The sequence below is a fragment of the Wolffia australiana genome, chromosome 14, assembly GCF_029677425.1.
Source record: "Wolffia australiana isolate 7733 chromosome 14, ASM2967742v1".
Taxonomy (NCBI): Eukaryota; Viridiplantae; Streptophyta; class Magnoliopsida; order Alismatales; family Araceae; genus Wolffia; species Wolffia australiana.
The window spans coordinates 5,246,582-5,316,872 of record NC_135848.1 but is presented as its reverse complement, the minus strand read 5'-3'; the positions used below and the strand labels follow the sequence as shown (position 1 = coordinate 5,316,872).

The window sequence follows — 70,291 nt, the reverse complement described above, 5'->3', positions numbered from 1 at the left end:
TCCACCGGATGATGATGGTGGGTGCTCCATCGGATGATGATGGCGGGTACTCTGCCGGATGATGATGGCGGGTGCTCCGCCGGATGATGATGGCAGGTGCTCCGTAGGATAAGATGGTGGGCGCTCCACCGGATGATGATGATGGCGGGTGCTCCGCTAGATAAAGATGGTGGGTGATCCGCCAGATAAAGATGGCGGGTGATCCGCCATATGATGATGGCGGGTGCTCTGCTAGATAAAGATGGAGGTTGATCCACCAGATAAAGATGGCGGGTGATCCGCCGGATGATGATGGCGGGTGCTCTGTCGGATGAGATGGCAGGTGCTTCGCCGGATAAGATGGCGGGCGCTCCTCCGGATGATGATGGGGGGTGATCCGCCGGATGATGATGGCGGGTGCTCCACCAGATTATGATGAGGGGTGCTCCGTTGGATGTTGATGGCAGGTGCTTTGCCAGATGATGATGGCGGGTGCTTCGTCGAATAAGACGGCGTGAGCTACATCAGATGATGATGGCGGCTGCTTTACTAGATGATGATGATGGCAGGTGCTCTTCCAAATGAAGATGGAGGGTGCTCCACTGGATGATGATGGCGGGTGCTTTGCCAGATAATGATGGCAGGTGCTCTGTTGGATGGGGATGGCGGGTGCTCCATCGGCTGATGATGGCGGGTGCTTCACCGGATAAGATGGAGCGTGCTCCTCTGGATGATGATGGCGGGTGCTCTGCCGAATGGGGATGACGATGCCACCCGATGATGGAGACGCTGATGATGGTGGAGACGTCACCGATGGAGACATCGATGATGATGGAGATGCCACCTAGTTGAGGGAAATGCCATCGATGATATGATGCCGGTGAGATGGAGTGATGCTGGCGATGGGGCGAGGCACCGCTGATGTGGTAGAGATGTTGCCAATGATGAAGACAACATCGCCAACGACGAGGAGCCACTGCCTGATGGAGAGGCGCGAGAGAGGGAGACGTTGAGATGAGGGAGATCCACCGTCAGGCAATGAAGGCCGAGAGCGTTGACCTCTTCAACGGTGACTCCCCCGCGCCACCAATTCCTGTGGCGACCGGAAGGTGGGAGCGCACACCCAGAATGGGCGGCGCTGACTAGGAGATGGGGGGATATCTGGCGCTGAGCCCAAAGGAGGGCGCGCGGCCAGGCGCCGCTGCGCCCAGAAGAGGGCACGTGGCCTGCCCCCGCTGCGCCCAGAGGAGGGCGCACAGCCAGCCGCCGCTGCGCCTGAAGAGGTCACGCACTGCTGCACCTGAAGAGGATGCAACCACTGCCGCTGCGCACAGAGGAGGGATGACAATGATCGTGCCATTGAGGATGGAGGAGACAGTCGCCCAGGAGGAAGTGGCGAGGTAGGCGTGAAGTGGCTGGTTGCGCAGGACCTTATGCGACGGCGGTGATGCGCATGGGTGTCTGGTTGCATGCGGTGCTTGGATGGCAGTTGCACGAGATGGCCACGCAGTAGTCACACTGGAGGGCCATTGCATGGAGGTGGTTGTGCGAACGGACAGCGAGGAGGTGCCACATCAGGAGGCACACGGGAATCCACTACGCCCTAGAGGTGGCATGCAGGAACTTCCCGTTGCACCAGGAGGGGGGGCGCGTGACGACTTCCCGCTGCGCCACGAGGGGGCGTGCAGGGAGTCCCCCGTCACGCACGAAGGAGGCGCGTAGGGAGTCCCCGCTATGTCCGGAGGGGAGGCATGGGGAGTCCCCACTGCGCCAGGAGGGGGTGCGCGGGGAGTCCCCGTCGCACTAGGAGGAGGCGCCCAGGGAGTCCCCGCTCACATAGAGGCAGGGAGTCGCGCGGAGAAAGGACTCCTCGTGTGGCTCCATGGAAATTTCTATGGCACCCGGAGGAAGCGCCCAACGGAGGCGCGTGAGAAGTTGCCGCATCAGAAGCTGCAGCGCTGGAAGGAGGATGTGCGGGTGGAAGAGGCCGTCGTGCCAACGGAAGATGCTGTGCCAAGGGAGACCGGCGGCGAGATGCAAGAGAGAGAAATGCACAGTGGCGGTTGGAGAGTTCGCCGGAGAGATGCAGAGCGCACGCAGGAGATTGCCGGCGTGTGCAGGAGATGGCCGCGTGGAGAGGAGATCACCAGAGATGATTCACGGATGGGAGATGCAGGGCGGCAGAGGGAAAAACCTCCGCCACCCTGGACGCCAATGTGGAAGATGCCCTAGGTCATCGACCTATGCTCTGATATCATGTAGAAGATGGAGATGGAGAGGAAGGAAAGAGTGATGGAGATAGAGAGAGAAAGCATGGTTTTCTCATTAGGTTGTTGATGTGATGTTTCCGTACAACCCTTATATAGGGCACGTGAGAGAGAGAGAATGGTAGATGGGCTAATATAGGCCCAATAGGAGAGATAGAATGATATAGATAGTGAAAGAGATAATCTCTCATAGAGGCCCTTATTGGGCTATATTATGGAAGCCCAATAGGGGCTTCATATAAGAGGATGTAAACCTATATGGCCTACAAGGGTAGGCCCTTATCGGGCCTACATAGTATACTCTAACAAATATAAAAAGCCAGGGGTTGACCCATCTAGTCCAAGAGATATATCAAGATTCATCACCTTTAAAAATGTAATACATGTCTATTCTAGTTGGTGGTGTAAATAGATGACCATTTTCCACTTTTTTATGAAAAAATCTAAATAACCTGAAAAAAAGAGCTTGATACGTCTGGGTTCAGATGTGAGAAGGTTTTTATAAAATTTGAAAGCACTGATTTCTTGTTCTTTTGTGTCATTTGTGTAAACTATGTTAATATTTTTATACTAATCTCGCATGGAACTAGTATTCACTTTAAAATGAAAATACTTGGTAATGTTATCCTATTTTTCAGACATTTTTTTGGCTTTTTGTTCAAGAAATAGTTTGTACTATTTATCTCAATGCCAATTATTTTTCCAGGTTATTCCATAGGGAATGTTTAAATTTATCCCATCAACTTAGTAAAACATTCTCCAGAATGTATATGTACACAAAAGAGGTATTCTTCCATTTTTTAAGTATTAGTGTACTAAATATAAGTTTAATTTGTTGATAGGTTTTTGATGTCTCGATTTACCCCAATTATTGGGAATTTTAGGATTTTTGGTCCACATTTTCTATAATCAGAATGGAGATTTTCTTAATTTCCGAATGGGCTTTAGGAAGCTGGTAAGAATCGGGGCATTACCCAATAATATCTTAGGAAAATATCTAATTTCAAGGAGTGGCAGACTATGTATCAATATTGAACAAAAATCTCATAAAGACTCTGATATATTCTCTGTTCCAAGATGACCATTACACCAACATAGCCAATTAACCATGTCTATGGGGTCATCATCCAATACTCATTTAGGAAAAATATCAAATTTCAGGGATGGGAAGACTAACTATGAATGTTCAACAAAATTTCATCAAGCCTCTCATATATTCTTTGTTCCAAGATGACCATTCCACCAACATAGCTGATTACCCGTGTGTATAGGTTGAAGAATGTTTAATTCCATGATGGCCTTAAGGGCCCTACATCTTCTCTTTTACACCATATTTTGGATAATATAAAACTCATCTCGTAAAATCATAGGGATTGATGTTTTACTAATCTGTTTATCAATTTAGCCCATAGTTCTTCTCTCACTTCATTGCAATATCATACATTGATGAATGATTGCGCTACATTTGACCATAATACTCTGTTCATTTCATTTATGATACCTAACTTAGTCCTCTTTATCCCATAAAATCCATATTATTCCATTAAATTGTGCCACTCATTCATTTGACCTATTTGTGCTCTTTATTTATCTATATTTCCATTTTACTATGTATTTTCAGGTATACCTAAAAATCTCAAGTTTGTTTCATCTTAACCATGTCTCTACAATTCTAAATTATTGTATTTCAACCTAAACTACTCTACCTCCCTTCAAATTTATCCCCCACACTTTAGGTGTGCGTATGAATTCCCTCCCCATATATTTAGTTAATCCTTGGATTTGAAAAAAAATAATGATTTATTTACATAGGTGAATACATATCTATCCATGTATCCATCCATTTATCCTCTGGTGTAAGGCCCCAAATTATGTGGCATTCCTACACAAAGGCCTGCATGCTAACTATGGGGATATGTCAGTGTGCTGGACTCACGATTTGGAGAATGAGTCCTTTAGTGCGATGCTACAACACACTACAGACCCTGATCATTTATGGCATCACCCTTATGGTTTGCATGCCCATCGGCGCTCAAGCGTGGCGGATCACGAGGAGCGGCAGGCCTTAATGCGCAAGACCGACCCTACACAGGCATGTGGCGCCATGTCTCATTAGTTTTGTATCATCCCTCATCTTCCCCCATTTAATGTCCAAGACCACAGTGTAACCTCCATATGATATTAATGCAATGATCATATTCCCCTACGGGACTGCTGATGGAGGCAAATTGTGTAACTATTCTAATTGTCGTTGTGATTAATTTGCCTTCAATCAAATAAATTTGTAAAAATAGAAACTTACTCAAAGATGTATAAGTGAGAGTAAGGTCATCTCCATAGGGACTGGCCTTTAAGTATATATTCAATAATCGAGTTGTTATTTATTAAAATATAGTAATGATATTAAGATAATAAGAATAAGAAGCGATAACTAATTAATAAGTAGATGGGATATTAGTTTAATAAGATAAGTAGAGAAGATGAAGTATCTTGATCATATATATATATATGTACTAGAGATACTAAGAATTAGATATTATATTTAAGAAGGATATGAACCTAGTTAGTGAAAAGATATATAAGTATTAATAAGACTACTTAGTTTAATAAGAGAGAATAATAAGGAGTTAGATGGATGGAATGTGTACTTCTCTAAGTAATTATAAGTATAGAGAGAGTACTGAGTAATTATTTAACTATAATATACTAAGTAAGAGGAATATAGAGCGATTGAGAAGGGGTAAGGAGGTATTAATAGGATTTAATAGACCTATAAGTTTAGAATACTCATCAGAATTAGTTTAGGTATCTTATATATATTTATGTGATTTATGTATTCTGTATAGTATTTTAAGCAGTTGAATTAAGGAAATATGGGTCGATTTAGTCGAACACCTAAGAGGTGTTCGACCAAATGCCTGAAAGGGGGTCTAAGAAGAGATATACAGTATAGTATTTAAGTAATAGTAAGTTTATATATATATTGATTTTATAAAGGGAAATCAAATATAAGATGGTGCTTCTATTGAACGCCCGTGAGGTGTTCGACAGAATGTCTGTAAGAGGTCAGATAAGAAGGATGTTTTTATATATATTTTTTATTTCTATACGATAGATATGGATCGAACTTAGGTAAAGCAAGATGTATTCATCGAACACGTGAAGTGTTCGATGAAATGTCTACAAGACATTGCGGTAACAATTCTTTGATCAAAATGAATCGAGTCGAGGATTAAAATAACTGGAGTCGTAATGATGATAAAATCTAACTGAATTTTAACAAGATTAACTGTAAAAACTCACTGATCCACCCTGATTTGAAGGAGAGAGTGGCGGCGCCGATCGCCACCTCCTAGTTTTGGTATGCTGTTTCCCACGTTTTTCTCCTCCGTCCTGGCACAGATCTGAGCTTCTCCAGTCTCCCTTGATGCTTCCCGGAGTCTTACACAGTCGCCTGCTCTGTCACGACACCACAATCTGCCTTCGACTACGTGAAGGATCCCTGCCGCCGATGAAGGCTTAATGGTCGAAAAAGATTGGTCGGAAGATCCTGAAATTGGGGCTCTTGGCCCATTTTAACGGCCAGGAGGGACCCCAGTGGCCGTCCAATGGTGGGGAGCTGCCTTGGTAGCCCTCCCCGGCCGTCGGATCATGGCTGGTCCCCCCTCACCGGCCGAGAACGGCCTCAGGCCGGCGGAGTCGACAGCTAGGGGCGAGTGAGGACTTAAATCCCCCTGGGCGTCCGATGTGCCTCATCTGGATCCAACGGCTGCGATTAAATCACAGCCGTGGACCCTGTTAAATGGTGTACCCCCGTCGTCGCCTCGTCAATGCCAAGTCAGCTTTTCACCTGCGTGGCTCTCCTTGATTTGCCCATCGACGGTTCCCGCAGCCGCGCCACCTAAAAAAAAAATAAAGTATTTATATTCGGCGAGATAGATCTCCACCGCCTGATTTTCTTAAAGAAGATCGGACGGTGGAGATCATATCTGCCTCTTTAAATAAGCCTGAAAAGGCACGGGCTTTGGGGCGGCCTGGCTCGAAAGCCCAGTTTTCTTTTTTTTTTTTCTTCTTATTTTTCTTAAGTTCGCGGCCCGTTGGGCCACAATCGTGTTCTGGCTCTGTGGCCTGGCGAATAAAATAGCATGGGATTTACATCCCATATTGAAAACTTTTAAAAGACGAAGTAGTATATAATGTTCGCGATTTAATCAAATCAATTGAAATGAAACCCATACCTCCTTGCGCGATCTACTTGAGCCTATGTTGGGCACGATTTGGGCCTGCTCTTGACTCCTTGTGCATGGGTTTCGTCGGCAGGCTGGGGCGGCTTGAGTGCTCCGCACTCGTTGGCTAGGCTGCTGGCTTTGAAGCCCATCGTGAGGTCTACTCCTTAGCCGGCCCAATAGGGCCAATTTTTACTTTCATCCTTATATATCTTTCTTTTTCATGACATTTTCTCTATTTGTTTCTTCTCTTAATTTCTCCAACTTCCATACTAAATAGAGCCTTAGAAAATTAAAAGGTCCTAAGTTTTACTAACAAATCTTTGAAGTTCTGAAACATGCATAGAATTGACCTTAAAATGCAATATTTTGTCATTTTCTCTATTTAATGCAGGGAATGTAAAATTATTATAAAATTGGATAAAATGCATGTGAAATGATCCCAAAATGCCATCAAAATTTGTATAATTACATCACATATTTTGGGTCTATCAGCTGCATCCCCACCTTCTCCTCTAACCCCTTCTATGCAATCTTAAGCTACTCTAAAGACTTTCGTTGAAACAAATCAAGGCTGCTCAATGTTCTGCTTTAAGCACTAAGGCCGACATGCCTCATATTTGAGCACTGTTCCTAGCTCCAGATTTGACCACGTGACAATTGGTATCAGAGCCAGGTTGGGTTTCTACACCTTGTGTTCTTGAACCCATTTTTGAGGAGAGATGGTGTCTGAGTACAACTCTAAATTACTCGAAGCAAGACGCCAGAAGGCGAAATGATGAAACCAGGAATTTTGCCAACTACAAAAAAATTCCCTAGGCTTGAAGGCCCAAGTGGACATAAATCATGATGTAGTAATCTTTAAGCTTGAAGATCACAATGAAGAATTCATGCAAGAGAACGACTACCTGCGAGATATTATCCAAGAACTCACGGACATGATGATGTCCTTTAAGATGGAGGTGGCAGATTTCCAACGGGTTGAATCTTCCAGAACTCGAACTAGTGGAGGAGAAGAGAGACTCTCGATGACACCCCACAAGATTCAACAACACTCTCAAGGAGGAGGACGTGGCCAACTTTTTGCACGACTACGAAAGGCATTTTGAGGCAATTGACGCCCTAGAGGAAAGGGAAGTCTTGCAAGTCAGCTACTTCCTCATGAGGGACACTAAAATTTGGTGGCGCTGACGCACGGGGGATAGTGATTGGCCACCGACAACCTTTGAATAATTTGCCCAGGAGGTCAAGGACACATTTATGCAGTGCAACACCATCTGGATGACAAGGGAAGAGCTTAAAAACCTCCAGATGACCGGGACTCCAAGAGAGTATATGAAGAAATTTTCTTCCACAGTCTTGAGGATTACCAATATGTCTGAGGTGAAAAAACTCTACCGCTTTACCAAAGGACTTCCCCACTGGACTCAGACAAAAATGGAGAGGAGGCATTGTCAAAATCTTAAAGCTGCCTACGAAGTTGTGGAGGGACTAGTGGACCTCTGCATGAAAAGAATCGCCAAACCAAAAGAGAAATCTGGGAAGTGGAATAGAAATCACACGGATCGTACTAAATCACCTTCAATGACATCCAGTTAGGGATTGAAGATAAAGTTCAAACCGGGGTAAGGTAGGAGCCGTGAAAAAGGAAAGAGAACAAGACTGGTGACAACAACACTAGGTGGTGGGGGCGGCAAAACTAGGTGTTTGACATGTGGAGGATCTCATTTCATGAGGGATTGCACGCGGGTGGGGGGGGATGACCACCAACGTGAATGTGATGGTCATGTCCCCGTCCCAATTGGACATTCACGATGATAGCATCACAGTGATGATGAACCCTCTGCAATGCCTAGCGGCACTACAGGGGGGTGCCCCGGTCGAATATGAAGGTCTCGACCTCCTACATGTAGCGGTACTTATCAACAGTAAACCTGCTATCTCTATGGTCGACACGTGGGCAACGCACAACGTCCTCGTGGAAAGAGAAGCAAAAAGACTCGGCCTGAGTCTCTCCCCAAGCACGGGGAAGATCAAGGACGTCAACTCGGATGCGCGAGACATTATCAGCTTGGCCAAGGGGGTGCTGTTGAAGGTGGGAACTTGGGAGAGCCAGACCAACTTCGTGGTGTCCCCACGTGGATGACTTCTCAGTTGTCTTGGGTCTCAACCTCTTGATGGGAGCACACGCAATTGTGTTTCCCTTGTACTGTGACATTTTGTTCCCTGAGAGATCTCGACCTTGTTTTGCGAGAGACCAAGAAGGCCAAAAGCCACAGGATACCGTGCTCTTGTCTGCAATGCAAGTCAAGGACAGATTGAGGAAGGGGGAAGAGGCCTTTCCTCGTCACCATATGAGGGCCGACACCCCAGAAAGAGGGTGGAAGGTAAGGATGTGCACCAGCCTGCTTGGATGCGCTTAATTGGGGTGGCGGCGATGGCAATAGCCCCAGCGTCACTACGAATGGACCATTGGGCCCGATAGCGGATGTATTGCGAGAGTTTGCTAGAGTGATGTCCACGAAACTCCTAGCAGTACTATTGCTCAAACGGGACGTGGACCACGAGATTTAATTACTAACTGGTAACCGTTTGCGTGCACGGACACCCTACAAGATGCCTTCGACTTACCTAGAAGAGCTGCGGAAACAACTCCACCAACAGATGGAGAACGGATTGATACGGCTGTCCAAGGCACCTTTCGGCGCACCAGTGCTGTTCTTGAAGGAGGACAATTTGTTGCGTCTCTACGTGGACTACTGAACGCTCAATAAGGTGATGGTGAAAAACAAGTAACCCGTGCCGAATTCCTAAGAGATGTTTGACAAGCTCGGGGAGGCTCACTTCTTCTCGCGAATGGACTTCAAGAATGGGTACCACCAAGTGCGGATCAAGGAGGGAGACGAGTTGAAGAATTCATGCGTTACTTGTTATGGCTCTTTTGAATTCTGCATTATGCCCTTCAGACTCACTAACACTCCTACTTTTTGCTTATGAACTCCATTTTTCGAGAGTATATCGATGTCTTTGTTGTTGTGTACTTGGATGCCATTCTTGTGTACAGTCGGACCTTAGATGACCATGTGAGGCACCTGAGGAAGGTGATGGCCAAGCTGGAAGAACATCAGCTCTAGCTCAACCTAGAGAAATGTGAATTTTCCTTGGAGGAGATTGAATTCCTCGAACAACTAGTTTGGAAGGGAAGCATGAACATGGATCCCTCTAAGGTGAGAGCCATTCGGGACTAGGCAGGGATAAAAGGAGTAACCCATTTGAGGTCCTTCCTCAAGCTAGCCAATTACTACCGAAAGTTTGTCAAAGGCTTTTCCGGCCTAGCTACTCCGCTGACCAACTTGTCGAAGAAGGATGTGAAGTGGCAGTAGACGAACCATTGTCAGAGAGCATTCGACAAGTTAAAGAAGGTAGTCTCATGTTAACTAGTGCTCCGACTGTACAAGTTTGACAAGCCGTACGAGGTACACACTGATGCTTCTGATTTTGCACTTGGAGGTGTCTTGATGCAGGATGGACACCGAGTGGCTTAAGAGAGCCGGAAGATGAACGGCGCAAAAAGAAGATATTATGTGCATGAGAAGGAGATGACGAATGTGGTACATTGTCTGAGACTATGACACCACTATCTCCTTGGAGGTAAGTTTGTGGTCTACACTAATAACGTGGCCACAAATAATGAGAAGAAACTGACCCCCAAGCAAGTAAGATGGCAAGACTTCTTGGCACAGTTCGACTTTCACTTGAAGTACAAACCAAGGCATGCCAATCAAATAGCCGACGCCTTGAACCACAGAGAACTAGAGATTCTTGTGGCCACACTTTTAGATAGTCCAAGGAAGCGTCCTAAATGATATCAAGTTGGTGCTAAAGGATGATCCAAGGAAGCATCCAGAAGCTGCGGGCGAGACGAGGAGATACTGGATGGATGAAGATGTCATTTATGCAAGCGAACATCGGCCATATGTGCCACGTGTGTGTGGGTTGCGCCGCGAACTTCTCTACGAAGCGCACGACACACCCCACGCCGGACACCTAGAGCAAGCACGTATGCTTACACTCCTGTCTAGCAGCTATCATTGGCCAGGAATTGAATGGGATATGGAGGCTTATGTTTGTTCATGCCTAGCATATCAACAAGATAAAATTGAGAAGGCCAAAGCTACAAGAACGGTGAGTCGATCGTGGGAGTCCACCTCGATGGATTTCATCACCTTTCTTCTGCACGTGGGTGGGCACAATGCTAGTTTGGTCGTCGTGGGCAATTTTTTAAATATGATATATTTATTCCTACCACGTCGGAGGTTCACGCGGATGGCGTGGCTCGACTCTTCATGTCCCATGTTGCGAAGTACCAAGGACTTCCATAGGACATCATCACCAACCGCAATACAAGATTCACGGGACGCTGCTAGGAGTCCTTGTTCAAGTACTTTGACTCCAAGCTCAAGTTTTCAACGAGTTTCTACCCCCAAACTGATGGCCAGACAAAGCATGTGAACCCTATGCTTGAAGAGTATTTATGACACTACATATCGGTCAATCAAGAGAACTACATACATATATATGTATGTATGGATGTATGTATGTACGTATGTACATATGTATGTATGTATGTACGCACGTATGCATGTATGCATGTACATATGTATGTATGTACGTACGTATGTATGTATGCATGTATGTATGCGCGTATGTATGCATGTATGTATATATGCATGTATGTATGTATGCGTGCATGTATGCATGTATGCGTGCATGTATACATGTATGTATGTATCTATGCATGTATGTATGTATGTATGCGTGCATGCGTGTATACATCTATTTATGTATCTGTCCTGGAGCAGGCATGGCTTAGATGGTTGTGAAGAAGATGGATGCATGCCACGTGGGACTGTTGGGACACGTCATCAAGTGTTGGGAACTCCGTTAATCAAACCTCTAATCATCTACAACAAATCCCCTCTCTTGTTTCTCTCTCTTCTTTCTCTCTCAAGCTCCCTCTCTCTCTCTAAACTGCCCTTATATATCTTGTTCTTGCCAACTCCGGCGGATTCCCCCGCTGCGCCGGCAACGGATCGCCCGCCCACGCTCGGTTTGTTCGTTCATGAGAATGGCAACGCCGCCTTCGAACGATGTTAGTTCCCCGACGAAGTTCCTCGTTTTGATTTGATTTTTGGCCTAGTTTTGTGCTCGTGCGAGTGTTCTTGTGCCGAGGGGAAGTTGAACGAGGTCAGTGGCGTCGGATTCGATCGTCTTCTGTGATAGTTTGATCCGGGCAATGCGGTTTTCGATCTTTTGTACCGCTTTCTTGTACCCTTTTCTTGGCTTCGGAGACCCAGATAACCAGAATTTTCGTTAATTGTGTGAACGATAGAGATCGTGATTGGGGCGAGGCTGTTTTACGGATCTGTCTGGTTTTCTTGGGCGTTGCATTGTCTTATAAGTCTGTTTTTCTTTGTGATTTTCTTCGGCAGCAGGAGGAAGAGATGCTCGTGCCGCATTCGGATTCAGTGGAGGGGCCGCGGGCTGTAGAAGGTAGCTCTGAATTTCCCCTTTGTTCTAGGGGTTGCTCATTTTTTCTGCTTCTTTGAATGATGATTTGCTCATGGAGTGTTGTATTTTGTTGTGCTCTAGCTCCGGTTGTTGCTCCTCAACCGGAAACGGTCAGCACCGCCGATAATCAACAGCTGGAAGATCCTTCGTCTTCTAGATTTACCTGGACGATCGAGAATTTCTCCAGGATGAACGCGAAGAAGCTCTACTCCGAGGTTTTCGTTGTTGGCGGCTTCAAATGGTACACAGAATGCGTTTAATTGTTGTTTTATTTTGTATTTAAATGCAACTTATGTCAGAAATTAGTTGTCGGAGTGAAGAATGTGTAATTGTTGTGTTTGTTATTTTCTGGGCAGGCGAGTTCTGATCTTTCCAAAGGGAAACAATGTTGACCAATTGTCTATGTATTTAGACGTTGCTGACTCGGCAAGTCTGCCATATGGTTGGAGCAGATTTTCTCACTTTAGTTTATCCGTGATCAATCAGATTCAGAGCAAGTATTCCATCAGGAAAGGTAAAGCTTAAGTGTTTCGTACCCTATATTTATCTTAAACTAGTAAGTTTATGGGCGTTCTGTGTATGAAATAATTTTTTCTAAATGTTACGATTGAAATATGCCATATTCTTTTCATGGTGTTTCCATGAATAAAGAGTTGAACCATGGCTGAAAAGCTGTGCTTCTTCAAATTATCGTTTCTTTTCTCTTGATAAATTTCCTCCACTATTGTGTGAAATCCTTGTTTAGGTCTATCCCATAAATTCTTCCTCATTACTTTTATACTGAGGTTTTGTAGTTTAGAGAAGCGGCTCTTCAGTTAGTACAGTTCGTTTTGATTGATGAGGACAATTGTAAGATCTTTTTCTTTTGAATTCTCTTTGCTTCAGAAACACAACATCAGTTTAATGCCCGTGAGAGCGACTGGGGTTTCACCTCATTCATGCCCCTGAGTGAGCTTTATGATCCAAGCAGAGGCTACCTTGTAAACGACACTTGTATCGTTGAAGCTGAAGTTGCTATGCGCAGAGTATATGACTATTGGGCATACGATTCAAAGAAAGAAACAGGTTTTGTTGGCCTCAAGAACCAAGGGGCTACATGTTACATGAATTCTCTTCTCCAAACTCTTTTTCACATTCCTTATTTCAGGAAGGTTCGGTTTCTTTCTCTATATTTCTTCTATAATCTTGCCTCTTGCCTCAATTTGAGCATAGACAATGATGAATTTATCTGTTTTGCATGGTTCAGGCCGTCTATCATATGCCGACCACTGAGAATGATATTCCCTCTGGGAGCATTCCTCTAGCATTGCAGAGTTTATTCTACAAGCTGCAGTATAGCGACAATAGTGTCGCTACTAAGGAGCTTACAAAATCCTTTGGTTGGGACACATATGACTCTTTTATGCAACATGATGTCCAAGAACTCAATAGGGTCCTATGTGAGAAGCTAGAAGACAAAATGAAGGTTGTAGTTCTGTTATATTTTTAAAATTTATCTTCACATTACTTCCCTGTCTACTTTATACATCGAATTGAATTTTTACTATCCACAGGGGACAGTTGTAGAGGGGACAATTCAACATTTGTTTGAAGGTCATCACATGAACTATATTGAATGCATCAACGTTGAGTACAAGTCGACGAGAAAAGAGTCATTCTATGGTGCATACTCTTTGAGCGTATCATCCTTCAAAGTCGTTCAATTTTTTATCTGTGATTTTTTCCTCTTACTTTGGGTGAAAATGGGCAGATCTTCAGCTTGATGTGAAAGGCTGCAAGGATGTGTACGCATCTTTTGATAAATACGTTGAAGTAGAGAAGCTTGATGATGACAACAAGTATCATGCAGAGCAATTTGGCCTGCAAGTATGTTACCGTTTTCACGGTTTCTGCGTGACAACTTTAAAGTTTTGCGTTTATATGACGCAGTCTTCTTTGGTGTCCTGTGGAGTAACCTTTATTTTTATGGATTTCTTGGAAAGTTTAGCGTTTCCATTGATGTATGAATAAGTTATTCAACGTATAAAACATTTGATTATGTTTCCTATTGTTTGGATCCTTCCATGGATCTATCCTCTCATATACGAGATAATAGATATAAATCTTTTGTCTGTTGTTGGCCATCTCTGGGCCTTTTCATTGATAAGCGTTTTTCCTGTTACTTGTGTTTATCCGGACCATTTGTTTGTTTTATGCTCCTTTAGACCAATTTTCATTTATCAACCTTACATCCAAAGTATTATCTTCAGAAAGTTAAGAAATAGGCATAAAAAAAGAAAAAAGAAAGTGGGTATTTAAAAAAAAGAAATAGGTATAAAAAATAAAAAAGAAATGGGTATTTAAAAAAAAGAAATAGGTATAAAAAACTCACAATCCTTTAGATTCGTGTTTTTTTCTGGATGTTGAGCTTCTTCGCTGGTGTGACTAAAAGAGATATATTTGGATTCTATTGTTGAGTTTGTTTCGTCATGACTTCTAATCCCTTGTTTTCTTTAAAAAAAGGACTTCTAATCTCATTACTTTGTTTCAATTTTATTGATGCATTCAGATATCTTACGGCATTTTTCTGATAAATTATTAATTTCAGGATGCCCAGAAAGGTGTTTTGTTTATTGATTTCCCTCCGGTACTGCAACTTCAGCTGAAGCGATTTGAGTATGATTTTTTACGCGATATAATGGTGAAGGTCGGTATCATCAAGAGTTTGATTCTTGGGACCTTATTCTTGCTGTGTTGCTTTTCCCGTCATGGTGTCTATTAACTACTTCCTTTTTCTACATTTCCAGATAAATGACAGATACGAATTTCCCTTGCAATTAGATCTTGATAGAGAAAATGGCAAGTATCTATCACCTATGGCTGATAGAAGTGTACGTAACCTTTATACACTCCACAGGTATTGCATTTGGTACTAGTAGTAAAATTTTCTCTCCAATGTTTCGTGATTTCACATTCAGACGCCCTAAAATATCATCTTTATTCATCGTCATGTGCATCAAAGAGCTTATTGATTTCATGTGTATCTACCACCTCTGCATTTGATGACAACGGACTTCTTAAGAACTGCATTCATTTTTAGACGTAACTTGAAATTTTCAAAAGGATAAAAAATGCGTTCTGTTTTTAGACTTAACTTCAAGTATAAGGAAAAAAAGCACACTATTGGAAAGTCGATCAATGGAAACCGTGCAGATTATTTTACGCTTTATTTCTCTAATTATCTCGTGCCTCAGTTTTGATTATGTTCCGGTTTGTTCTTTGAAGGATGACATCATTCCATTTGCGTTTCTCAAATTTTATTTTTCTTTTCTTGATGCGATTTGCGTTTTCTCTCTTGGATTTCCATCTTTAGTCTGTGATGCAGAAACTCGTCTTTTAATGCCTTGCTATAATGATCTTGGAACGAAGCTGCTATTTTTGTATCATTGCTCTAATGCTATTCGGTCACTGCTAAAGCATCTCAGAAGTAGGCGTGCTTTTTTTTCCTGAAGTGTCATTTGGCATATGAATTAGAAGGAAGGACAATGTAGTTTTAATTAATATTTAATTTATTCATAGATGTAGTTAACTAGAATTCCAGAAATTTGTCTGGACTTGAATTATGCTTCACGCCTGGCAAAATGGGTTTGCGGTGCTGTTCTATTTTACGCATTTTTGTTGTTTTAATTGCCTCGTAATAATCACAATCATTCGGTTTCAACACTTTTGGATATTTGTATAATTTGTTTCCTTCCGCGAATGCTTCTTTAGAGCCCTGATCATGTTTCACTTTTAGTCCCTGGTTTAGGAATTAAGTATTCTCTTGTATCTCCTTGCAGCGTTCTTGTCCACAGCGGGGGGGTGCATGGGGGCCATTACTATGCTTTTATTCGACCGATGCTTGCTGATGAGTGGTACGCCTTTTTCATTAGCAATACCCGCACAGTTTTTACATCCGCTCTTGCATATCTGGCATTGAAGATGTGTTTTTTTTGTGCTCATATTTTCTATTCTCCGCTCATACATTCGCTCTTACATCTCCTGGTTGAGTGATCATATGCGTGAGGAACCACTATTGAGAGCACCAATTAAGATATTGTTAGGGAGCTCTCTACTTTGATGTAATTATTTGATGCATTGCTGCATAGTGGATACTTTTTTTCCTTCCTACTTCTATTTTGATTTGTTTTTAAAATTTCAGGTTCAAGTTTGATGACGAAAGAGTGACAAAGGAGGACACAAAGAGGGCATTGGAGGAGCAATTTGGCGGTGAAGAAGAGGTAGAGGAATTGAATTCTAAAATATTTATTGTCCATTTTCTCTTTTCTTCAGTTGGTTTCACTTTTCAGTTTTCTTTGAAGCTGTTGCCGCAAGCAAATCCTGGATTCAATAATGCGCCTTTCAAATTCACGAAGTACTCAAATGCGTATATGCTCGTGTATATTCGTGAAGGTGACAAGGAAAAGATAATATGTAATGTAGATGAGAAGGACATTGCCGAACATCTTAGGGTAAGAGTGCATGAATCTTTTTCCTGATCTTTTACTTCTATTGAGATTGGAGTTTTGACATGGATAATTTTTAGATGAGGTTAAAGAAAGAGCAAGAAGAAAAAGAGCATAAGAAGAAGGAGAAATCGGAAGCTCACCTTTATACGTTTATAAAGGTCTGTTCCTTAATATAACCTACATTTCACTTGCGTGATGTCATATGTACCTCCAAAATTTATTCAGGTTGCTCGGGATGAGGACTTGGGGGAGCAGATAGGCAAGGATATATATTTTGACCTTGTTGATCATGAAAAGGTCCGAAGCTTTCGTATTCAGAGGCAGACACCTTTCTGTCTTTTCAAGGTGCATGCTTTATCCTACTTTAAGTAGTATTCCTTGGGGTTTATTAACTACACCATAGTTTTATTAGTCAGCTTGATTTGGAATCTGTTTGGGCTCTCGTCATAGATTGGAGGCCACTTCAAAGGGAAAACTGGAATATATTTTTTGAACCAATAATTCTAATGATTCTGATATTTCCGTTTGGTTGTTCATGTTTTTTCCTTGGAGAGGTTTTATGTATCATAATTTCTACAGGAAGAGGTTGCAAAAGAATTTGGAATCCCAGTACAGTGCCAGCGGTTCTGGTTGTGGGCTAAGCGCCAGAATCATACCTATCGTCCAAATCGGCCGCTGACTCCACAGGAAGAATTGCAATCTGTAATTTCTTTCTATCTCAATATGGCTTGTGATATCTTTTTCCCTTATTTCTGTGTCTGGATTGCTTATTAATCCATCTTTATGATCTTTCCAGGTCGGGTTATTAAGGGAAGTGTCCAATAAGCCTCATAATGCTGAGCTTAAGCTGTTCCTGGAGGTTGAATATGGGCTGGTAAAAGTTGTTCTAACTCGTATGATAAAAACTCTGTCGTAGAACATAGGGGATGATGGATATATTTTTTCTAATGTCCAGGATTTACGCCCTATTAGTCTTCCAGAGAAGACCAAAGAAGATATAATGCTTTTTTTCAAGCTTTATGATCCGGAAAAAGAGGAGCTTAGGTATCTTTCACTTGTGCACAGAAGAACTGATACATCTTGAAATTCTTCTTAAAACTTACAAATTTTCCTATTAAAAAGTTTACCCAGTTTTTTTTCAAAAGAATTCAGTGTAATAGCACTACAGAAATAATGATCAGCATGATGACGTTTCTGAAGAGGCCATTTTGTTGTGTTTTTCATTAACACGCACTCTTGAACATTCAGATATGTCGGACGACTTTTTGTAAAAACCATGGGAAAACCGGCAGAAATTCTGAGGAAGCTAAAAAAAATGGCTGGGTTCGATGCCGACCAAGAAATTGAACTCTATGAGGTATTACCTTGCGACCTTCTGTTTCAACCTATCAAGAGAGTTATCCTTGCATTCAAAAAAAAATCAAGAGGGTTAACCACCAAAGATTTATTTTCAGGAAATCAAATTTGAACCCGCTGTGATGTGCGAACGTGTTGACAAGGAAACTGCTTTTCGGACAAGCCAGGTATTTTAACGCTGGAATTTCCGTTCTTGTAGAATTGTGTTTATGCCATTGCAAAATACTTGAGAAGTTATTGATGTCCTTTCCCACGTAAGTTCATCTCGATCATTTGAAAATATGTACATCCATTTTTCTCCGTTAGAGATTGAAATTTTAATAATTTATTTTTTAAGTTCTCAATTCTTTTTTTTATGGTTTCACATCTCACAGATCGAAGACGGTGACATAATTTGTTACCAGAAGTGGCCACCGCCGGAAAGTGATAATGTGTATCGTTACCCTGAGATCCCGTCCTTCTTAGAATATGTCCATAATAGGCAGGTACGGACATGTGACTGTGCCAGCTCTGTGGGCTTGAACATCTTAAATTTTTTTTTTTCGTGTCCTTTATTAAAATAAGATTAATAAGTCATGTTTCAGAAAAAAAGATTAATAAATATTTCTTTTTCTTGCAATAGGAATCACGCCACTCATTGCCCTTCTGTTTCTTGTATCTCGACCTGATACCGTTTTCAGGAATTTTTAGGAAGCGAATCCACGCTGTGGAGAATATATAAACCATCATTCATGGGGACAAATCTGAATGCATGAAACAATGTAATTTATCATTCGCTTTCTAAAATAAGATGGCTTCTGGTATATAATCTTTGTTAGTGCGAGAAAGTGTGGTATATTAAATAGTATTTTTTAGGATGTAGATGCGTTGTAAGAGTTAAAATCCCCGTTCTTGGTTAACGTCTAACCTAGTTATGTGTATCATTGTAAGGACATCTTAAAACTATTTAACCATTTGGTCTTAGCCCCATGTCAACTGGGGATGTGCTCCTAAAATTTTCGATGAATCATTATTAGCATTAGCTTGGGGAGAATTCGATTAAGATTTTGTGAACCGCACAAAATTTTGAATACTGCTGGAAGTTCTCTACAGTGAGGCTAATATCGTCCTTCCCCCTGTGTTCTTTCATGGATCTGTCCTCTGCTTGATCTTCGGTTTCTGTAATTTCCATAACTCCTAACTCTGTTACTCATTTGTTTGGATCAAGGGTCTAAAGTGATATGATGCTCTTTTCCCTGGTCAATTAGAGGCTCTAAATCCAATATTCTTTTGTTTCATGTAGAGGTCCTTAACTACATTTATACATGGTTCTTGGAGATGTTTCAATGTAGAATATTTCATCCTTTTAAGTATATTTGGAAAGGGAACGTTTCATTGGCGTTGGCATCTTCCTCCAGTTTCCTTGTTTGCTAATTTAAATTTCTGATGGAGTCCACAGGTTGTTCATTTCCGGACGCTGGAGAGACCCAAAGAGGACGATTTCTGCTTAGAGCTGTATGAATTCGGATAAGATGTCTAATCAGTCAATGAATTAGCCGGGGTCCTTATTTATTTTCCAATTTTCACTTCAGGTCTAAGGTCTTGTCTTATGATGACGTAGTGGACAACATTGCCCGGCACATTGGTTTGGACGATCCGACAAGGATCCGGCTCACTTCGCATAATTGCTATTCTCAGCAACCCAAGCCGCAACCGATCAAATACCAGGGTGCAGAGCATTTATCAGACATGCTTATCCACTATAACCAGGTATTCCTTAACTTTGAAATTTATTTGATATTTTATTCAATTAGATGTCAAAAATAGGTGTTGGCCATAATATTTGAGTTTATATCGTTGCTAAAATATTAGATTCTAAGAAATAATTTGTCTGGTTTAGACATCCGACATTTTGTACTATGAAGTCTTGGACATGCCTCTCCCAGAGTTGCAAGAATTGAAAACTTTGAAGGTTGCTTTCCATCATGCCACAAAATTTGAGGTTCGAAAATGATTGTTGCCAATTTTTTGCTAACGGCTAGTGTTCGTTCTGGTAAAAAAAAATGAATATCCTCGTTGCTGTTAGCAGGTGGTGAACCACATCATAAGATTACCAAAAAACAGCACAGTTGCTGATGTTATAAATGAGTTGAAGACAATGGTATTATCTATTTGCATTTGATTAAACTTTTCTTAGATATCGTTTAAAGTTTTATAAATGTTTGATTGATGCGACAGGTAGAGTTGTCTCATCCGGATGCAGAACTTCGACTGCTGGAAGTCTTCTATTGCAAGATATACAAGGTCTGTGCGTCAATTTATAATATTTTTGGGTTTGACATTCGTATACTTGTGTCTCCTTGGACGAAAATCAGGCTGTCCTACGTTTTTGTTTCTTCTTCTAATTACTAAATTTAATCAATAACATTTTAGTTAAGATAATAAACTAATTAAAAAAATTAGAGTTCTTTTCATCTATTTATTTATACTGCAGATCTTCCCTCCCAGTGAGAAGATCGAGAACATAAACGATCAGTACTGGACATTGCGCGCAGAGGAGGTGAGTTTGCGTTACCATTCGATTCCATCTTTTGGCGAACACATGTTCCTGAGCTTGAGGCGCAGGTTCCCGAGGAAGAGAAGAACCTCGAGCCTCAAGATCGGCTGATCCATGTGTACCATTTCATGAAGGATCCACTGAATGAGATGGTGAGTGTCCATTGTCATCATTTCTCTCTCTCTCTCTCTCTGTCTATTTTTGTCTGTCTCTGTATATTTATGTAGATATATCTTTATCTCTCTCTGTCTGTCTCTCTCTTTCTGTCTCTATTCCTCTCTATGTACATCTCTCTCTCTCTCTCTCTCTCTCTCTCTCTCTCTCTTTCTGTCTATTTTTGTCTGCCTCTGTATATTTATGTAGATATATCTTTATCTCTCTCTGTCTGTCTCTCTCTTTCTGTCTCTATTCCTCTGTATGTACATCTTTCTCTCTCTCTCTCTCTCTCTCTCTCTCTCTGTTTTCTGTCTCTCTCCATCAATCTCTTGCTTGAATTAAATAGGGAAGCGGCATTGACATGGATGTTATGTTATGAAAATCAGCAGGTAAAAAACTTTGGGGATCCCTTCTTCATGGTTATTCATGAGGGCGAGACCTTGGCTGAGGCCAGTGATCGGATTCAGAAGAAGTTGCAGATCCCTGACGAGGAATACGCCAAGGTTCTCTCTCTCTCTCTCTCTCTCTCTCTCTCTCTCTCTCTCTCTACTTTTTGTCGAACACGTGGAAGTCAATGTGCTGAACATGGGTCTTTCTCCGTTGGGCAGTGGAAGTTTGCCTTTGTGTCCCTGGGCCGACCTGAGTATCTCAAAGACTCAGACGTTCTTTCTCAACGGTTTCCGGTGATCCCTGTAAGTATGAACTTGCCTTCTTTCTCTGCATTTTAATTTTACCGATTTCTTTCTTTCTGATTTCATAGTAGACCAAACTAACCTCTCTATCTCAATTTAACCGTCTACATACACAACCAACTTTAGTTAATCATTTCTCATCCCTTTCTAATTAAACCAGAGGCGAGACGTGTACGGTGCGTGGGAGCAGTACCTGGGCCTGGAACATTTAGACACCACCCAAAAGCGAGCCGTCAGTCCAAACCAGGTCCTCCATCTCTCTCTCCCTCCATTGTGTGTGTGTGTGTGTGACGAGGCTCATCTGTTAGACGAGGTGGGTTCTTAAGTTTCGTGTTGTATTGTGGCAGCAAAGCCGCCAAGCTTACGACAAGGCGGTGCGCATTTACAACTGAGAGGTGAGCTGCGGATGCAGCATAAGGCTCACCCATGGGACTTGGGTCGGGTAAAGGGCGGGGTTGGCCGAGGAGAAGTAAAGAGTGAGGGAATTGGATTAGATAATACGGTGGAGTCCGAGGTTGGCCATTGCCCCCCCGCCCGCTCCTCCTCGGCCCGGGCCATCCCCCCTATTTCAGCTCTCTCCTTCTCTCTCGTTCCCCCTCTCTGTAATTTAGCTCATGAAGCTGCAGATTTTGGTTCTCACAGTGTATACAATTCTACCCTTCTCACTATCTCTTTCTCTTTCAAGCTCTCTCTTTCTCTCTCTGGAAATCTCTCCATCTTTGAGAGCTGCCAAATTAAAATTGTGTCCTGTCAAAAAAACTAAGTGCCCAAGTCAAGACTTGCAAGGTAAGGAACTGCTGTAAGTGGGAAGTACAAGAGGGCATCCAAAAAAAGGTAAGAGCTTCTCTGTTTCTCAAATTTTAGAGATTGATTTTAATACATATATTTTTACTCAGCCAATTTTCATGTTGTTAGAGTTAAGCACTTAGCAACCGTGCTAAAAGCTATAGCTAATAGCAAGGGTGGTACTTTTCCTCTTTAATTGAGATGTTAGATTCAAGCACTTACCAACTGTGATAGATACTATAGCTAATAACACAGGGGGTATTTTTCCTCTTTAATCAAGATATTGTTAGGTTCAATCAAGATGTTAATAGTGATGGCAGTACTTTTACTTCTTAATCAGGATGTTGTGCTTCAACACATGTATATAAATAAAAATAAATTAATCTTGCAAGTCTTGGTATCCCATCTCTCCTTCCCTTACTGCAGGCATATATTTTTCGCGCTTCTATATGTTTCTCATCCCTCCACTTGGACCTGGCAAACTCTCTCCTGTTCTCCCCCTCTAATTTTATTCCAGATTTTGTTTATTCTGAAGACTAATTATTGAATTAAATAAATTTATTGCCGATTCACATGCCTCGCCTCCCTAAACACACTTAATGATGGCCTCTCTTGGCATTTCAGGATACATTTTCCCTCATACTAACTTTAAACAAATTTACATCTCATGCATATATATCTCATTTATTTATATTTTCCATGCTTGCATGCATAGACACATGCATTTATATGTTGCTATTTTATGCCCCTCTCCAAACAAACCAGATAAGAATGCCACATGGTTGCATTCACATGGGAACAAAGAGCAAGTTAACTCTAAAAATCATCTCCACTGTCTATCAAAAAAATATGAGCAAGGTGAGAACTAGATCCTGCTTCTTTTCTCGCAGCATAGCTGCTAACCTGCCATAAGACACTGCATATAACTAAGAGAAGAAGAAGTGAATTGTGGATGCCACAGAAGGAGAAGACAGTGAGGGAGAGTTGGGCTTATGAAGGAAGCCAAGTCATCCCTCCTCAACCCATCAGTAAATTTACCACTTGAAACAGCCTATTTTGGTTCCCAGTTTGAATATATTATACCCATATTCCCCCTCTCTCTAAACAATCCCTATCTTTGAGGTCTCATGTAAGAAAGATGCAGCTAAAGAGGTAAATAACTTCTCAAAGTAAGAGCTTCCATCAGTTGGACACATGCTCAGAAGATATATGAACTCCCAAGTTAATACATGATGAATAAGATGCTATTAATGAAGTAAATAACTTCTCAAAGTAAAAGCTTCCATCAGTTGGACACATGCTCAGAAAGCATATGAACTCGCAAGTTAATACATGATGAATAAGATTCTAACAAAGAAGTAAATAATATCTCAAAGTAAGAGCTTCCATCAGTTGGAAACCTGCTTAGACGGCATATGAACTCCCAAGTGAATACATGATGAATAAGATGCTATTAAAGAAGTAAATAACTTCTCAAAGTAAGAGCTTCCACCAGTTGGACACATGCTTAGAAGGCATATGAACTCGCAAGTTAATACATGATGAATAAGATTCTAATAAAGAAGTAAATAACTTCTCAAAGTAAGAGCTTCCATCAGTTGGACACAGGCTCAGAAGGCATATGAACTCCCAAGTTAATAGACGATGAATAAAATTCTATTAAAGAAGTAAATAACTTCTTTAAGTAAGAGCTTCCATCAGTTGGACACATGCTTAGAAGGCATATGAACTCCCAAGTTAATAGATGATGAATAAGATGCTATTAAAGAAGTAAATAACTTCTCAAAGTAAGAGCTTCCATCAGTTGGACACAGGCTCAGAAGGCATATGAACTCCCAAGTTAATAGACGATGAATAAAATTATATTAAAGAAGTAAATAACTTCTCTAAGTAAGAGCTTCCATCAGTTGGACACATGCTTAGAAGGCATATGAACTCCCAAGTTAATAGATGATGAATAAGATGCTATTAAAGAAGTAAATAACTTCTCAAAGTAAGAGCTTCCATCAGTTGGACACAGGCTCAGAAGGCATATGAACTCCCAAGTTAATAGACGATGAATAAAATTATATTAAAGAAGTAAATAACTTCTCTAAGTAAGAGCTTCCATCAGTTGGACACATGCTTAGAAGGCATATGAACTCCCAAGTTAATAGATGATGAATAAGATGCTATTAAAGAAGTAAATAACTTCTCAAAGTAAGACCTTCCATCAGTTGGACGCATTCTTAGAAGGCATATGAACTCCCAAGTTAATACATGATGAATAAGAGTTTTAAGTGCTCCACCTGACTACAGAGCCCAGCCGCCGAGCCTCTCCTGCGGGTTGTAGCTGGTGAAGAGGCAGAACTCGTTGCCGAGCTTGCTGCAATGGCGGGGCTGGAACCTGCATGGCCGGACATTCAATAGCTCTGCCGCTCTCTCCTCCTGCACTGCTCCTGCACCAGGACACCGTATCGATGACAATCATGGGCCACTTTTTTTTAATAAAAAAATCTATCAGAGAAATTAATGGTTGAATTTATGAACCAGTTAGCAGAAGCAAGAACGATTCTTCTGTCCTGGCGAGGAATGAGACTGTCTCAGCAACTTTCTCCAGGCATTCTTGGCTCTGCAGAAATTCCTTATTTGTTCATCATTCTTCAGATGTTATGACCATCATCTTGTTCTCTGTGGTTGCTCACCAGATAGGGCGGATCGGCAATGACGATCTGATAAGCGTGATGCATCGCGGATGGGAACTTGATTGGTTGGTTGTAATCGTAGAAGATGAAGTCTGATCCGTATTGTTCAAACCGCTCGTCAAACTCGAGCACATGCGCTGGCAAATCGGGATCCATTTTCTGTTGTTTGAGGCAGAAAAAGTGAAAAAGCAAATGCAAGAACTGCATATGACAATGGATTATATGAATGGGGAAGTTATAGATTTTAGGGAGCCAGTGTAAATCTGACAAATAGGAGAAATGAAATATTGAGAATTCTCAGAGTTCCTCAGAATAAACCAGATAGAGCTAGAAGTCATCCCAAAAACACATTCTTCCAATTAAATGCAAGAACAGTTCATGTCAGCGGATTAGTATCAACGGAGAAGATTGGGAAATCCATGATAGGAGTAGGGAAAATTTTAGGGATCGGCAAAAATATCAGAAAATGGGGAAAATAAAATCAACTGAATTCTCATAATTCATATGACGAAACAAGATAGAGGTAGATATCATCCGAAGAAAAACATATTATTAGAATCGAAGACCCTCCAAATTACCAAGCCAACAACATCGTCCTCGAGGATCACATTCATCCGAGAAATAATTCAGATGAAATAACAGAAAATAGGGAAAATGAGGATTAGTGAAAATATCAGAAAATGGGGAAAATAAAATCATCTGAATTCTCACAATTCAGATGAGGAAACAAGATCGAGCTAGAAATCATCCGAACAAAACCAAATTCTTTGAATCGAAGACTCTCCAAATTACCAAGCCAAGAATATCATCTTTGAAGATCACATTCAGCGGCAAAATATTTCCGATGAAGAAACAAGATCGAGCTTGCAGCTATCCGAATAAAAACAAATGAATTAAAAAAAAATCGTACAAATTACCCAGTCAAGAGTATCATCCTTGAAGATCACATTCATCGGAGTACTGGACAGAACCACTGAATTAGAATTGATGGATTACTGAAATTGTCGGAGATCATAGGAACTCCTCGAATCAAAAAACATAAACTTTGACTACAAATGAAAACTCGAACAACAGGAAGCAAGATACCAACGCAATCTGCAGGGATTCAAGCTAATTGAATCGAAGATCCTCCAAATTGCATTCTTCAGAGTAATAGGCGAAATCACTGAACTAGAATGAATGGATAAATTAAACCCTCTAAGACTATCAGAATCCCTCAGATCAAAAAACAAAAAGTTCAAACATATAAACGAAAATCAGGAAGACCAGGAAGCGAGATACCAACACAATCTGCACGGATTCAAGCTAATTGAATCAAAGATCATCCAAATCGCATTCTTCGGAGAAATAGGCAAAATCACTGAACTAAAATGGACGGAAAAATTAAACACTTTAAGACAATCAGAATCCCTCAGATCAAAAAACAAAAATTTTGAACATATAAATGAAAAATTGAACACCAGAACGCCAGATACTAACACAATCTGCGAGGATTCAAGCTAATTGAATCAAAGATCATCCAAATCGCATTCTTCGGAGAAATAGGCAAAATCACTGAACTACAATGGACGGAAAAATTAAACACTTTAAGACAATCAGAATCCCTCAGATCAAAAAACAAAAATTTTGAACATATAAATGAAAAATTGAACACCAGGACGCCAGATACTAACACAATCTGCGAGGATTCAAGCTAATTGAATCAAAGATTTTCCAATTCGCATTCATCAGAGTAATAGGCAAAATCATTGAACTAGAATGGACGGGTAAATTGGACCCTCTAAGACAATCAGAATTCTTAAGATCAAAAAACAAAAATTTCAAACATAAAAATGAAAAATCGAACACCAGGACGCCAGATACCAACACAATCTGCACGGATTCAAGCTAATTGAATCAAAGATCATCCAAATCGTATTCTTTAGAGTAATAGGCAAAATGGCTGAACTAGAACAAACGGATAAATTAAACCCTCTGAGATTATCATAATTCCTAAGACCAAAAAAACAAAAAGTTGAAACATATTAATGAAAAATTGAACACCAGGACGCCAGATACCAACACAATCTGCAAGGATTCAAGCTTATTGAATCAAAGATCCTCCAAATCGCATTCATCAGAGTAATAGGCGAGATCAACAAAAAAAAATTCCGCAGATCAAAAAACAAAAATTTTAAACAGAAAACAAAAACTTCGAACACCAGGAAGCACAAATCCAAGCGCGATTAACCCAATCTACAGCCATTCAAGAAACCCATCGAGCAAACGACCTTGAGATAAGCGTAGATGGTCGGGCAGGAGACGCAGGCCACGTTGCAGGACGATCCGGCCACGGCCCGGATCGCCAACACCTCCTCCGCCACCGTCCTCGCCGTCTCCGGCTCGTACCAGAACTGGCTCAGCCGCCAGTCCTCGGAGACGAGCTCCACGGCGTCATCCATGGCGTCATCCAAGGCGTCATCCAGTGAGCCCTCCTTCTCCTGCCGCTCATTCAAGAACTCTCGGAGGGCTTGGAGAGCTCGCGCGCTGAGAGACGGCGGCGCGTCGTCGTCGTCGGAATCTTCGATTCCAGAAGATTCCGGTGGCGGCGCTTCGTTGACGGAATCTTCCAATCTGGAAGATTCCGGCGGCGGCGATTCGTTGACGGAATCTTGGATTCTGGAAGATTCCGGCGGCGGCGCCGCCGTCGCGTTGATCTCTTCCCCGGCGAGATTCATCGTCTACGGCGGAGCTCAGTCGAGGGAGAAAGAGGGGGAGAGGAGGTTTTAAGAGGGTTTTATAAAGAGGAGGTGCAATTATGAAGAGTAGAGGGGTTTATTTTAAGAATAGAGATTTAAGTGGGTTTTTTTGTTATGTTGAGAGAGATAGATAGACAGACAGATAGAAAGAGTGATCATTCTTGAGAGAGAGAGAGAGAGAGTTAGAGGAAAGCATGAGAGAGAGCATTATAGAGTGAGAGCTTTAGAGAGAGAGCATTAGCATGAGAGAGAGAGCGTTAGAGAGAGAGCACTATAGAGTAAGAGCTTTGGAGAGAGAGAGCACTAGAGAGAGAAAGAGCATTAGAGAGAAAGCATGAGAGAGAGCATTATAGAGAGAGAGCATTAGAGAGAGACATAGAGTCAGAGAGAAAGCATGAGAGAGAGAGGATTATAGAGTGAAAGCTTTCGAGAGAGGAATAGAGAGAGACAGAGAGTTAGAGAGAAAGCAGGAGAGAGAGAGGATTATAGAGTGAGAGCTTTAGAGAGAGAGCATTAGAGAGAGACAGAGAGTTAGAGAGAAAGCATGAGAGAGAGAGGATTATAGAGTAAGACCTTTAGAGAGAGAGAACATTAGAGTGACAAAGAGTTAGAGAGAAAGCAGGAGAGAGGCTTATAGAGCGAGAACTTAGAGAGAGAGAGACAGAGCGTTAGAGAGAAAGCAGGAGAGAGAGAGGATTATAGAGTGAGAGCTTTAGAGAGAGAGCATTAGAGAGAGACAGAGAGTTAGAGAGAAAGCATGAGAGAGAGAGAGGATTATAGAGTAAGACCTTTAGAGAGAGAGAACATTAGAGTGACAAAGAGTTAGAGAGAAAGCAGGAGAGAGGCTTATAGAGCGAGAACTTAGAGAGAGAGAGACAGAGCGTTAGAGAGAAAGCAGGAGAGAGAGAGGATTATAGAGTGAGAGCTTTAGAGAGAGAGCATTAGAGAGAGACAGAGAGTTAGAGAGAAAGCATGAGAGAGAGAGGATTATAGAGTAAGACCTTTAGAGAGAGAGAACATTAGAGTGACAAAGAGTTAGAGAGAAAGCAGGAGAGAGGCTTATAGAGCGAGAACTTAGAGAGAGAGAGACAGAGCGTTAGAGAGAAAGCAGGAGAGAAGATTATTGAGTGAGAGCTTTGGAGAGAGAGCATTAGAGAGAGACAGAGTGTTAGAGAGAAAGCATAAGAGAGAGGATTATAGAGCGAGAGCATTAGAGGGAGACAGAGTTAGATAGAAAGCATGAGAGAGAGGATTATAGAGTGAGAGCTTTAGAGAGAGAGAGACAGAACGTTAGAGAAGGAGAGTGCATTATAGAGAGAGTGCGATAGAGAGAAAGCATGAGAGGGAGAGCATTATAGAGAGAGAACGTTAAAGGAGAGAACATTATTGAGAGAGAGCGTTAGTGAGAGCATTATAGGGTGATAGTGTTAGAGAGAGAGAGCATTATAGAGTGAGTGCGTTAGAGAGAAAGAGAGCATTAGAGAGTAATCACGTTAGAGAGAGAGAGCATTATAGAGAGAGAGAGGGCATGAGAGGGAGCACTATGGAAATATCATTAGAGAGAAAGTATGAGAGAGACAATACATTACAGAGGGAAAACATTAGAGAGAGCGTTAGAGAGGGCATTTTAGAGCATTACTGCAGAGAGAGAAAGCAATAGAGAAAGAGAGGGAAAGCAACAGATAGGGAGCACTACAGAGAACATCCAGAACAACACCAGCCCCAGAGATAAGCATCCCTCTCCATCAGAGAGAGAGAGAGAGATAGAGATAGATGGATAGATAGATAGATAGATAGATAGAGAGTAGAGAGAGAGTTACTCATGGGATAAATAATAACAGAGAGCATCCAGAACAACACCAGCAACAAAGATTATCATCCCTCTCTATCAGAGAGAGATAGAGATAGAGATAGATAGATAGAGAGAGAGAGAGAAAGAGAGCAAGAAGGAAAACCATCACAGGCTCTACTCGCCCTTGGTGGAGAGCCCAAAGCCAAAGGGAAAGAGGGGGTCATAGTGAGGGTCCCCGACGTTCATCGGCAGCTGCTCAGGCCTCCTGAACCACGTCCTCGCCAGCTTCCCAGTGAATCCGTAGTCTCCAAACAGCACGTCCGCCACGCCGGCCCCCTCCGAGCCCGGCAGCCACGCCGCCACCAGCGCATCCACCTGGTCCAGCCACGGCTCGACCACCACAGGCCGGCCCGTCACCAGCACCACCACACACCTCGCCGCGGCACAGACATTGCTCACAGTGGCGGCGCCCGGCTCGGCAATTGTGAGGTTTCCACTATCTCCCTTCGTCTCCGCGTAGGGGAGCTCTCCCACAACGACCACGGCATGGGAAAAGCCGCCGCCTTCGACGAAACTCCGGTCCGGGTTCTCAGAGAAAACGATTTCGGTTGACGAGTCGACGGCGGCGCGGATGGCGGCGAGGATGGTTGTGCCTGGGATGGTGTACCCACATTGTTAGAAGATGGGGACATAGTGCAAAGATTGGATCTTTGGAGGTTTACCGGAGGTGGCGGTGTTGCCGGAGACGCCTTGCCACTCGATGGTCCATCCGCCGCACTGGTAGCCGAGGTTGTCGGCGTGAGAGCCGGCGACGAGAAGCTTTGAAGCTTTCTTTGGGAGGGGCAGGACTGGCCCGGCGCCGGGTTTCCCATTCTTGAGAAGCACCAGAGACTTTCTCACTGCTTCTCTTGCCAGCTCCCGGTGCTCCTGTCACCCACACTTTCAGACCCAGAGAGAAAGATGGATGTATATAGATAGATGGATGGATGATTAAATAAAGCAAGATGAAAATCATAGAATTGAAAGATAGAGAGATAGGCAGATAAAGATGGAGAGATAGATATACGTGGATATAGATAAATGGATGTACAGATTGAGAGATATATGAAGAGATGGATGGCTGGATATATAGATAGTATATATATACATAAAAATATATACAATGAGAGAAGAGAGCTGAAAGATAGTGATGAAGTGTGAATGGTGTATATATATATATATATACATAAAAAAAATACATAAAGATAGTGATGAAGTGTGAATTAAATATAAATACATAAAGATAGTGATAAAGTGTGAATTAGAGTAGAGAAGAGGCTGAAAGATAGTGATGAAGTGTGAATTAGATATATATATATATATATATACATAAAAAAATATTTACATAAAAATAGTGATGATGTGTGAATTAGAGTAGAGAAGAGAGCTGAAAGATAGTGATGAAGTGTGAATTAGATATATATATATACACACATAAAAAATATATACATAGAGAGATAGGAAAATAAATAGGTAGATAGATGAATAGATAGATATATTTAGAAAGATATATGCATATTAGGCTAGATAGAAGGATGAATATATAGGTATAAAGATATGCGACAGCAGAAAAACTGAAAAATAAATATAGGGTAAATGGATAGAGGTGGAGAGAGATGAATTAATTGAGTAAGATTCAGACCTGGGCGCCAACATGGTGGGACAGAGATAGATCAGAGAGAGGGGACTCAAAGAGACCCATCGAGAACTTGACGCGAAGGATCCTCTTGACGGCATCGTCGACCCGGCTCATGGGGATGAACTTGTTCTCAACCAGGTAGGTCATGTTGGAGATGAACCCCTGATAGTCGTAAGGCACCATGATCTAACAAAAAACAAGACACCCATTTCATTTCAGAAAGAAACACCCAAAAGCAGAAGACCCATATCGAAATGCATTTTCGATCAGTGATCATTTGCACATTCACCTACCATGTCCAGGCCGGCGTTGATGGAAGCCAAGACTGAGTAAGTGTAATTCGACCCTGGTGGAGAGGCAATCCGGTCAATGCCTTGCCAGTCTGAGATCGCAAACCCCTGCATCGTATGCAATATTGACCCAAAGATGATCACCATCAATTAACTGCCTAAAGATGATGATGTTGACGATGATGATAATACTGATGGATAGTGATGATGAGCGGCAGTTGATAGTTGGCAGATAATGGATGAGGACGATGATGATGGTGATGAGAAGAATAATAACATTCGTCCGACATCATCATCATCGACTCAATGCTCAAAGATGATGGCAACAATGATGACAGTATCATAATGATGATGATGATAACATTGGCAACAACTAAAAGCCCAAAGATGATGTCGGCATTGAAGAAGATGATACTGATGGATAATGATGATGGATGATGGTAGATAACAGATGACAACGATGACGATGGTGAAGATAAAATATACAACACCCATCCAACATCATCACCATCAACTCCTAGCCCAAAGATGATGATAAGATTGATGGATAATGATGACGGTGATGATGGGTGATGGGTGATAGATGATGGATAACAAATGATTATGATGATAGCAATGATGATAATGCCAAGGGTGATGAATATATGTGATCCCAGACCCGGAAGCGGAGCTTGTTCTTGAGGAAACCAGTGACAAGATCACGGTTGGCATGCATCTTCTTCCCATTCCAGCTCGAGTATGAAATCATTACTGTGGACACTCCTTTGGCAATGGCATGGTAGTATCCCGGCATGTGGATGCTCAGGAGCCCATCTCGGTTGATGATGGTGTTGTTCTCATTGATCCCCTTCACTGTCCCACCATCCCCCACAAAGTGCTTGGCGCAAGCTGCCACCTTGTCCCTGGACGATAAGTTTTAATCTAAGTTAAAAACTTTTTTTTGAAGAAATAAACTAAGTTTAAAATGATATGTTATCATGACAGCCTTCACTCCATGATATTATATTCCAAGGATCTTTGATCATAATTAGAGAAATTAGACGAACTAAGATAAAAAAGATCACAATAATTCATTAAAAAGGAGATAAATGAGGGAGGAGCTTGCAGGGGGTGCTTGGCATGGGGCATGCTTCTCGGGGTCCTTCCGGCGGTGTGGCTGCATCGTAATTAAGTTGTGTTCAAGGGAAGGGTAACCTCGTTGGACACTGCGTTAGATGATGTAGAGGGTCTTCTGTCTAACTGGTTTCGGAGGGAGTAAAGAGTGGGAAGAGGACCAGTTTGGTGGGTCATGTATTTATTGCTTATATAATACTAATATCGGGTTGAGCACAGTTTATGGGTGATCTTTTAACTCAAAAGAATGAAAAAATAAACGAGATCAATGAAAACAGAACACGCGTGAACAAATTCAGCCTCAAACTGAAATAAGGATTAGACCACTAAGATCAGTATCAAGGCCTTGATAGATTGATTGGTGGATTTAGAGTGGAGGTTAAGAATCTTACTTGCCAGCGACGTAGGGGACACCGGGTGGAGTGTTTGCGTTGCGGTCGCCCTGAAGGCCAGGAATGATCTCTGTCATCATCTCCACAATCTTGGGGTCCTCACTGTAGCTCTCGTAGCAGCGGCCCCATCTCGGATCGCGGCAAACCTGATATCAAGAGAGAAATCAAGAACTTATATTTATGAAGGATCTTGAAGTCTGAGTTGAATTGGGTTTTCTGGGTTCGAAGTTACAGCTATGCATGGCGCGAAGGCGTATTGGATGCCCGTCGCTCGGACTTCCAAGGCGGTGGCGGTGCCGATCTTCTTCACCAGCACAGGGTCCCTGCCAAGAAGACGATGATTAGGGAGGAGATTGATGCTCTTGGAATGCTGGAAGAAATGTTTTATGCATGGTTGGGAAGGGGAGCAATGGAATTGAGATGATTTAATGCTGTAAGTGGAGAGAAAGACACAGAGAGCAAGAGAGATGAACAATGGGAGAGAAAGGGAAAGAGAGGGAAAGGGAAAGATAATAAACGAGAGACAGAGAGAGAGAGAGAGAGAGATGAGAAACGAGAGAGAGAGAGATGAAAAACAAGAGGGAGAGAGAGAGATGAGAAACGAGAGAAAGGGAGAGGGACAGATGAAAAACGAGGGGGAGAGAGAGAGAGGAGAAACGAGAGAGAGAGAGAGATGAGAAATGAGAGAGAGAGGGGGATGAGAAACGAGAGAGAGAGAGAGAGAGAGATGAGAAACGAGAGAGAGAGAGAGAGATGAGAAACGAGAGAGAGAGAGAGAGAGAGATGAGAAACGAGAGTGAGAGAGATGAGAAACGAGAGAGAGAGAGAGAGATGAAAAACGAGAGAGAGATATGGTAAACGAATGGGAGAGGGAGGGAGAGAGAGATGAGAAACGAGGGAGAGTGATGAAAAACGAGAGAGAGAGAGAGATAAAAAAGATAGAGAAATGAGAAACGAGAGAGAGAGATGAGAAACGAGGGAGAGAGATGAAAAACGAGAGAGAGAGAGAGATAAAAAAGATAGAGAAATGAGAAACGAGAGAGAGAGAGAGATGGGAAACGAGAGAGAGAGAGGGAGAGAGAGAGATGAAAAAAGATAGAGAAAGGAGAAACGAGCGAGAGAGAGAGAGATGGGAATCGAGAGAGAGATGGGAAACGAGAGAGAGATGAAAAACGAGAGAGAGAGAGAGGGAGAGAGATGAGAAACGCGAGAGAGAGAGGGAAAGGAGAGAGAGAGAGAGAGAGAGAGAGGAAGAGAGAGAGGAGAAACGCGAGAGAGAGAGAGAGGAAGAGAGAGATGAGAAACGCGAGAGAGAGAGAGAGAGGAAGAGAGAGATGAGAAACGCGAGAGAGAGATGGAAACGAGAGAGAGAGAGAGAGAGAGAGAGAGAGAGAGAGGAAGAGAGAGATGAGAAACGCGAGAGAGAGAGAGAGAGGAAGAGAGAGAAAAAAAAAGCGAGAGAGAGAGAGAGAGAAAGAGAGAGATGAGAAACGCGAGAGAGAGAGAGAGAGGAAGAGAGAGATGAGAAACGCGAGAGAGAGATGGAAACGAGAGAGAGAGAGAGAGAGAGAGAGAGAGAGGAAGAGAGAGATGAGAAACGCGAGAGAGAGAGAGAGGAAGAGAGAGATGAGAAACGCGAGAGAGAGATGGAAACGAGAAAGAGAGAGGAAGCGAGAGATGAGAAACGAGAGAGAGAGATGGGAAACGAGAGAGAGAGATGGGAAAGGAGAGAGAGAGAGAGAGATGGGAAACGAGAGAGAGAGAGAGAGAGATGAGAAACACGAGAGAGAGAGAGAGAGAGGTGGTGCCTGGTGACGCCGAGGCCGACATTATGAGGGAAGATGGTGGCGTTGAAGACATTGTTGTGGCCGTGAACGGCGTCGATGCCGTATATCATCGGAATCCCGAGCCGGCTCGCCACGCACCCCTTCTGCAGCCCGTTCACCATCTCCACCCACTGCTCCGCCCTCGCCTTCTCCGCCGGCACGCTCCCTCCCCCGCTCAGCACGCTCCCTGATCCATCAAACCTTCAAATTATCACCCCATTCTCCAATTTTCACCGAAAAATCTGAACTTAATTTGCTTCCTGCTCAAAAAAATCTTCTGGGTTTTCCCCCAGAATCCGAAATCGAAAGTTTAAGAACAAGTTTGATTCAAAGATTCAAACTTTTAACAATATTCGGACCTTCAAACTATCACCCGAGTCTCCAATTTTCACCGAAAAGTCGGAACTTAATCAGCTTACTGCTCAAACAACTCTTCTGGGTTTTCCCCAGAATCCGAACTAGTAACTTTAAGAACAAGTTTGAGTCAAAGATTCAAACTTTTCGCAAGATTCGAACCTTCAACTTATCACCCATACATTTTTCTGGGTTTAACCCAGAATCCGAACTAGTAAGTTTAAGAACAAGTTTGATTCAAACATTCAAACTTTTCCCAAGATTCGAACCTTCAAAGTATCACCCGTACAACTCTTCTGGGTTTAACCCAGAATCCGAACTAAGTAAGTTTAAGAACAAGTTTGATTCAAAGATTCAAACTTATCCCAAGATTCGAACCTTCAAATTATCACCCATACAACTCTTCTGGGTTTACCCCAGAATCCGAACTAGTAAGTCTAAGAACAAATTTGATTCAAAGATTCAAACTTTTCCCAAGAACCAGAACGAAATATGGTTCCTGCTCAAACACAGCTTCAGACTTCCCGCTAGAATCAGATTATCAGATTAATATGCTTCATTTCTACTTCCCCCAAATAAAGATTCAAACTTTTACCAAGAAGCAAACATTAGGATACTTCGTGCTCAAACAAAGCTTCAGAGTTAACACCAGAATCAGAGATTACGAAATACCCAATACACCAAAATGTTCAAACTTTCCCCGTAACCAGAACATCAGATTACACCAGATTAACGCAAGATCCAAACTTAAACCAAGAATCAAAACATAAACATAAACCCAGAGTCAGAAACTTTGAGATTAACACAATATCATACGAACCCATGAACACAAGATCAAAAGAAAGAGAAGGATCAAACCTATGCCGTACTGCTCCATGATTTCAGGAGTAGCGACGGCGCGCTCGATCTGAGTCATCTGTCCGATCTTCTCCGCCAAAGTCATTCTCTTAAGAAGATCTCTAACGCGCGCTCCGACGGGATTTCTGGAGTTCTTATACGCAGCTTGATCCGCTCCGCTAAGCAACGGCAGCACCGCCATGAACAGCAGCAAGAAACCCATCAATGGCGTCGATCTTAACATTCCCATCTTCATCTATCAAAACCCAGAGTTGCAGAGAACGCGCAACAATCAGTATACGCCCAAGAGAGAGAAAGAAAGCACCGGCGAAGAAATCAATCAATCTCGCTAGAAAATGTGAAGATCAGTAGAGAGTTGGACAGAAGAAATCTATGTATCGCTAGAAACGTGCAGATCAAGAGAGAGAAACAGACGAGATTAGTGGGTTTTCTCCTCGACTTGCTCCCTGCACGATGAGGAGAAGTGCGAGACGTGGGGCGATATGTATAGCCGAGTATCGCCCGCCGTTCTAGGGAAGATCACAACTTTTGGATATACCCGTTACAAGTTTCAGAGAAATACAGAGACCCAGATTTGAATTGAGCCAAAAGATTATCTCTCTCTCTCCTTCTATTCTCTCTTTCTCTCTCTATGTCGCTATCTCTCTCTCTAGAAGCCCATCTATATATTAAATGAAGCTCTTCCATTTATGGGTCTTTGTCGTTGCAGGAAGATAACCTAATCAGTCTAGTCGAACTGAACCACCTCATCTCCCCCATATTAAGAAACACATCATCTCTCTCTCTCTCTCTCCTTATCTATAAATCCCTCTATCTCTCTCTCCCTATCTATCTCTATCTATCTATCTACCTATGAATCTATCTTTCTATCCACCAATCTATCTCTCTATCTACCTATATATCTATCATTCTATCTATCTATCTGCCTCTCTATCTACCTCTAGATCTATCTTTCCATCTATCTATCTCTCCATCTACGTATGTATCTATCTCTCTATCTACCTATCTACATATCTCTATATCTACTTATCTATCTATCTCTATCTATCTCTCTCTAAAGTGGGGAGAAACCATGAGAAGCTCGTGCGGGCAAAATTTCCTTTGCATTGAAACGCTGCCGTCTTTGCATGGCTTCTCCAGGAGTTTATTTAATGATACAGAGTATATAGGGAATAATAAATGAAGAAGGGTCTAAGTTTGTTGTACGAAAAGTGCCCTAGATTTGTATTATTCCTTTGATTGGAAAGATTCTCTCAGACCAAGGTGGACCCAGCGAAGATATCATCGTATTTTGTATTTATGACCATACTCTTTAATCATTTTCTTTCTGTGGTTTGGCCCACTTGTGGAATGCTCTTGGCGATTGAGAAAACAGTAATAAAAAACTTAAAAAGACGTAAATTTTATTGAAGATACTGCCAAATAAATTAAATGATAATATTCAAAGCCAGGGTTTGACTTTACTCTTTGGTGGAGAAAGAGAATCCGTCATTGGCCATAAAGAAAAAAAAACACATTTAAATGAGGTCAATATGGAACAATTTAAGATATTGCTGAGAGAAATTAAAGGGCATTTTTTTCATTCTAATGGAGAGAGAAAAATAAGGGCAATGCTGGGGCTTGAGTCTAAACTGGGAGTGGGAAAGAGAAAGCAGAAATTTAAATGAGTTAAACATGAGAAAATGGAAGACAAAATAAAGGGTTTATTTTCAATATTGTTGACGAAAAAGCAACAAGCTTACAGCTAGGGTTTGACTTTAAACTGGGATCTCTGCAGAGGAGTTTAGAAGTGGAGGATAAAGAAATAAGACATTTAAATGAGTTAAAATTGGAAAACTGGAAGGTCTTGCTTTGAGAATTAATTGCAATTATTACTTTGATAGAAAAAATAATCTCACATCTAGGGCTTACATTTACAATGAGATCTCTAAGTAGAGATGGGGAGAAGGAAAAGAAAATTGTCCTTGGGAAGCGAGACATAAATACAACATTTGAATGGGGAGAAATGAAAGCTATTGCTTAAAATTAAAGGTTATATCATTATTTCACAGTTGAGAGTAGGGAATGACACGTCACTGATGAGATGTAGGGGGATGTAATGAGATGGATGATGATAGTGACAGAAAGGCTGACATACAGTTCATCTCGTCTCCATCCCGTCACTCGTCCCTGGGTTTTGAAAAAAATCCTTCACACTTGTACCACACTTCACTAGCCCTCACATTTTGTCCTTGTCTGATCACCAGAGAGATGTAATGTTATATTAATATTTTTTTTACATCTCTCACTCTCTCTCTTCTCTCTCTTGGTATCTATTTCTCTGCATCTCTCTTTTTCTTGTTCACTAAGCCTCTCAATGCCTCCCTCTCTCTGGTCTCCCTTTCCCTCTTCTTCTTCTTCTTCTTCTCTCTCTCTCTCTCTCATCATTTAAAAATCCATACCAAGGGCCATACTATCCCGTCACCCTTCTGAGACCCTCCGTCACCGTTATGTCACCCGTCACCAATATTTACTTATATCATCCGTCACACGTCGCCGAGGCAAATGAAGTGTAGTATGATATTTGCAAGTAGGGCTTTGACATTGCCCTGGGATGTCTGCAGTGGAGTTAGTTGGTGAGGGACACATAAAAAAAACATTTAAATGGGCTAAAAGGAAAAGTGCAAGATATTGATAACAAAAATTAAAGGGCATCATTTTTTAATTACTGTTGAAGGAAAACAATAAGCCCACAGAGAGGGCAAGAGTTTACACTGGGATCTCTGCATGGAGTCAGGAGGAGAAAGAGAACAATGTCCTTGGCATGCAAGACAGAAATAAAACGTTTAAACTGGGGTAAAATTGGACACATGGAAGACATTGCCTAGAAAATTTAAAGGACATTATTATTTATTATTGTTGAGAGAAAACAATATGCGCACATCTAAAGATTGAATTTACACTCGGATCTCAAAAGTGGACCTCTATAACCCGTCACAGTAACAGCGTCAGTTCTTCTCCTCGTCCGACTGAGAGGAAGGGCCAGTGACGTTGTCAACAAAGTAGTCCTCAACTGCAAACAAAAGCATTTATTCGTTTAATGAGATTTTCTTAAAAAAAATCATCTGGAAAGGGATAAATGGGGTTTTGTCACAAAAGTCAAATGGGTTGACCTGGTGATGGAGTTGACTTACCGATATCGCCTTGATCTGGATCGAGCATGATATCGCTCTCATGGAGGAAGGGAGAACCCGTGTAGCTGCCAAGGTCCCCCAAATCTGCACCATTTGCAACAAAGGTGATGATGATTCCACTTCAGATATATAGATAGAGAGAGATAATGACAGTATTAATTGGTATAGAAGCGGTAATTATTGCAATTAGGAAGAGTAAAAAATGTTAACAATGCTTATTATAATGGGTTTAGGAGTTATGACTAATGGAACTTTTGAACTAATAACAGTAAGAATGGTTTTAACAGAGATAATCGTAGCAATTAAGAAGATATAAAATATGACAATGATAAAGAGTTAAAGATGTTAACAATGCTTATTATAATGGGTTTAGGAGTTATGACTAATGTAATTTATGATGTAATGATAGTATGAATGGTTTTAGCAGAGATCATCATAGCAATTAAGAAGATATAAAATATGACAATGATAAAGAGTTAAAGATGTGAACAATGTTTATTATAATGGGTTTAGGAGTTATGACTAATGTAATTTATGATGTAATGATGGGTTTAGGAGTTATGGAGTTATGACTAATGTAATTTATAATGGGTTTAGGAGTTATGACTAATGTAATTTATGATGTAATGATAGTAAGAATGGTTTTAGCAGAGATCATCATAGCAATTAAGAAGATATAAAATATGATAATGATAAAGAGTTAAAGATGTTAACAATGCTTATTATAATGAGTTTAGGAGTTATGACTAATGTAATTTATGATGTAATGATAGTAAGAATGGTTTTAGCAGAGATCATCGTAGCAATTAAGAAGATATAAAATATGACAATGATAAAGAGTTAAAGATGTTAACAATGCTTATTATAATGCGTTTAGGAGTTATGACTAATGTAATTTATGATGAAATGACATTAAGAATGGTTTTAGCAGAGATCATCATAGCAATTAAGAAGATATAAAATATGATAATGGTAAAGAGTTAAAGATGTTAACAATGCTTATTATAATGAGTTTAGGAGTCATGACTAATGGAATTTATGATGTAATGATAAGAAGAATGGTTTAAGCAGAGATAATCATAGCAATTAAGAAGATATAAAATATGACAATGATAAAGAGAATGGGTATACAAAACCTAATCACTCTCTTCACTGCAACTGATTTAAATGAAGATCTATCGACTGACATTAACACAGCGAGAGATAACAATGATGCTAAGAATGGTTTTAGGAAAGACCTAGTGAATGCAATTATGAGAGAGAGAGAGAGAACCTTCCAAGTTTGTAAGATCTGCGGTGAGATCTGCAAGGCTGAAGGTCCACGGAAGCTGGCCACCAGACTGGAGAGTGTCCTTGGAGGAGCCCTCTCCATCAAAGCTCAGCTGCAAATCTCCCTTGCCCCCGACATCTGTCGTAAATGCCGAGTCCAGCACTGACGACTCGATCCCCATCCCCGCCATATCCGCTGCACTGAATGGGAAGTGCCCGCTCGACGCCACTGACGTTGGGCTCACCGCCATCTCCGACATCGATGATATTCCATTTCCTGCCGGCGCTGCCACCGCCGCCACTCCAGCCGTGCTCTCGGCCATCATTTCCCTTCGAGACAAAACATAAAACTGTCGACTTTAATGATCAAAAGACTCGTTTCTTTCTGAATCTGAGGAAGTCAACCGGCGCACCCGTTGACTGTGTGGGCGCGGACCGGGTGGTAGCTGCCAGGGGCAGGGAACCCGTTGACGACATGGCAGTTGGGAAGCCTCATTGGATCCAGATGGGGTGGCGCGGCGGCAGGCATTGCAGGCTGCTGCAGCACCGGGTACCCCATTGGCAAATTGCTCGCTGCGCTGTGAAAAAACCACGCTTAATAACGACGACCCATTTTTTCTACCAATTGATGTGAAAATAAATTTAAATAATAGCAAGAAACTGTTGCCATTAATGTTAATTTCTAGCAAAAAAAGGGAGAAAAAGAGGTAACTTCACTAATTGTTTCACCCAAAGAAGGATAAAAGAAACTCATCAAAATGTGTTTGTATCTGTCTTTCCATTTTTTGGTGTTTATGGGATAGCAGCATAAGGCTTAAAAAATATAGAGTTTGTGAGAAGATAATACAATTTTTTTAAGCTATTATTCTAAGAGTTGAAAATTTGTCATAAAAATAAAAAAATTACCTGGAATAGGATGGACACCATTCTGCATGGGAGCCATGGGCACCTTGGGAGGTGCTGGATACTTCATTAAATGGAATTGGTGCTCTAGCAAGTTGTTGAAAAGCAAGATCTGCTTCTTGAGCTTCAATCTTATGTAATAAGCCCGAAAGAACTCGGTATTCTCCTCCTCGAGCTTCTGCCAAACTGCACTTATTGACATAATATTAATAAGTTAATATTTTTTTCCCAGATACGCACTTTTTTTTTTTCTTTCACAAAAATATTAAACTTACCCAGAGTCGTAAACCCTGGTTCTATCCTAGCTCGTGTGAGAAGAATCCTTACAACTTCGTTCCTATTCAAGTACATTAACAAGCAGCGCTCAATCAAATTTTGCACCTAAAACAACAAAAAGTACATGATTAGTTGGAGAAGGCAGACAATTAGAATGTCTAATCTCAACCCGCTAATAACGAATCAATGAAATTAGGCCATCTTACAAGTTCAATGTCCTCGCGGGAAACCTTTTTGTTGTCGGCGCTTGCATTTGAGGCCGATTCTCCGACGGGAGTATCAGTGGCTGAATTATTTGGGCGTTCTTGCAGAGATTCATGAGACACTTGAGATGAGTGTTGCTGGTCTTCAATCGCTCCATGAGGCTCCTGCAGATTTTTCTCACGATTAATCAACATAACACAAGCGCATGAGCTGGAAATCTTGATCTTCTCTGGCAAAATCTTGATTTTCTCTTTCGATGGTTGCACAAGTTCTTTAGAAGGAAATTTGAATTTCCAGAAGTAGGCCGAATTATAAATCAACAAAGATATTCTCTCTATTAATTAAACTCTTTAAAGGGTTTCGCAGGATTATTATTAGGAAAAGTCTGTTTTTTTTTGCAACAGGTCTAATTGCAATTTTGTCAATTATTCTTTAGAACGCACATTAATCGTAGTTAAGATATTTACGATAAAAAGAAATACACCAAAAGAAGACGTTGTTTGGTCTTCAACGTTAAGTTCTCAATTTTGAACTATAATTTTTGAATTGACGCTATGGTAAAGCAATCTACATATGGGATGCAGTTTTTATGAACAATTTCTTCACCTGCGCGGCCTTCATTTTCTGATGAACTCTCTCGTCTCCTGCAAAAGGGAGTCCCATTAAACCAAAAATAAATACGTTCAATCCATTAAGATAATGTGTAATCGACAAAATAAGGACACTAAAAATCAAATTCTCATCGTTCTTCTGGATCTCAATGTTTCACAAATGTGCAATCATAGTCCTTTAGAGCTTTCTCCAACTTCCCCACCCTCAACGAACAGACAACAACATCAAAAGTACAAAAATTTGTGATTTCGGAAGCGGTTCTGAAGCGGAACTGTTTCGTCAAACGGAGGTCGAAGAGAAATCGGAGAATCAGAAACGTGTTCATTCCAAAATCGAAGGATTTCTCGAGAAAACCAAATAATTCGGAGAAATAAGCCTTCGAATCCGAGGATTCGAAACTCGCTGAAGAATTATCTCAGAGAAGATGACGTTCGATTCCCAAAGATTCAAGCAAGAATCAGTCGAACAAATTCCTGCTCACTGCTCCACTCCAGATCTCAAACTCTAGTAGATTTGAGGAATAATCGTAGATAAGAACAGTTAATTATAAGAACCCGATTGACTGATTCATCGACCGACTGACCTGAGAGGATTGCCGAGGAAGCCGACGCTTAGAACAGGTGGATGGATGAAGGGATATCGACGAAGTGAAAATGGGTATCGAGGAGAGAGCAGAGAGGAGTTGTGGGTCGAAGCTGAAGCAGCTCCTAGAGAGAGAGTGAAACGGCTGGACAGTAGAGAGAGAAAGGGACGGCCTTGGGGCAGCCCGAGCGCGTCCATTTTCGGATTTGGACTCTTCAGACTGCAACCCGTGGACCCCTCTCGAGCTCGAAAGCGAGATGGCAGGGGTGAGGGGCCGCGACCCATTTCTCTCTCTATCTCTTCTTTCTCTCTCTATCTCTCTCTCTCTACCCACCACCCCTCTCTCTCTCTCTAGAGAGTTTACAGTAGATAAGATCGCAGGTACACCTCAGGGAACGAGAAATGGCACCTGGGTCGGCTCTCCTTTCTTCTTAAAGCTCTTCGGGGCCATGCCCAGGATGCTTTCTCTCTCCTCTTTCTCTCTCTAGAACTCTCTGTCTCTTTCTCTCTCAACGTTAGTTTATGATTGGAGTACCCCCGGGAAGGAGAAATGGTACCCGGGTCTGCTCTCTCCCTCTTTTTAAAGTCATTCGGGGCCATGCCCGCTTGTCCAGGATGCTTTCTCTCTCCTCTTTCTCTCACTAGACCTCTCTGTCTCTTTCTCTATCTACATCAGATATGATCATAGGTACCCCCGGGAACGAAAAATGGTACCTGGGTCTGCTCTCTCCGTCTCTTTAAAGTCTTTCGGGGCCATGCCCACTTGCCCAGGATGCTCTCTCTCTCTTCTTTCTCTCTCAACGTTAGTTTATGGTCGGAGGTACCCCCGGGAACGAGAAATAGTACCTGGGTCTGCTCTCCCCTTCTCCTTCAAGCCCAGGATGCTTTCTCTCTCCTCTTTCTCTCACTAGACCTCTCTGTCTCTTTCTCTCTCTACGTTAGATATAATCCAAGGTGCCCGCCGGGTAACCTGGGTCTGCTCTCTCCCTCTCTTCAAACTTCAAAGCTCTTCGAGCCGATGCCCAGGATGCTCTCTCACTCTCTTCTTCCTCTCACTAGACCTCTCTATATCTTTCTCTCTCTCTCTCACTAGACCTCTCTGTTTCTCTCTATACTCCTCTCTCTAGATTTCTCTCTTTTCCTCTATTTCTCTCTAGACTCTTCTCACTAGATTTCTCTCTTTTCCTCTTTCTCTCTATAGATTAGATGAGATCGCAGGTACCGGGAAAGAGAAATGTCACCTGGGTTCGCTCTCCACTTCAATGAAGGCATGCCTTCTGCCGGTATGCTCTACCTTTTTCTCTCTAGACTTCTCTCTCTAGATTTCTCTCTCTAGACTTCTCTCACGAGTGCCCTCAGGAGGAGAAGATTTTAATGGGTTACGACTGTGACAAGATTCTACAGTAGAGGAGACGAAGTGGGGCTGCGTCAAATCTGTTCTTTTCTGCCAGTCCGCCTCCATGAAAGAACAAAGAATCTCTTGTTCTCTCTCTTCTCTCTCTCTCTCTAGAGACTATCCATCTCCACAAAAATCCCCGGCCTCTACGTCTCCTCCTCTCTCTAAAACTGGGCATGTCAGACTCTCTCTAGACCACTGCCAGTCTCTCTCTAGAATCTCCCTCTCTAACATCTCTCTCAGCAGGTCGCTGTCTGCCAGGCATCGGCCCCCCTCCCGTGAGGTGGGAGATTATCGAAATCCTTGATCATGGCCTCCATGGATTCCCAGAGAACAGAGATCTAGAGAGAGAAAGAGAGAGCTAGAGAGAGAGATCCACGCATCATGATGAGGAATAGAGAAATAGAAGTAGATAGAGAGATAGAGAAATAGAAATACATAGAGAGATAGAGATAGAGACAGGTAGATAGAGAAATAGAAGTAGATAGAGAGATAGAGATAGAGACAGATAGATAGAGAAATAGAAATACATAGAGAGATAGAGATAGAGACAGGTAGATAGAGAAATAGAAGTAGATAGAGAGATAGAGATAGAGACAGATAGATAGAGAAATAGAAAAACATAGAGAGATAGAAATAAATAGAGAGATAGAGATAGATAGATGGAGAAATAGATAGAGAGATAGAGATAGAGACAGATAGATAGAGAGATAGAAATAAATAGAGGGATAGAGATAGATAGAGAGATAGAAATAAATAGAGAGATAGAGATAGATAGAGAGATAGAGACAGATAGATAGAGAGATAGAAATAAATAGAGAGATAGAGATAGATAGAGAGATAGAAATAGATAGAGAGATAGAGATAGAGACAGATAGATAGAGAGATAGAAATAAATAGAGAGATAGAGATAGATAGAGAGATAGAAATAGATAGAGAGATAGAGATAGAGACAGATAGATAGAGAGATAGAAATAAATAGAGAGATAGAGATAGAGACAGATAGATAGAGAGATAGAAACAAATAGAGAGATAGAGATAGAGACAGATAGATAGAGAGATAGAAATAAATAGAGAGATAGAGATAGAGACAGATAGATAGAGAGATAGAAACAAATAGAGAGATAGAGATAGATAGAGAAATAGCTAGAGAGAGAGATAGAGACAGATAGATAGAGAGATAGAAACAAATAGAGAGATAGAGATAGATAGAGAAATAGATAGAGAGATAGAGATAGAGACAGATAGATAGAGAGATAGAAACAAATAGAGAGATAGAGATAGATGGAGAAATAGATAGAGAGATAGAGATAGAGACAGATAGATAGAGAGATAGAAACAAATAGAGAGATAGAGATAGATAGAGAAATAGATAGAGAGATAGAAATAGATTGAGAGATAGAAACAGATAGAGGATAGAGACAGAGAGATAGAAATAGAGAGAGAGAGAGAGACAGATAGAGAGATAGAAATAGATAGAGAGAGATAGAAATCGATTTGAGAGAAAGATAGAGAATGATATATATATATATATATATATAGAGAGAGAGAGAGAGAGAGAGAGAGAGAGAGAGAGAGAGAGAGAGAGAGAGAGCCCATCATCATTCAAGACAAGAAAACGCAGACGAGTGGGAGAGATGTTATACAGAGGGAAGCGATAGAGAAATAGACGGATGGATGGATTGATAGATAGTATAGAGAGAGAAGAGATGTACAGATAGATGGATGGATGGATCGACAGATAGATAAGGGGGGGATAAACAGATTGGTAATATAGATAGATAGGACGATCGATTGATAGATGGATGAATCGATGGATAGATAGGTAGGTAGATGGGTGGATAGATAGATAGGCAGAAAGATGGATGTATAGATAGATGTGTAGATAGACGGATTAATAGATAAGTAGATGGATGGATTAATAGCTAGATAAAAAGATTGATTTATAGATAGATGGGTCGATGGGTTGATAGAAGGATATATTGATAAATAGATATATGGGTATGTAGATAGATAGATATATAGAGAGAAATACAGAGAGAGAGATATAGCAAGAGAGAGAAATACAGAGAGATATATATATATATAGCGAGAGAGAGAAATAGAGAGAGAGAGAGATAGAAAGAAGAGAGAGAGATAGAGAGGGGGGAGTGAGAGAAAGATATAGAAAGAAAGAGAGAGGGGGGGTGAGAGAAAGATAGAAAGAAAGAGAGAGGGGGAAGTGAGAGAGAGAGAGAGATGGATAGAGCGAGGGAGTGAGAGAGATATAGAGAGAAAGAGAGAGAGGGGGGGGGGGAGAGAGAAATAGAGAGAGGGGGGGGTGAGAGAGAGAGAGAGAGGGAGGGGGGAGGGGGAGAGAGGGGACGAGGGGGGGAGTGAGAGAGGGCGAGAGAGAGAGAGAGAGGTGGGGGAGAGAGAGAGAGAGAGAGAGACAGAGAGAGGGAGTGAGAGAGAGATAGAGAGAGAAAGAGAGGGGCGGGTGAGAGAGAGAGAGAGAGAGAGAGAAAGAGAGAGTGGGGAGTGAAAGAGAAATAGAGAAAGAGAGAGAGAAAGAAAGAGAGAGGGAGAGTGAGAGACTGAGAGATAGAGAACGAGAAAGAGGGGGGAGTGAGAGAGAGATAGAGAGAAAGAGGGGGGGGAGTGAGAGAGAGATAGAGAGAAAGAGGGGGGGATTGAGAGAGGGCGAGAGAAAGAGAGAAAGGTGTGTGAGAGAGAGATAGAGAGAGAGGGGGTGAGATAGAGATGAAGAGAAAGAGAGAGTGGGAGTGAGATAGAGATAGAGAGAAAGAGAGAGGGAGTGAGAGAGAGAGAGAGAGGAGTGAGATACTGAGATAGAGATAGAGAGAAAGAGAGAGTGGGAGTGAGATAGAGATAGAGAGAAAGAGAGAGAGGGAGTGAGAGAGAGAGATAGAGAGAGAGAGGAGTGAGATACTGAGATAGAGATAGAGAGAAAGAGAGAGTGGTAGTGAGATAGAGATAGAGAGAAAGAGAGAGAGGGAGTGAGAGAGAGAGATAGAGAGAGAGGAGTGAGATACTGAGATAGAGATAGAGAGAAAGAGAGAGTGGTAGTGAGATAGAGATAGAGAGAAAGAGAGAGAGGGAGTTAGAGAGAGAGGTAGAGAGAGAGGAGTGAGATACTGAGATAGAGATAGAGAGAAAGAGAGAGGGAGTGAGAGAGAGATACAGAGAAAGAGAGAGAGAGGGGGAGTGAGAGAGATAGAGAGAGAGAGAAGGGGGGGAGTGAGCGAAATAGAGAGAGAGGGAATGAGACAGAGATAGAGAGAAAGAGAGAGAGAGAGATAGAGAGAGAAAGATAGAGAGAGATAGAGAGAGAGTATGGGGCGGCGGCGCCGCCATGGTCGGCCCGTCAGATCTTGGCCATATCTCTCCGATAGCAATGTTCTCCATCGTAAAATAAAATAAAAAAATAGAAAAAAAACTTCTCACCGGAGAGACAAAGAGAAGATATTTGTACGGGCTTTGTCTTCAGGTTTATATAGAATTAAGAAAAAAACTCTCTCCATGTACTTACTCTCTTCCTCCAAAGTCAAGACGATAACATCAATCCTTGTAATTTAATCAGTAAAGACATACAAATTTAAAATTCTCTCTTTTTCTTCATCTTTTATCTCCTCACCGCATTACTTTATGTATTAAAAAAGCTCATATATATCTGATCATTTGTTTTTTTAGTAAAAAAGCTCGTATGTCTCTGTTCATGAGCTTTATTTAATAAAAAAAAACTCATATATCTCTTTCATCTCTACTTATTAAAATAGCTCATATATATATGCTCATGAGATTTACTTATTAAAAAAAGCTCATATATATTTCTTTATGAGCTTTTTTACTAAAAAAGCTCATATATCTTTGTTCATGAGCTTTATTTAGTAAAGAAACTCATATATCTCTGTTCATGAGCTTTACTTATTAAAAAAGCTCATGTATCTCTGTTCATGAGCTTTACTTATTAAAATAGGTCATATATATTTCTTCATGAATTTTTTTAGTAAGAAAGCTCATATATATCTGTTCATGAGCTTTATTTTGTAAAAAATCTCATATATCTCTGTGGATATATGTATGAAGTCCATCTCATGTTTGAAGTGAACTCGTAACCTTTGAAGCTGTTTGATGAATGGATATTTGTATGAAGTCCATCTCATGTTACTACTGTAACCACTTTCTCAACGAAGGATTTACTTAATCTTGTATATGTATCTCACTCCTCTCAGTTAGGGGGTTAAAACCACCAGAATTCAATATTAGAGGAAATTTCAAAATTAGTGAAAAACCACAAAAATTTCTACTTAAGAATGTGCTATGGATGTCTTCTTCAAGCTGAATAAAACCATAGTCCTAATTAATAGTGAATGCACATAATCTTCTAGTGTACTCCCCTATTCCATTGAATATAGATTGCTTGACTTCTTTTGTGTAATCTTTGATCAAAGTCAAAGTATTGTTACAACTCTTGTACGTCTAATGATACAACTATGTGGTCATGTTCCCTCTTGAACACGCTGAATATTTATTGTTATATTCATTCAATGTTTTTCATTGAAAGTTATATTTGGTAAAATCTATTTGAAGCCATTTTTATTCATTAGTATGCCCATTTCTACAAACCATTAACAGCCCATCAATGGCGCCTGCACCATTAAAAATGTAAGGTCTTATTAATTGTCAGTGATGTTGAAATAGGCTGAATAATGAGTTTGAGACAATGGAAGACAAAACAGATCAAAGTTGGATGATGATATAATTCAAAATCCCCAACATGTCATTCCCGTAATGTCTGAGATGGCCCGAAAGGTTATATTCGACCCCTTGGATGGAAATTCTCCTATTGGTTTCCCTCTCAGAGATGAGAGCTTCTTTATAAAGTGGGATCCTAAATGTCAGGAATAGTTATGCAATAGTGGTCAATATATGTTCTTCATTTTATAGAAGGTAAATTATTTCTCTTAAACCCCTTTTTTTTAACGTTTTTCTAATCATCTCACATACTCATTCTTCAAACTTTAAAGGGCTCAGGATAGCTCCTTCGCCATTTGACAATGTCAAATCTTCTTTTTCTATCTATAATATTAAAAGTTAAGACAAGAAAGAATCCAAAATCCGGAACAGGTCTTTCAGCTCATGTTTAATAATTCCCAAATGAACCTTTTCACCACTTGATGAAGAATACTCCAGTTCATTGTCCTCTCATGAGATTAAAACATCTTAAGTGTATGGGATACTGAAGCTCAATAATGTTCAAATAATGGAGGTCAATGTATGTTATTTATTGACCTATTGGATAAATTCTACTTCTTTTATTGAACCCACTTTTAATAACATTTATTTGGGGACATTTAACTCTAGTTTGGTGATATCTAACTAGTCTGATCAGTGAGGCAGACCCAATGGAAGAGAATGGAGGCCAAAGCTGAATTAAAAAAAAAACAGAATTTAAATTCCTGCCAAAAACGGTTCTTCTCACAGCTTGGAGGGAGAATCATTAATTCATCTTTAGGAAGATGGGTTGCTAAAACTCACAACCCATCAAAGAATAGAAGTTGTAGCTGCAGTTGAGGGGGGCAGTTGCGCTGATATTTTCACATGATTCAGGAAAAGAAAACCGGTATACCCACCATCCCTCTGTATCAGAAAAGAGAGAAACAAACAAGCAAGGAGATGCCAGAAGAGATCTACAAGGCCGAGCAACCCAATTATAGAAAACGAGAAGCAGCAAAGGGACAAGCTTGTCTTCTGCATCAGAAAAGAGAGAAACAAAAATGGGAATGCCAGAAGAGATCTACAAGGCGGAGCAACCCAATTATAGAAAACGAGAAGCAGCAAAGGGCCAAGCTTCAGTCTTCTGCATAAGAAAAGAGAGAAACAAAGAAGGAAGGGAATGCCAGAAGAGAGCTACAAGGCGGAGCAACCCAATTATAGAAAACAAGAAGCAGCAAAGGGGCAAGCTTCTGTGTTCTTCGTCGTCGCCGCCATGGAGAAGCTATCGCCGCCTCCTCTCACCACCTTCGTTCAAGCAAACGTTGAGAGCTTCCGCGAGGTGGTGCAACGATTGACGGGGCCGAAGGAGCGCCGTTGTGGGCCGCCGAGGCCGGTCGTGGTAGCGAGCCATGGCTCGAGCCATGACTCGGCTTGGTCGCGGCGGGCTAGTCCGGGGGTGGTTTCGCCGTCGGGGGGCTTGGCGAAGCTTTGTATTGGGGAGGCGGCAGCGGAGGAGGAGATGGCGATCAAGGAGAAGAGGTTTTATTTGCACTCGTCGCCGCGGTTGACTGGGCAGAGGAAGGCGGAGCCGGAGTTGCTGCCCTTGTTCCCCACTACGTCGCGCCATGCTTCGATGTGAATCCGTGTTTATGAATCACTATATCTCTATCTTCTCTCTCTCGGTATCTTTCACTGTCTAAGTCTCTTCTCTCTAACTATATTCCCTCTCTGGGTCTCTTCTCTCTCTCTAAGTTTATTTCCTCAGCCTCTTCTCTCTCTCTTTTTTAGAACGTGTTGGTCTCTTCCTCTCCCTGACTCTCTTTTTTAGTACCTGTTGGTCTCTTCCGCTCCCTGTCTCTCTTTTTTAGTACCTGTTGGTCTCTTCCTCTCCCTGTCTCTCTTTTTTAGTACCTGTTGGTCTCTTCCTCTCCCTGTCTCTCTTTTTTAGTACCTGTTGGTCTCTTCCTCTCCCTGTCTCTCTTTTAGTCTCTCTTGGTCTCTTCCTCTTGCGCTCTCTCTCCCTTTTAGTCTCTCTCGGTCTCTTCCTCTTGCGCTCTCTCTCCCTTTTAGTCTCTCTCGGTCTCTTCCTCTCTCTCTCTCTCTCTCTCTTTCTCTCTTTTAGTCTCTCTTGGTCTCTTCTTCTCTCGCTCGCTCTCTCTCTCTCTCTCTCTCTCTCTCTCTCTCTCTCTCTCTTTTTGTCTCTCTTGGTCTCTTCCTCTCTCTCCCTCTCTCTCTTTTAGTCTCTCTTGGTCTCTTCCTCTCTCTCTCTCTCTCTCTCTCTCCCTCTCTTTTAGTCTCTCTTGGTCTCTTCTTCTCTCGCTCTCCCTCACTCTCTCTCTTTTTTAGTCTCTCTTGGTCTCTTCCTCTCTCTCTCTCTCTCTCTCTCTCTTAGTCTCTCTTGGTCTCTTCCTCTCTCTCTCTCTCAGTCTCTATTGGTCTCTTCCTCTCTCCCTCTTTTAGTCTCTATTGGTCTCTTCCCCTCTCTCTCTCTCTTAATCTCTCTTGGTCTCTTCCCCTCTCTCTCTCTTAGACTCTCTTGGTCTCTTTCTCTCTCTCTCTCTCTCTCTCTCTCTTAGTCTCTATTGGTCTCTCTCTCTCTCTCTCAGTCTCTATTTGTCTCTTCCTTTCTCTCTCTCTGTCTCCCTTGGTCTCTTCCCCCCTCTCTCTCATTCTCTCGCTCTCTCTCTTTCTCGTGGTGTTTCTCTCCTCTCTCTTAGCATCTTCTGTCTTGATATCTCTCTTTCTCTTCCCACTTAGTCCTCTCTGTCTCTTAGTCTCTTCTATTTTCTCTCGCTCTTTGTCTTCTCTCTCGTTCTCTTTTCCTCTCTCTCCCCCTCTAGTTCTCTTATCTCTCTTGTTCTCTTCTGTCTCTTTTTTTCTTTGCTATTTCTCTCTCTTGTGCTCTTCTCTGTCTCTTTTTTTCTTTGCTATTTCTCTCTCTTGTGCTCTTCTCTGTCTCTTTTTTTCTTTGCTATTTTTCTCTCTTGTTCTCTTCTCTGTCTCTTTTTTTCTTTGCTATTTCTCTCTCTTGTTCTCTTCTCTGTCTCTCTTTCTCTCTCCCTCTTATTCTCTAATGTCTCTCTTGTTCTTTACTTTTTTTCGATCTCTCTCTTTCTCTCTCTCTCTCTCTCTCTCTCTTTCTCTGCTCTTGTTCTTTTCAAGCTCTCCCTCTCTTTTATTCTCTAATCTTTCTCTCTCCCTCTTTTCTCTAATGTGTCTCTCTCTTGTTCTTTTTGAGCTCTCCCTCTCTCTTATTCTCTAATCTTTCTCTCTCCCTCTTATTCTCTAATGTGTCTCTCTCTTGTTCTTTTTGAGCTCTCCCTCTCTCTTATTCTCTAATCTTTCTCTCTCCCTCTTATTCTCTAATGTGTCTCTCTCTTGTTCTTTTTGAGCTCTCCCTCTCTCTTATTCTCTAATCTCGCTCTCTCTCTTGTTCTCCTCTATTCTCTAAAAGGTCTTGGTCTCTTTTCTTTCAGTCTCTTTGTCTTTTCTCTATTGGTCTCCTTTCGTTATTGCCATGCCCTCTTTATATCTCTGTCTTTTCTCTCTTAGTCTCCGTATTGCTATATTCTCTTTTTCCGTCTCTATCCCTTGCATGGTATTTTCTGGGAATCGTAGCCTTGATCAACTCGACCTGAACTCAATAATGTAGAGGAATATCGAATACAAAATGGTACTAAAACTAAAATTATATTTAGTATAAAAAATGCCTTTGCTTGGATGGAATCCATGATTTCTTGGTTCATCGAATGATCATCTTCAAGTCATTCAGATGTTCTTACTTTAGATGTATCTATATGATCTTCTAAGAGCTAGATCTCTTCATCATTTCCTCAAACTATGTTTCCAGAAATCTGTTTTCCTCTATGTCTATTTTCATTTGAAGTAACACCAAGGGAGAGCAAGAGAACAAGGGGTTTGGAAATTACTCTGATACGTAATGGAAGAAAGTACTCGCCTTTATTTATAGTATCTATACAATTTTATCAATGTTCAAGAAAATATAAAAAATCCCCTTCCACATAATCTTTCTAAAAAGGTCCTTGAACCTCCTCTAATATTTCTACTACTTTATCAATGAATTCAACTACATCTTTCTCCTTAAGTCTTTCTCCTCTGGTACCAAGGATAGTATCCCATCTCAACTATACAGTCACCTTCCTAGAATTCTTTCAAAATCAACTGTTAAATGTTTTGGAATATCATGGTTGAAGACTCATAGGTCATAATAAAAAAAACAACCCCCAATTCACAAAATGCCTTTGGTGCCTAATGTCTAAGGATCCCTTACAAAACTGTGACATGAATCAACTTGAATGAGATTATGTAGAATACTATTCGATAACTCATAAAGATTTATTTAGTGAACTCTTTCACTAAAAAATGACCACTATCTATCCTTATTACCTCCATACTATTGGCTATAGGATTTGTCATACTCATCATTTGAGTGGGACTTAGATAATGCTATTATTTCCTAATATTTTGATGTTCTTATCAGGTATCCTTAGAATAAGAAGATTAGGAACATATGATCATCTTATTTTTATCTCATCATAATTCATTGTGCCATTTTATGTATATATGGACAAATTATAAGCATCGCACATGCATTAAAATGAATATCTTGCATCAATAAATATTGAACGAGATATGGAATGTGTGATTGGTTTGGAAGGCACATATATTTCCAATGGTCTATTTTCTCCGTATTGAATAAGATAGTTTCTTTCTATGTCTCTGTCTCTGTCTCTCTCTCTCTCTCTCTTATTATCTTCTCTCTTTATTGATATATTCTCCATCTTTCTTTTTGTCTCTTTTCTTTGATACTATCTTCTCTCTCAATTGATATGTTCTCTCTCTTTCTCTCCAAATATCTCTGTCTTTATTTATAGTATCTATCCCCCCTCATTCTCCCCTATCTATGCATGGAATCTACAGGATCATGAACTGATTTAACAATAAAGATTTAGATTGATGGCTATAAATATTTTGAGTTCATATGAGTGCTTCAGAATCACATGTATAGATTATTGCTTATTATATCCTATAAATTAAAATGAAAAATGAAAAATTAGGTTTTAGAAAACATGTCAATGAAATTAATACATCAAATATATAACAAGAGATAACCCTAATAATTCACAAATTCTAGAATATTTTATTCGACTTTCCCAATGGCTTAGTTAGTTTTTTATTAGTCAAATATTTATGCTTCAAATGTCTTTAAGTTAATATCTTTAAATAAATAAATTATATCATTACACTAATAACATAAGTCTAAATATGAAAATTAAAAAAATCATTTCATACTCATTGTTTCCCCATCACTCTTACAAAGGATAATATTTAATAATCAGTTTAAAAACAACGTATTACAAAATCTATTACGATATACATAATCAATTACTATTCATTTTTTGAACCATTTCTTAAATGGTTATTATAAGAAAGGAAAAATGAATGAATGGATACCTAAAATTTGAAAACCCATTGAAACTCAATGGAGGACAAATACCAGGAAAAAAAATTCATTTTAGGATAATCATTCTTTACTGATAGTAAAAAATAATACAATAATTTGAAATAACCAGTTCACGTATATATTTACATTGAAATGATTATAAATCAGTGTTATTATAACTTTAAAAGGTTTGTTACCTTTTTATAATGAAGTTTGGATTATCATTATGTGGTATCTTAACATAATTGTTTAATATTAATTATATTTTGAGAGCGAAGGATTGAAGGAGTGGCATTTGAATAAGATTCATGAAGTAAAAGTATCGCTCAATCCATTAGGCATGTGATGACAAGGTCGTATGATCTTCACCTTTTTTAAAATTGCGTCTTTGTCCTTTTGACTAGGTTTTCGTCACTAGTATCTTAGCTTTTCACCATCATGCAGGCCACTAACAACTTCGTTGCTTGCTAGCTTGTATCCACATCCATTCTGTCTCCACCTGTGATGACAAACCCATATCACTCACCAGCTTTGTTGCTCGTTGGTGCGCATCCACCAAATCTCCGCAGCAATTAGCATCAGTATTTTGTTCATTCACTCTGCTATAGTTATGCCACTGGCATCAATGATCACCTGGATCTGCCACAACACAAGTGAAGGTATTTATTTGGACTTAATTCGTAGTTTCTATTATTTCATAAATATTGAATAAATTAGGTTAATTAGGAAAATAATTTTCTCATTGTTTTAGAAATATTTTAAGTACTTTCCACTTGTTTTATTTGATTAAATTATATTTACTTTAAATAAAATAAATTTAAAATATTTAAAAATAAGTTAAATATAAATTTACTTGTTCAGTACTTGCTCATGGGATTCAACCCGTACTTACTTTATGCTTATCAGGAAAATTATAAATGCTTTTGTGTAAACCATAAGCCTTAAACAACATAAATAAAAAACAATTTTTGGGTCTATCATGGACCTTGTAAATTCCTGATGGAATACTGTAGTAATGCTTTTTACTTAGAAGATAAATTCAATCATTTCTATTGATGACATGCATCCATAAAAAAATGATAAGTTAATAATTAAAGAGTCCCACTATGATCAAATTGCTGGAGATTTTGATTAAAATGATAATTAGTGAAGAACAATGAATTAAATTTATCACATCAATTCATTATGAATCAGCCACTCTAATATAAAGATAACCCAAAGGTCCAATAAATATTTCTATTAGCAAGACATCTTGACATAATTGCTAAATATACTTTACCTTCTGGAATTAAGTGATAATTATGGAGGTCCAGCATCATGAATCTTTGGGTCATAAAAACCTTATTCATTTATGAAAGGTATGGATTATGTTGGTCAATATTATATTATTTTTAAAGTAGTGTGATTTATTCCTATATATTTTTAAAATGATGAACCAAAAAATTTAAGATTAAATGAATGGGTAAATTTTCTTTCTCATCTTTAAAATATTATGTTTGTAACATTTTGCATAACTTGAACGTTAGAAAACTTAAGAATAATAGCTCAAGCATTCAAGTTTCCAAATTTTAGGCATATCCATGTAATCATTGGTATATAGATTCCTCCTCTTCATGTTATTGATCAGCCATCATCTTGTCATTCTGATCACATCAAGAGAGGTGGGTGCCTGAAGATACAGTGGAGAAGAAGAATTGTTACCTGAAGAACCCTTGCACGGGTAAATTTTACTATAGGATTTTTCCAATTTATACTTAACAGAGATTGACCATTTGTGTGTGACCCTGTTGACTCATATAATAATTTTGTTAATAACAACAGTTTCCCAATAACCTTTTTAAAATACCCTTGTTAATTATCTATATAAACATATATTTTAATTAATTTGCGGTTGCTTTAATCTAATAAATAGGATGAGCTCATGGTCCATGAAGTGCTTGACGGATATCATGTGCCCATCACGCTGATCACACTTCCATGTCACATTTAAGTTCATTAAAAATATTTGTTCACTATTTTTCTCGTGTAATCATGGCTATGTTTTGACTAAGAAGTGTGATAGTCACCAATAACGTGTTATTTTACTTGTAATTTCATGTAATTTATGTGCCCATTCTCATTGTTTATAAATCTATCTCTTTGTCTCTCCATGTGTCTCTCTAAGTTTATTCTCTCTCTAAGTATATTCCCTCTCTCATGGTCTCTTCCTCTCTCTCTCTCTCTATCCTACCTCTCTTGGTCTCTTCTCTTTTCTCTATTTATCTCTGCCTTATCTCTATCTTATTCTCTTCTCTATCTCCCCTCTTGTTCTCTTCTCTCTCTCTCTCTCTCTCTTACCCTCTTGTCTGTTTCTTTCGGTCTCTTGTCCCTCTCTCTATCGTATTATCTTCTCTATCTCCCCCTCTAGTTCTCTTCTCTCTCCCTCTCTCTTTCTCTCTTCTCTATTTTTATATGGTCACTTCTTCCTCTCTCTTTCTTATTCTATTCTCTATCTCTCTCTCTTAATCTCTTCTCTGTTGGGTTCTGTGACTTGGTTCATCCATGGAAAACACGTTCAACGAATGCAAAAGCGTGTAGATTGATTCACAATCGATCTTTAAAATCAACATGTTGAATGTACCTTGTGGGGAACTCGTACCACCCTTGACTTTGACGCTCCGAGACTATTCTGAAGCCATTCACGCGTCCAGCCTCTAGAAGTATCCACACGATCACTCAGCGCTTGGATCTCCACCTCTTCCTCTTCAAGTCATCTTGGAGACTATCTCCTTGGTTGATGTAGAGAATGAAAAAAGAGAGGGGCTCTTAAATCAGGCTTGCATTAGTGCTTAAAATTAGACCCCTTTCCCTCTTAATATTTCACTTAAGGTTTTCTCATAAACCCTACAAAGCAAAATATATCCACCAATGCCCTTATGTCCTTTGGTGTGTGATCCTCTAGGCCCATGTATCATTCTAGTAATAACTTTAGTGGCCCAATAACATTTATTGGAGAACATTATTAATAACTATATCAACATATAGATTAATTAAATAAGGATCAATTTAAACCAATCAATAGGTTAAGTTTCTAGCCAGTGGGGTGCCAAGCTACACCTCGTGCTCTAGAAGATACCGAGTAGCCTTGAACTCTCTCATGGAACCTTTACCGTCATCGATTATCATATATGTATAATGCATCATCCGCGCGAGACTCCCGAACAACTTAGGGTATGGTTTATTGTCAAACCCTAATTTGTCAATCGATTAGTACTGATGCATAACGGGGATCATTGGAGAACACTTTCTCCAATATCTTCACTAACCCTAGCCATGGATTTTTATGCATTATCTTCCTTGAGTCAATATCCTCTTATACCGTGGGTAGATGATCCTGTCTTGACCACTCAATCATCTCCGTAAGCTTCTTACTAGATCTGATCTATAACTTATTTGAATTCCATGATTATAGGCTCGTAAGTCATAGTCAAAACATAGTTGTCCACTCACGAGATGTCCTTGGCATCTCAGGTCAATGGATCATTTATAGAATCGTGACTTGTACGTTTAGGTATAATACCATTCAGGGATTTGTACGGATCGATTCAATGAACTCTTTCTCTAAAGATCACCCACTATTTGTCCTTTGTGTCGCCACATTAATAACCACAAGATCAGCTATACTTATCTTATAAGTAGGATCAGCTAGTGCTATTTTATCCAAATAATTTGATATATGTCCCGACTATCCATCGAATAGGAATGTTTAGAATACATATTTAAAGACTAGTGATCACTGCATTATGATCTCATTATAATTCACTAAGTTATTGCACGTATTCATGGACTTTATTTTAAACATCATACGGAATAATAATGAACACAAATATTTCATTCAATGAACTTAAATAAACATGGTAGTGTGATTGGATTGACGGCCACATAATATCCCAACATTCTCTACCTCTCTTGTTCTTTTCTATCTCTTTCTCTCTCTCTCTCTCCCGATCTTATTGTCTTCTATATCTCTCTATATGTTTTCTCTCCTTTTATCTTTGATCTCTCTCTCTCTCTCTCTCCCTGTTTCATACTTTTGCTTCTTTTGAATTCTCTACTTCTAATATTTTCATCCATACCTCATTTATCTATTTTAATCTCATATAGATGCATTTGTGAGGAGTTGGCAAGGAAGAGATGTGGTGGTGTTAAGAATCCACCAATTTATTTTTTAACCTATGCGCGATAAGTAAAGAATAAAAGTTCAAACATGTCATGACCTCATTTGCATGATATTTCTTGTGGGGACGTGTCATCACATCACACCTTTATTTCATGAAGATTACATGTGGCCTCATTTCATTTATCCAAAGTGGATGTGTAAATGCGGCGCATGTTGACACATTGCAATTTGATGCCTTTTAATATTTTTATAATTTTCCTTTTTATCTTACTCTACCATAGGGATAAATGTCTTTTTTGGAGATGTCAATTGAGAATGAAATGCGAAATTTCAGCCAATGATCGTAAATAATATTTCAAGAATATTAAGGATGTGAAATTATCAAATTGCTTATTGTGACAAAACAACAATGCTAACAAGGAGATAAATACTATTTAATGAAATCAAAGTCATGGATTTCACCAAATTAAAAGTTTGATATCTGAAGATCCATAGGTCCAATCAACCTTAAATTTGAGGGGGGATTTATATTTCTCCGCTCTTTCCATAAATGCCATAAGGTCTGTAAGAGGACATGCAGATCACTATAAAAATAGTTCTTGTATTAAGACCATAAAATTTTTATTTTGAATGTATTAAAATTATTAAATGTTTTTATTTTCAAGCCTAAAATGTTTGAATCCATTTTTTAAAAGGATATCATGATTTTTCGATTTATTGGAATTGTGTGACATCATACTCCAAAAGAATTTATTTTTCTGAGACAAAAACACTTTTATGAATTTTTGCAAAAATATTCAGACAAATATTAATTTCATAGTCAGAACACTGTGATTTTCTATGTCTGAATATATTTCATATTTTTACATTTTATATTTTTATGATATATAGTTTTTTTGAATTGAATCTATTTAATATTTTTTTGGTCTTAAGTTCTCACTCCGGCACATGTTGTCATTAGATTCGATTAAATGATGGCCAATCATAGTTTTTGGTAACAATTAGCGCAGCTGATCATTGGATAAGGTGGCATTATCGAATCATAAATTGCCATTACATATTGGAGGGAATAAATGAAATATAAAAGAACAAATGGAATAATAAACAAAATGTGATTAAAGTTGAAATAAATGCATGTTCAAAGATCTATAAAAAATATTAAATTTATACATTATTTGATTTAAAAATTAAAAAATTACGCAATGACGTGGCACCACTTCATTAGCCGAGAAAGGAAAAAACACATTAATGTGGCACCACAATCTGCATCACCACGCCATATTATCACTGCATACTCTTTTTCCCTATGATGAGAATTGCACACATCAGAGTGTCATTAAAGAAAAAGATAAAAATGTTGCTGTGGCACATGGAGGCATGTCATCTAGTGACATGTTAATTAATGAAAATATATCTTGGAGTCACTGATCGAGAGTGACATCTAACAGAAAGAGATCATTACAGGGGAAAATTTTGGGATTCAAAGACTACTAACAAAGCATGATGAATCTACCATGACGATGATGGGGATCTATAATATTTAATCAAATGATGATCCAGAGCATGATATCTGATGATCCAGGAGGTTAATTGAACTGAATTTTATGGGAAGATCATCTTCCTCCTGCCTTCCATCCATGACCTCAAAGGTATAAATTGAGGCATGTATGCTTGTAAAAATATTGCTAAAACTTATTCCTATATTTGTGGGCTGATTGAATGAGATTGAGTTTCTAAGATCTGTCAAGCTCATTCCTTATGTCTTGGGTGTCTGAGGTGGGACAATAGAAAAGAGGGGGAGCTTATCTGTATTTCCAAATTACTGTAGCCTTAGCAGAACTTAAGGATCAATGTCAAGTATCATTGCATTACATTTTTATTCATCATCATTGTTAGCTTATATCCCTATTATAATCATCACATGTTGCAATCACAGTTTTTCCTCACACATTTATATTGCTTCTCACTCCTTTCACATCATTGTGTCTTCATCATCCCACTTTCATGAACCATTCCGCCATTAAATTCCACCTACCTATCCATATGTCTTCTTAATTAATATTGACACTTCAATCTCAGCCTTTCTTGTTCTTATTATCTCTCCCATATCACATTCTCTTATCTGCTATAATTTATATTAACCAGCATAATCTTATTAATAATTATCACCTCCTAGCCTCACATTTTCATTGTATCACTATCCCATATTTAATATGTATATCTCCTCATCATGTTCATAGATATTTAAGGAACATTAAATATCTAATAATCATTCCATGTGGGATACAACCCATACTCATCATTAGCTAGATTTATTTATATGAGTGCATGTTAGTATTTTTATTGATTAATTAAAATACACTAATGAAGAATTATAAATTAAACCCTGATTATGAGTCTATCAATGGATGATTCTAGAGGAACAACAGATATTTGGAGGAGCTTACCTATGCTAATTTTTTTGCCGTACACTGTTTCATCTTCATCATAATTGTTAGGTCAGATACACCTCACTCTATTTTTTCTATTTCTTCGTATAACCATGATACCACCTTGTTCCATCATCTTGCTACCATCCCATGTAATCATCACTTCATGTCATCTTTCTTAATCCTATTTTTCCATCTCTTCCTCTACATCACAATTTATATCTCATATTATTATTAATATTAATATATTTTTAAATATTATCTATAACCTTCATACCTCACCATTGTCTTCGTTTTTCCATCTCATATTTTAGAAGTTTCCACTTTGATCTCTTTAATCATCATCGACATGGCAATAAATTCTTAATCGTCATTCCGTGTGAAAATGATCCTGAATCATCTCTAGCTAGACATTTTCAATGAGTAAAGATTTACACAATTTATAGAGTAAACTCAAAACCAACAGAGGAAATGAACACTCTAATTTAGTTTATCAGCATTCAAAGGCCACAATGTAATCATTGCTAATGCATTTGATAACTCTTCGTAACTGTCATGTCATTGTCCCTGATGACATGAGAAATAATAATAGTGAGATACAAAGACACGAAACTCTTCAGTTATCTATTGTAAAACTTTAAAATCGTATACTATCATAAAATGGACATTTAAATTTGTTAACACATACATTTCAGTTAATTCTTATGTCCAATGTGCTGGAACTTATCCTTTAAATTATTTCCCCGATTTCTCATGAAACCTAGCTGCATATTTACCCCATCTCCATTGCAGTGTATACTTGCATCATGGTCATATTTGTACGTTAGAATCAATCTCAAAATTTGAGAATTTGAATGATTTTCGGACTTTACACTTTGGAAATTAACCTTTTATAATCAAACATTGCAAGCCTCTGCACTCATTCAAGTCCTCCAGGCACACATCTCATCTTTTAAACTATACTATCACGTGAAGAGAAAATTCTTTTTTCTTTCGATGCCAACAGGACGTTGATCTTGCACTTACGTTACAAATATAATTGTAAAATATGCAAACCTTGTATATTCATAAGCAGTACTTTAACAAAAAAAAACTATAATATCTACATATTGAAGAAGGATTCTGCACTAGTATAGAAAAGTAAAAGACAAAAGGAAAAGGTGTCTGAAACCCAAAATCACTCTACTTCACCATTACTCAAAGAACTTCCGTAACCGACATTGTCTTCTTTTGGGGGGAGTAGGGGGGGGGGGGGGTAATACTGCAAAATTACACCTGCGTCAGTCAATAATTGAGAAAAAAAATCAAGTTTAACAGCATTGAACAAAAAAAATGGCAAATTAACCTTTCCTAACCTGCTGAACACAATAATATACTTAGTAATACTATAAGTGAGATTCTGATGATCCTAGAACACACCCATATCTTTTTATATATTTGATCCTAACCCATAGATCTCTTTAGCGAGTATAAGATAGGGAGCAACATGTTTGGGACGTGACAGTCCGGACATCAGGGGACTGGTGACGTGTGGTGACAGACAGGGACGTGACGAGAAGTTCATCACGTCTCCCGTCCCCTCACACGGTCCAGGATTTTGAAAAAGAATTTGTCACCTCCTTGTCTGTCCCCACACGTTCTAGAGGACAACGAAGTCACCGTCACCACACATCATCACATTTGCATCACATGTCACCGCATCCATGGTCCCGTCTTTGTCCCATCACTGGACGATGGCACCGTCACACATTACAAAAATATATGAGTAGTCATAGAGACTTATGCTTGAAAGAGAGAAAGTGTGAGCAGGAACGATCATTTGGGGGAGTTTGAAGGCGACATTGCTGAGCTGGAGTTGGGGAAGATGATACTCTGTCGGGGAGGCGAAGGAAGGCCAAAGGGCAATGAAGGACTTGGCAGATCATGGCCATGCTGCCGCTCTGTGGTGGCGAGATGTCGAGAGTAGCCGACGGCATGGGATTAGAGCCACTGCCGCGGACGAGTGAGGAGGGATGACATAAAATTTTTCGTTCTTTAAAATTTTCATCACAAACGTCATCGGTGACATTCATCCCATCACGTCTCCCATTCCATACGCTCTTTCACTGTCATGTCACCCATCACGAGTATTATGCCACTGTCAATGTCACCGTAAAGGGACAAAAAAATGTCATCTGTGATGGGTCCATGATGCAGGATGATGGAACCCACTCCGTTAGGATGACTATCTTGGCTAGGGTGGATAAATCAGAGCACAGTACACAATCGAATTCGAGAATTAAATCTGGTATAAATACTGATGGTGCAGCCCCTTTCCTCGTTCGAGGGCGGGAGTACTGTCTTACAACCATCGTGGTGAAAACAAAGCAACATGATCAATAAATTTGGACGGACAATCGCTAGAAGATTCAAATGCCTATTCAGTCTAATCGCCTGAAGATTCAAAATCCAAAATTAATCCGACGGTGGTGGATAAACACTCGAAGAATACTGGATGAAAAATATGATCACCAAAGAGTGCAGAGAGTACCTCGGTACTAGAGTAGTGCGTCGTGGCGATGCGAGAGATTCTTGACGTGTCGCTGGCGAGGGCAATTGACATGCACTTCAATAGGGTGTCGCGGATCCAACGATATGCGCGACAGCAAGTGGCTGCGAAGGCGATGTGGAGTAGGCGGCTGGACATGAAGACCAAATGGCAGGTGAGGGTACTGGCAGTGGCAAGTGGCAGCAGAGAGGGCAGCCAGGCAGCCGAGCGCGTGGCGGGCGCGGGCGGCCGTGCGACGGTCGTGGGCGGGTGAGCGCGCTGTGGGTGCGGGCGGCAGGCGTGGGCGGCCAAGCGCGCGGCGGGCGCTGGTGAATGGGGGCTCGGCGAACGCGCGTGGGCGGCCGGGGGCGTAGCGGGCACGGGCGGCCGGGGGCATGGTGGGCACAGGCAGCCGGGGGCGGGGCGGGCACGGGCGGCCGAGGGCGCGACGGGTGCGGGCGGCCAGGTACGCGGCGGGCGCAGGCAGCCGAGCGCGCGGTGGGCGCGGGTGGCGGCCTTGCAAACGACGGGTGTGGACAGATGGCCATATGATGCAGGACAACGTCGAGGACGAAGTCTCGCCGTCACCGAGAGGGGACACTTGGTGTCGAGATCATGTCGGTGCGCGACGGACACCCGAGGGGTTCGTTGGGCACGGGTCTCCTACGAGGATGTTCTACAATGAAATGATCGGTAGGGATGTCATACGTGCAGCTGCCGACATACAGGGGATGCCGGCGTCCGGGAGTCGACGGGGTCGCTCGGAGACGGGGGGGGGGGGGGGTGTAGACCTCCTGAGCCTTGCCCAGGGAGACGGGGTTGCTACGACGCCGAACGGATACTTCCCGCCAGAGGTTGCTCGCACGTGGCGGGCGGACCGACTCGTTCCTAGACCGGTTAAGACACATAGTAGTACATCATTTTCTCTCGGCCTGTCCCTCTCACCTACAGGTAACCAGAGCGTGGAGGAGGCAACCGAAAACGTACTGCAAGAAACAAAAGGACCGGGAAGGTGGGAGGCGGCGTACCTTGTAATTGTCGTTCAGTCTGAATTGGCCCGGAGGTGACTTCAGGATTGGACGACGGCAGTCAGTGTAACCGAGAGTCGCCGGCGACGCGCGAGGTGTGGCACATGGGGGGGGTTGAGCGAGGAGGGGCGACGAGCGTGGCGCACACTGGGTGGAGGTGCAGCGCGGATGTGCGGCGCAGCGGGAGTAGGCCGCACCGGGCAGCGGGTGTGGCGTGGGCACCGGGCGCGGCTCGTGCCGCAAGCTCGTGCGACGCTGTGAGACGCCAAGAGCGGTGCGTCGCGGTGGGAGCGTCCAACTCAGGGGCGATCGGACAACCGGCAGCCTCGCGTGGGGGGGAACGCGGAAGGCGCCTACGGATGCCGTTCGGCAGGCGCGCCGAGCAGGGACGGCAGGCAACGCGGATTTGCAGGGTAGCACCACGTACGCCAGGGGGTGGGTCTCCGGCAGGTGCTCGGCGGCGTGAACCTCTGTCCCGCAGGACGGTGAGCTCGGAGGAGCTGGGTACAGGAACGGACTGGCGGCAGCGTCGGTCAGGATCAGCAGCGGAGTCGGCGCAGTTGCACCGTGCTCACGGTTGCAACCATCGGCGGGGAGGCTGGGTCCGCGAACGACAGAGTTTCACGATTGCAGTCGGGCGTAGCCCGCAGGGAATCACTGCCTGGGTCGGCAAGGCCAGAGTCCGACGCGGGGTCGGACGTGATGGAGCGAACTGGAAGGCGGGCTGCCGCTCGACTGTCTTCCAAGCGGAGGAATAAGCAGGGAGGGGGGAACGCTCGACGGCGGCGAGGTCGCTCAGCGACGCTGCACGCGCGGGTGCAGCTGCGGGCGCAGACGCACCGCGAACGGTTCGCGCGTGCGAGAGGCAGCGGGGAGGCGGTGGCACGGTCGCCCAGTCGGCGGCAGCAAGCGGCGGCCGATCCCTGGTCCGTCCTCCTTCCCTCTTCACTGGTCCCTCCTCTTCTCCTTCCCCGTCCTCTGCCTCTTCTTCTTCTTCTGCTTCAACTGGTCGTAACCCTAACTCATCAGGAAGAAATCATCTTTTTCAAAACAACAATACTTTTTTCAAATTCATCAAAAACGTGATTGTTAGGGCACCCATCCTGCCCTTATATAGGGGGTATGGGCGCCCTTAGACCAAAAGACCCTTTAACTTAACTAAATTAACCCTTTGACCTAAGGACATGAAAATCATGATGAGATCAAGGGAAACGAAGACTAACAGGATGGGGAGGGAGATCCTTATAAGTGCGAACCTCCCTCCTTACACATGATCAAGATGCGTGAGAAAACACAAATGACGAAGATTAAAACCAAAAGACAACGAACGAAACGAAACATGAAAATGATAAGGTGTCCGTTACCCGGGATATTTAAATCCGGGCGTGCGTACTGTCGCCTTGGCTTGCCGGGCGGGCTGGACACGAATGGCTGGCGCTGTCGAGGGTGGCGCTGACGTCTCCGAAGACATATCCGAGGCTGCGGCTGGTGCCGTCGGGGACGACGGTGACGTCTCCAAAGACGTTTCTGGGGTCGCTGCCGGGCTGCGCCATCACCATATGCACGGCGGGCACAAAAGGGCAAGTGATCTTCTCGATGGCAGCGGCGGCGGCTTGGCAAGGAAGAGGACTAGGGCAAGCTTCCTTTTAGAAGAAGAAACTTCAATTCCAAAAGAAATTCACCAAGAATTTCATGCAACTTTGGCCTATGTATAAGCCTTGGAGGAAAGAGAAAGTAAGAGAAAATAGACAAAAATAGACGACGTGTCAACGTGACACGTCAAAGGGCAGTTCTAGAGTTGTCGTTGACGACATGTCATCACACGGGACGTCTCGTGTGGAGGTAGAGGCACGTCCAGTTCCAATGTGCAGTCGTGGTCGCCACCAGTCTGTCACCGTGACGAATGATGTGATGGATGACGTTTTACATTCCCTAGTATAGGATATGTGTCAATATCTTACTAACCTAATCTTATAATAAGTCCTAGTGAAACTCCTCAACATCAATGCTTACTGTTTGGTTTGCGAACGAAGTGAACACAAACATGAACAAGAATTTTCCTTGTTCGTTCGTCGACAAACAGCATTCATTCGACGCCGAACAGGGAATTTCCCATATTTATCCATGCATGGAATCTAGGGGATCATGAAATAACTGAAAAATAAAAATTTATATTGAAATAAATTTAATGCTTTAATAGTAAAAATATTGAGTTTATATGATTGATACAAAATCACATGTATGTATTGTTGCTTATTATATCCAAGAAATTATAATAAACTGATTTTTAAATAATATTTTGATGACGATAAGTACATCAAACAGATAAGAGGAGGTAACCCTTATAATTAAAAATTTTGAGTATAGTTTATTCAACTTCAGCAATGGCTTAGTTAACTTTATTAATCAATGAAAATTTTATGCCTTCAAATGTGATCAATTTAATATCTTTAAAGAAATAAATTATACCATTACTTTTCTTACATTTAGTCTTATATCAAATATTAAAATTAAAAAGTCATGTCATAATCAATCGTTTTATTTCCCCATCACTCATAGAGGATAATATTAAACAATCAATTTAAGGAAATGTAGCATAAAACCTGTTCCTACATAATTAATTACTTTTAATTTTAAAACCATTTCTTGAACGGTTATAAAAATAAAGGAAAAATGAATGGATGGATACCTAATTTTTGAAAACCCACTGAAATTCTATGGGAAACTAATACCAGGAAAAAAATTCATTTTAGGATAATCATTATGGACTGATAATAAAAAATAATACATTAATTTGAAAGAACCGTTTCATGTATCTATTTTCATTGAAACGGTTATAACTGCACGTTATTAGCATTTTAAAAGGTTTTGTACATTTTTAGATTAAAATTTTTATTATCACTATGTGGAATTTAACATATTTTTTGAATTAATTACTTTTTGAGAGCAAAATATTGAAGGAGTGACATCTTGATAGAGATTCATCAAGAGAAAGTACTGTTCAACCCATTAGGTATGTGATGACTAGGTTGTATGATCTTAATCTTTTTAGAACTTGTGTCTTTGTCCTTTTGGCTAGGTCGTCATCACAAATATCTTAGCTTTTCAACATCATCCAGGCCAGCAACAACTCGACGCTTGCTAAAGCGTATCCACCTCCATTTCTGTATCCACCAGTGATGACAAATCTATATCACTCACTAGCTTCGTAATCAGCAGCAGTATTTTGTTCATTCATCTTATATATTTATGCCATCGGCATCAACCATCACCTGGCTCTAACAAAGTGTTAGCGCATGTATTTATTTCTAATTAATGCATATTTTCAAATATGAAATTCCATTCCAGTCATTAAATTATTTGACAAATATTGAATATATTATGTCAATTAGAAATTTTATTTTCTCATTTTTTTAGAAATACTTTTAATTGATTTTCACCTTTTTATTTCAATAAATTTTATTTAAGTACTAAAGTAAATTAAAAATACTTAAAAATATGCTAAATATAATTTTTACATGTTCAATACTTGCTCATTGGATTCGACCCTTGCTTTATGCTTATCAGAAAAATTTATAAACCTTTTTGTGTAAACCATAAGACTTAAAATACATAAATAAACACCAATTTTTGGTCCATTATGGACCATGTAAATTACTGATGAAATACAATATTAATGATTTTTTACTAAGAAAATGAGATAAATTCAATCAAATCTATTGATGTCATATATGCAACAAGATGATAGGTCGATGATTTAAGAGTCCTGATATGATTAAATTACAGGAGCTTCTGATTAAAATGAAAATGAGTGAATAATAATGAATTAAATAAATCACATCAATCCATTATGAATCAGCTGCTGTAACATAAAAATAAGCCAAATATCCAAATAATATTTCAATTAGCCAGACCACATGACGTAATACCTAAATATACTTTACCTTCTTGAATAACATGATAATTATGGAGATCCAGGATCATGAATTGTAGGATCATAAATACATTGTTGATTTATGAAAGGTTTTGATTATGTTATTGACTATTATATATTTGAAAATAATGTGATTTATTCTTATATATTTTGTAAATAAAGAAGCAGAAATTTTGAGATTAAGTGAAAGGGTAAATTTTCTATCTCATTTTGAAAATATTATGTTGGTATCATTTTTTCATAACTTGAAAATTATAAAGCTTGAGAATAATAGCTTAAACATTCAAGTTTCCAAACTTTAGGTGTAGCCGTGTAATCCTTGGTATGCCAATCTCCTCCTCTTCATTTTAATGATCAAGTCATTGATCGACCATCATCTTGTCATTCTGATCACATCAAGAGAAGGGGATGCCTTAAGATACAATGGAGAAGAAGAATTGTTACCGGAAGCACCTGTGCACGGGTAAATTTTGAACTAGGATTTCTCATATGTATACTTAAAGATATCTTTTCATAAAAACCCCAAAACTTTGACTATACATTATGTCTTATAAATCACCGTTTCTGTGTGACGTTGTAGGCTTTTATAATAATCTAGTTAACAAAAAAATTCCCAATAACCTTCATAGAATACCTTTATTAATTAAGTATATCAACATGTATACTAATTAAACCATGATTGATTTAAGCTAATAAATAGGTTGAGTTCCGTGGTGATGTAACACGACCTGCCGGGATCGATCGGCTTGGGTTACACCACAAACAATGTCAATGAATTCACTAAGTGGCTATGGTTATGAAAATGAGGGTTTGAAAATCAACGACAAGTATTTGGTAACGAGAAGAACAAATTCAGCGAGTAGTTAAATTGGCGAAGTTCGATTACTCACAATCGACTTCCCAACGTCCCTTTGGACCAATCCGAACGCGTAATACCAGAGATAGTAGTACTATCCAAGGGCATCCGACGTTCCACGAAGGATTAGTGCACTACTACAAGAAGAATTAAACCTATCCGTTCTTCTATGGCTATGAGACGGGGCTATAAGGGTTCCTAACTCTCGAGGCTCAAGACAACGAGACGATATCGAAGAAGTAATGATCTGCTAACGAACGAGGGGTAAAATCAAAGATTTCCTGTGAACCTGGCAAGGCCTTCCGAAGAACTCGTCGCGGCCGAGGGATATTGCCTTTGTGGTCGAGGCGAGAGTTTGGCGCGGATGCGGTCTGGCGGAGTAATGAGTCGTAGACGCTACAAGAGACGGCACCGTGGCGTGTTGGCGGCAGCAAGAATGATGACTCTGAACGGTTGCGCGAGTGGGCAGATGCGTCGACCAGTGACGAACAGCCGCAGGTGTGGGCGAGGACGCGGGCGTCGCCGCTGTCGCGCGCGGGCGGTGGTGGACCGCGCACGCACGAGAGCGGGGGCAGGCCTGCTGAGCGGCTCCGAGAATCCGAGCCGGTGCGTGGGCGAGCCAGCGAGGAGGAGGCCAGGGGCGAGGCACCGGCGGAGATGCTAGTTGGTGCACGCGCGCGGCACGAAGGGCGGCAGCGGGGCGTCTCCAGCGATTCTCGTGGGCGAGGTCACAAGCGGACAGGTGGCCGAGGAACCGAGGGCGGGTGCAGGCGTAGAGATCCTTGATCAATACCAAGAACCATGTCCCCGATGACCTTTCTTGAACGTAACTACCAGAGAACACGAATTCTTGGAGGAAGAACTTACAGCTGAAGGAGGGGTGGCGTTGATCTTCCACGTTGATCTAGATGTGGAATATCGACCACGTTCTCCACGATCTATGACGAAGTCGAAACTATCTTCTAGACTACGGCTAAGG

The 70,291-nt window shown here is 40.9% G+C and overlaps 5 protein-coding genes across 14 annotated transcripts; 2 read left to right on the top strand and 3 right to left on the bottom strand.

The window, feature by feature from the left end:
• Positions 1–11,465: 11,465 nt before the first annotated feature.
• Positions 11,466–21,954, top strand: LOC144711800 (ubiquitin C-terminal hydrolase 12-like). 7 transcript variants are annotated; one of them, XM_078585869.1, is made up of 32 exons: positions 11,466–11,624; positions 11,965–12,025; positions 12,125–12,284; positions 12,400–12,557; positions 12,929–13,194; positions 13,290–13,508; positions 13,597–13,705; positions 13,794–13,909; positions 14,631–14,729; positions 14,830–14,939; positions 15,862–15,936; positions 16,224–16,302; positions 16,384–16,533; positions 16,608–16,688; positions 16,756–16,875; positions 17,110–17,232; positions 17,327–17,404; positions 17,486–17,574; positions 17,779–17,887; positions 17,985–18,053; positions 18,261–18,371; positions 19,325–19,380; positions 19,458–19,635; positions 19,766–19,867; positions 19,955–20,026; positions 20,104–20,169; positions 20,360–20,425; positions 20,491–20,574; positions 20,965–21,081; positions 21,187–21,270; positions 21,431–21,517; positions 21,618–21,954. In XM_078585869.1, the coding sequence occupies exons 1-32, from the start codon at positions 11,595–11,597 to the stop codon at positions 21,660–21,662; spliced, it is 3,369 nt and encodes a 1,122-aa protein (XP_078441995.1). In that variant the 5' UTR covers positions 11,466–11,594; the 3' UTR covers positions 21,663–21,954. The 7 variants fall into 7 exon arrangements, with proteins under 7 accessions (XP_078441995.1, XP_078441993.1, XP_078441997.1 ...); XM_078585867.1 differs by having other exon boundaries at positions 16,372–16,533; positions 20,968–21,081; XM_078585871.1 differs by having other exon boundaries at positions 20,968–21,081; positions 21,618–21,757.
• Positions 21,955–24,205: 2,251 nt separating this feature from the next.
• LOC144712233 (nucleic acid binding / methyltransferase) lies at positions 24,206–27,486 on the bottom strand. 3 transcript variants are annotated; one of them, XM_078586447.1, is made up of 4 exons: positions 27,011–27,486; positions 24,741–24,941; positions 24,586–24,667; positions 24,206–24,494 (listed from the first exon to the last, which is right to left on the bottom strand). In XM_078586447.1, the coding sequence occupies exons 1-4, from the start codon at positions 27,455–27,457 to the stop codon at positions 24,349–24,351; spliced, it is 876 nt and encodes a 291-aa protein (XP_078442573.1). In that variant the 5' UTR covers positions 27,458–27,486; the 3' UTR covers positions 24,206–24,348. The 3 variants fall into 3 exon arrangements, with proteins under 3 accessions (XP_078442573.1, XP_078442574.1, XP_078442575.1); XM_078586448.1 differs by having other exon boundaries at positions 24,206–24,488; XM_078586449.1 differs by having other exon boundaries at positions 24,741–24,899.
• Positions 27,487–29,283: 1,797 nt separating this feature from the next.
• On the bottom strand, positions 29,284–36,330 carry LOC144711865 (uncharacterized). 2 transcript variants are annotated; one of them, XM_078585975.1, is made up of 10 exons: positions 36,196–36,330; positions 35,782–36,016; positions 34,552–34,756; positions 32,976–33,066; positions 32,744–32,889; positions 31,897–32,140; positions 31,242–31,346; positions 30,952–31,134; positions 29,993–30,197; positions 29,284–29,923 (listed from the first exon to the last, which is right to left on the bottom strand). In XM_078585975.1, the coding sequence occupies exons 2-10, from the start codon at positions 36,014–36,016 to the stop codon at positions 29,445–29,447; spliced, it is 1,893 nt and encodes a 630-aa protein (XP_078442101.1). In that variant the 5' UTR covers positions 36,196–36,330; the 3' UTR covers positions 29,284–29,444. The 2 variants fall into 2 exon arrangements, with proteins under 2 accessions (XP_078442101.1, XP_078442100.1); XM_078585974.1 differs by having other exon boundaries at positions 35,782–36,251.
• A 2,310-nt stretch (positions 36,331–38,640) lies between these two features.
• On the bottom strand, positions 38,641–43,111 carry LOC144712041 (uncharacterized). Its single transcript, XM_078586214.1, has 9 exons — positions 42,802–43,111; positions 42,213–42,250; positions 41,609–41,770; positions 41,402–41,507; positions 41,130–41,312; positions 40,637–40,796; positions 40,228–40,553; positions 38,955–39,038; positions 38,641–38,833 (listed from the first exon to the last, which is right to left on the bottom strand). The coding sequence occupies exons 2-9, from the start codon at positions 42,225–42,227 to the stop codon at positions 38,769–38,771; spliced, it is 1,101 nt and encodes a 366-aa protein (XP_078442340.1). The 5' UTR covers positions 42,228–42,250; positions 42,802–43,111; the 3' UTR covers positions 38,641–38,768.
• A 6,790-nt stretch (positions 43,112–49,901) lies between these two features.
• LOC144712288 (VQ motif-containing protein) lies at positions 49,902–50,756 on the top strand. Its single transcript, XM_078586522.1, has one exon. The coding sequence runs from the start codon at positions 50,096–50,098 to the stop codon at positions 50,552–50,554; it is 459 nt and encodes a 152-aa protein (XP_078442648.1). The 5' UTR covers positions 49,902–50,095; the 3' UTR covers positions 50,555–50,756.
• Positions 50,757–70,291: the final 19,535 nt, after the last annotated feature.

Coding starts and splice junctions, on each gene's coding strand:
- LOC144711800 (XM_078585870.1), top strand. CDS start 11,595: ATGAGAATGGCAACGCCGCCTTCGAACGAT. Junction 12,558..12,928: donor CAAGTATTCCATCAGGAAAG/GTAAAGCTTAAG, acceptor TCTTTGCTTCAG/AAACACAACATCAGTTTAAT. Junction 14,730..14,829: donor TACGCGATATAATGGTGAAG/GTCGGTATCATC, acceptor CTACATTTCCAG/ATAAATGACAGATACGAATT.
- LOC144712233 (XM_078586447.1), bottom strand. CDS start 27,457: ATGAATCTCGCCGGGGAAGAGATCAACGCGACGGCGGCGCCGCCGCCG. Junction 24,942..27,010: donor CCATCTACGCTTATCTCAAG/GTCGTTTGCTCG, acceptor TGTCATATGCAG/TTCTTGCATTTGCTTTTTCA. Junction 24,495..24,585: donor GTTCTTGCTTCTGCTAACTG/GTTCATAAATTC, acceptor GTCCTGGTGCAG/GAGCAGTGCAGGAGGAGAGA.
- LOC144711865 (XM_078585975.1), bottom strand. CDS start 36,016: ATGAAGATGGGAATGTTAAGATCGACGCCATTGATGGGTTTCTTGCTG. Junction 33,067..34,551: donor GTCGGCCTCGGCGTCACCAG/GCACCACCTCTC, acceptor TCTTCTTGGCAG/GGACCCTGTGCTGGTGAAGA. Junction 31,347..31,896: donor AGAACAAGCTCCGCTTCCGG/GTCTGGGATCAC, acceptor CATACGATGCAG/GGGTTTGCGATCTCAGACTG.
- LOC144712041 (XM_078586214.1), bottom strand. Junction 41,508..41,608: donor CCCGCGAGGACATTGAACTT/GTAAGATGGCCT, acceptor TTGTTGTTTTAG/GTGCAAAATTTGATTGAGCG. Junction 38,834..38,954: donor TCCAGATCAAGGCGATATCG/GTAAGTCAACTC, acceptor TTTTGTTTGCAG/TTGAGGACTACTTTGTTGAC.
- LOC144712288 (XM_078586522.1), top strand. CDS start 50,096: ATGCCAGAAGAGAGCTACAAGGCGGAGCAACCCAATTATAGAAAACAA.